General features: G+C 46.8%; 1 protein-coding gene across 1 annotated transcript; it reads right to left on the bottom strand.

Annotated features, from left to right (window-relative positions):
• Window positions 1-2,380: 2,380 nt before the first annotated feature.
• Window positions 2,381-10,403, bottom strand: LOC122492640 (deleted in malignant brain tumors 1 protein-like). Its single transcript, XM_043596123.1, has 3 exons — window positions 9,904-10,403; window positions 5,583-5,807; window positions 2,381-2,718 (listed from the first exon to the last, which is right to left on the bottom strand). The coding sequence occupies exons 1-3, from the start codon at window positions 10,241-10,243 to the stop codon at window positions 2,381-2,383; spliced, it is 903 nt and encodes a 300-aa protein (XP_043452058.1). The 5' UTR covers window positions 10,244-10,403.
• Window positions 10,404-61,168: the final 50,765 nt, after the last annotated feature.

Raw genomic sequence — 61,168 nt, 5'->3', positions numbered from 1 at the left:
GGTCTCATTGCCCCGGCACTGCACGTCATCCAGGAGGATGCTTCCCACACCTTCCCCAAAGTGGCCGTTCCCCAGGGCTCCGACGCCCTCCCCGCAGTCCAGCTGCCGGCACACAACGCGGGCTGCGCCGATGCTCCAGAGGTCATCACACACGGTCCCCCACGTGCCGTTGTGGTACACCTCGATGCGACCTTCACAGCGGTTGCTCCCATCCGCCAGCCTGATGATGGGCAGGTCTGGGGAAGACTCGGGGTTGTTACTGGAACGGGATTAACTCTTCCGGCAAGTAATTTCTCATAGGACTTTCCTGTAGTTTTTACTGTAGCGAACCCTGAAGTCCTATACTCTGTAATCTCTTATTCCTGTCTCCAAGCCCCATAGGAAAAAGTCAAATTAGTACTGATCAATGCAGTGACTAGCTTTTCCAGGCAAGCTCTGATTTCAGATATTTTGTTCCCTCATTTCCATCTTTGCATTTGAAATATAATTGCAAAGATAAGGACAGATACCTATTTCAGAATGGAGTCATTAAATTGCTAAGCAACAGCATGGAAATAGGTCAGACTCAACTTCTCATTATTTTCGTCGAGCCAAACTTGCACACTGGCCCAGATTCGCAGATTTTATTTAAAAAAAATTTTAATGCTTATTTCTATTTGAGAGAGAGTGAGAGTGCATGCAAGAGGTGGGGGGCACCGAGAGAGAGAGGGAGACACAGAATCTGAAGCAGGCTCCAGGCTCTGAGCTGTCAGCACGGAGCCCGACGTGGGGCTCGAACCCACGAACTGTGAGATCATGAACCGAGCCGAAGTTGGACACTTAACCAGCTGAGCCACCCAGGCGCCCCAACAGCTAGACAGATTGTAGAAGCAGAGACTAGACAAGTGGCGGGCCCCACATGCCACATCTCCCTCCATGGCAGGGCCGAATCCACCCCAGCCCTGACATTCCCAGCTGTAACCTCAGGGAGTCTGCTAGAAAGACTCAATAGCTGGGAAGGGGTGAAGGAAGCAGTCAAAGGATTACCAACTGTAGGAGCTGTTTCCGATGATTCTGGGGCAGCTTCGGCAGCTGAAAGAGAAAGCGCAAGGCATCCGTGTCAGCAGGTGCGCACTTGCAGAAACGCTTGTGGACACACCAGCCGATGGGCACGTGAACCCACATCTGTCCCCGTGTGCCGGTTCGGGAAATCCTGGCAAAGGCAACTGCGCTTCTGAGACCTCCTTTCCCTCAGCCGGTGAGACCGAGGCTTACGGAGGCTAATTGGAAGCGTCTATCTGAGCTTTTCCAGGGGGAGCCATCCAGAGCCACTCGGAGCTGAGACTACAAAATAGGACAGATGAGCCTCTCATGACATTTTAATTCAGAGTTCTCATCGAGGGATGCCAAGACTTCTTTGTAGCACCAAATGCTCACTCTACAGATGAAATGGAACAAAACAGAACAAAACTACCCAACAGGGGCGCCTGGGTGGCTCAGTCTGTTAAGCATCTGACTTCAGCTCAGGTCACGATTGCACAGTTAGTGAGTTGGAGCCCTGCATCAGGCTCTGCGCTGACAGCTGGATCTTCTGTCCCCCTCGCTCTCTGCCCCTCCCCCACTTGCACTCTCTCACTCAAAAATTTAGAAAAACATTGAAAAAATTTAAAAACAAAAAACCCCAAACTACCCAACAACAAGGTGGGATAGAAATATTCCCACCTTGTCCGTATCTTCCCCCATTTGGGAACCTTGTTTCCCCTCCCCGGACTGTGAGATGGGAGTAGCTCTGGGCTGTGACGGTGGGGGGGAGGGGGGAGCATGGGGGGTGGAGGGGTTGGGGAGGTGGGTCACAGATGTTTGTTGCACGCATTATTTAGTAACAAAAGGTAACAAAGCAGGGTTTTTCAACATTCAATCAGCTTTTTTGAATGGTTGCATAAAATTGTCCCTAATAGCAAGAAAATCGCGAGCTGGGCAATCAGCAGCTCAGGAGAGCTTTCCCATCTAGCTCTTTCCGAGAAATACCTACATGAGAAATTTATGATGTTGATGCACATAGAAAAATCATTCCTGACAATGAAAAACCATCCTGAGCAGGGGTATAACTTCCTGCTTTACAGGCATGTTTTTTGTTTGTTTGCTTGTTTGTTTTTTGCTCATAGGATCTCCCTTCTTCTTAGGGCCAGGGGAGTGGGCTGTGATATCAGGTACACTTCAGACAAGTGTGACCGCCATCTTGGGTTAGCGGAATCTGAGGGGGTTCCTGAGACATGGGTCTCTCTGTGCTCCAAGTGGGAAAATTCCAGGCAAACCGGGACAAGCTGTTTTCATGACTTGGAACCCCAAGCCTTTAGGATCGGCCTGCCTGGCAGAGGAGGGAACCCAGTCTAGGGGGAGTTCAGGTACCTGAGCAGACGGCTCCGGCATCCTCGTGGTGACCACAGTTATGGACCAACAGGCCACGGTGGATGCACTGCCCCAGGCTGGTCTCATCGCCCATGCAGCGCACATCATCCAGGAAGATGGGGCCCGAGCCATCACCAAACAGACTGCTCCTCGGGGCCGCCAGTGCCATTCCGCAGCCCAGCTGCCGGCACACCACCCGTGCGGCCGGCAGGTCCCAGAGGTCGTCGCACACGGTCCCCCAGGTGCCGTTGTAGAGGATCTCCACGCGGCCCTCGCACCTGCTGCTCCCCGCCGCCAGCCTCACCACAGGCAGATCTGCAGGAACCAAAGGTCAGAGAGGCTTGAAAAGGTTCCCCGGACTCTCAAACGAGACAGCATTTCCAGTTGGAGAATTCTAGCCCCGTCTGCAGTCTGTGTCCCCCGGGAAAGCAAATCATATATGCAGAGGAGACCATGTGATGGCTTCTTGTTTCTGAGATTCAGCACAAACTCCACAGTGTTTTGCTGTCAGTGGGGCATTTCTTATGGAAATATGGGCCACATGGTGGCTTTGCAGACGACCACTTAAAAACAACTGTCTTGGGGTGCCTCGGTGGCTCAGTCAGTTAAGCGTCTGACTTCAGCTCCAGTCGTGATCTCGTGGTTCATGATTTCAAGCCCCGTGTCGGGCTCTGTGCTGACAACTCGGAGCCTGGAGCCTGCTTCGGATTCTGTGTCTCCCTGTCTCTCTGTCCCTCCCCTGCTCGTGCTGTGTCTCTTTCTCTCTCTCTCAAAAATAAATAAAAATATTTTTTAAAATTAAAAAAAAAAACACCCCAAGTGTCTGCTTTCATTCTCTTTTGGGTGTCATTTGTCATGTGGTTTCTCTAAAAATTCAAAACAGTTCGGCTGAATGCTTGGGGTTCAGACTTCACATTTTTTACCCAGGTCTCTTAAAGAATGTTTGGAATGTTCAGAACAAAATTAATTTCACTTTACTTGAATTTTAAAAAGGATGAAGTGTTTATCGGAGGATGATGGAGAAGGTTGGAGCTGGAAAATTGCACAGCAGAAGAGGGGTGTCACTCCTACAAGAAGGTCAGATACTTGGGGCGCCTGGGTGGTGCAGTCGGTTGAGCGTCCGACTTCAGCCAGGTCACGATCTCGTGGTCCGTGAGTTCGAGCCCCGCGTCAGGCTCTGGGCTGATGGCTCAGAGCCTGGAGCCTGTTTCCAATTCTGTGTCTCCCTCTCTCTCTGCCCCTCCCCTGTTCATGCTCTGTCTCTCTCTGTCCCAAAAATAAATAAACGTTGAAAAAAAAAAAAAAAAAAGAAGGTCAGATACTCACTGAGTGAAACTTACCCCCGAACCAAAAGCAGATGAGCCTTGGTCTCAGATTCTGAGCCCCAGAGATGGGGCTGGTTCATGGGGTCCCCCTAGAGAAGGGCCCACAAGAGCACTGCGTGGCTCAGGACCTTCCTACGGGCCTTTCAGTAATGCCACTGAGGGTGGGTGGGTGACTGGCTTGGCTTGAAAAGGTCCCCACATGGGGGAGAACCCACCATACCACCAGCTTGTCTCTGATGAGCACAGCTTTTATTCCGTATGGCACCAGGGCCATGAAAATTATGTTGGCTACATTTCTGTGGGCCACAAATGCCAGCCTAAGAAAAGAAGTCGCAAAATGTAAGGACGGAAAAAATACCTATTGGTTGGAAAACATGTGGCTGTTCCCCAGGAGTTGCAGCAACTGTACATGTGAAAGAGAAAATAGTCATCGTAAGTACCTTCTAAGCCAACAATGCAATTTCATTATCTTCTCAGTACCGTCTATATCACATGCGTGAGTTTGCCTTTAAACAACCCCATCCAATCTCTGATCAGATAGCATTTATTTTTTTAAAAAATGTTTATGTATTTTTGAGAGCAAGAGAGAGAGAGAGAGAGAGCGTGTGCACATGCACTCGAGCACAAGCGGGGGAGGGGCAGAGAGTGGGAGCCACAGAGTCTGAAGCAGGCTCCAGCAGAGCCCGACATAGGGCTCGAACTCATGAATTGTGTTGGAGGCTTAACCAACTGAGCCAACCAGGTGCCCCTAGGTAGTTGGCATTTAAAATGTGATGGTAGCTCATACAGGTGATACAGGTGTATGTATTATTCTGGTTAAGGGTAAGAAAATAAGAGAAATAACGTGGATGTCGGGATTGTGAAGGCATGGCGCCACAGGCCCGGCACCTTCTCAGAACCACAGAGCTTTGGGTCAAGGAACCGGTGTCTCCGTCCTGCTGAAATGCAGACCTCATGTACAGGAAGGAGGACATCAAGCCTGTTAACACCCAGAATGGCTTCTCCTCTGGGTGCAGAGTAGGGCCCCAGGGGGATGGAAAACAGTTTTGGGACTTTGCCTTCTGGGGAGGGTCTGGAGCTCAGAGCCACTGTCAAGGCAAGCTAAGGTTGGTGAGAGAGACCCAGCATGGGGACCCTGCACTAGATGGCTTGTCACCAAATAGCAAATAAGATGGATGTGAACGCACAGATGCCTGTATGTCCAGCAGCTGTAGAATCTACAAAGACAAAGGAGACGCAGGGGTGGTTTCATAACAGAAACCAGGGCAGTGGAGTGGTTCGAAGGTCACTGTCTCAGTTTACACGTCACTCAACAAGCCTGTGTAAACAGTTGTTCTTATGCGTCTAGGACTGTCCCCTCTGGGTTTTTACAGCCAGGTGTGGATTGTGTCACCAGGCCAAAAACTCTGGGGTAGTGATTCTGAAAGAATTTGCCTTCATAACGAAGATGCCACCACCAGCAATAGAGTTAACATTCTGCGCATCTATAGAGTGCCATATGCCTGAGTAGGTGTTGAATGCCTTGTGTAATCCTCCTGACAATTTTTATGAGACAAGTGCCATTGCTTTCTGTATTGTCCAATGGATTAACCTTGATGGTCACTGCAGTGGAAGGGGGCCCTCCCGTACATTAAAGAGCTCGCAACTTTTTCAGAGTTTGAACAGAAATCTGTCCCGGACGTGGGGAAGGTTTAAAGCGTGGGAACATTTCTAGACTCCATCTGCTAACTTCAGGCTTGGCCTGGCAGCTCCATGACTGGCCCAGAAGGGACCTGCGCTCATCTGAGCAGATGACACCAGCGTCCTGGTGGTGCCCACAGTTGTGTGTGAGCCAGCCGCTGTGAGGGCACTGCCCCAGTGAGGACTCACTTCCTGTGCACTTGACATCATCCAGGAGGATGCTGCCTGACCTGGGGCTGAAACTGGCCCCAGAGAGGGTGGACACAGCCGGGCCACAGCCAAGCTGTCTGCAGACCATGTGGGCATCCTCTATGGACCAGCTGTCATCACACACCATGCCCCAGGTGTCCGCGTGGTGGACTTCCACTCGGCCTTCGCACCTGCTTGACCCATTCACCAGCCGCAGACCCAGACCTTGGGGGACAATTTCAAGCAATGACTTCCATCAAGGCTCATCCAAAAGGCCACAGAAGAGCCAGCAGCTCTTGGAAATTGTGCATGGGTGATGGATGGCGATAGATTTACTCCCCCTTTCACTCTGCTTCACTCATTTAATTTTTGCCTTGAGTATTACCTCCTGTGTTTCCTGAGGTGACAGTTGGTTGGGAAATGGTTTTGCTCCTTAGCCCGCTGGCCCAGAGACCCGCCTCATCATGGAGCCATTTCTTCTCTTCACTGTGTGTCCTGAAGTCTTGGCTTCTGGCACTCACAGGGTTTGCTGGGTTTTTTCATGAGATGCTAACATGCACACACCAACTGGTGTGTGTGCGTGCGCGTGTGTGTGTGCATGCACACGCACAATGTTCTCTGCCTGCCCTTGCACACACACCGATCAAGTGATGATCACAAGGCTCCATCTATGTTGGTTCGGGATCAGGTGCTGTCACATGTGCATAGATGCTCCTGGGAGCTCATAGGGCAGTTATTCCAGACCGCCCTTCGTGTTCAGAGGACAGCGTCGCAGAAGGGAGCAGAGATGGGATGTGCTCAGGACACAGCCAAGAATAGCTCATGGGGATACAGCCAAAGACAGCTCAAGGTGGGGTTGGGGGGAGATTTGAGGTCAATGGGCCACTCTCAGCCCTGGGGCACCCACCTGAGGCTGAGGAGCAGTGTTTCCAGTGGGGACACTTTCTCCCACGGTAGTAACACTGGGGTAATTCTGAGCTAAAACTCGAATGAGGGAAGGCCATGGAGGAGAGAGGAACAGCTTACCTGCTGACGTGGGCACTTCTGCCGGCTTTGGGAAAGATGCTAAGGACAGAGAGAAACACAACAGGATACAACATCTTAGGTGACAAGCACGTTTAACTCTCAGTTAACTGTCGGTGGGCCCTCAGCCTTGTGGATTATCTACAGTTTCTATTCTAGATGGATTCCCTTCTCAGGTCATTGCTCTTTGGGGGAGTCTTCCATCACCCTGCTGCCACGTGCACCAGGAAGACAAGCAGCTAAAGCACACTCAAGAAAATCAGAGCGTGGCAGGTATGTTTTAAAGAAAGCATTCTTTGGGCATCACTGCTGTCCAGTATAACCTACCCTGGTGCTTTCTTTTTTATTTATTTATTTATTTATTTATTTATTTATTTTTTCAACATTTATTTATTTTTGGGACAGAGAGAGACAGAGCATGAACGGGGGAGGGGCAGAGAGAGAGGGAGACACAGAATCGGAAACAGGCTCCAGGCTCTGAGCCATCAGCCCAGAGCCCGATGCGGGGCTCGAACTCCCGGACCGTGAGATCGTGACCTGGCTGAAGTCGGACGCTTAACCGACTGCGCCACCCAGGCGCCCCATACCCTGGTGCTTTCTTTGAGGTTTGGGGTCACTTCTTTTTCCTAACCCCTCTGCATATTGCATTTTACTCTTAAAGATTGTGCCGCAGACAAGCAGCTGACCTAATTTAAAATGTGAGCTGGTCAACTGTTGAGCCAGTCAGAGTCAGGGAAAGACCAAGTGATGCTTTCAGCCCCTTCATTCTTTTTATTTTTAAATTTTTTAATGTTTTTATTCATTTTTGAGAGAGAGAGAAAGAGAGTGGAGGAGGGGCAGAGAGAGAGAGAGAGAGAGAGAGAGAGAGGGAGGCACAGAATCTGAAGCAGGCTCCAGGCTCTGAGCTATGAGTACAGAGCCTGATGCAGGGCTTGAACCCATGAACTGTGAGATCATGACTCGAGCTGAAGTTGGACGCTCAACAAATGAGCCACCTGGGTGCCCCTTAGCTCCTTCATTCTTTACAACTCTGTCAGGGAGAAATGTAGAGAGCAGTATAGACAGAGCTAAACCCCTGCAGTGCTTGGAAGGAGCTGGCTGGCATCTGAATAGTGTGCCCCATGCGGCAAGCCCTGCTCCACCTGCTCTACACAGAGAGAACACTGAGTTCCAGAATGGCTTTAGGAGGCAAATATTATTATCCTCCTCCTTATCCTTGTCTAGAGGAGGACACTGAGGCATGGGGCGGGGGGTGGGGTTCAGAGATTTGTTCAAGATCCCACAGCTCACGAATGATGAAGCCAGGGTGATAGATCCAGGACATTTGGATCTATCCACAGCCCTACTGCCCAGGGTGACTTTGCCAAGATAAGTTACAGTTAATCAATGTAATTGAAGGGGTGCCTAGGTGGCTCAGTCATGATCTTGGGGTTGTGGGATTGAGCCTCGCATCTGGCTCCAGGCTGAGTGTGGAGCCTGCTTGTGAATCTCTCTCTCTCTCTCTCTCTCTCTCTCTCTCTCTCTCTGTCCTCCCCCACTCTCCCTCTCTCTCTCTCTACCTCTGCCCCTCCCCTGTTCATGTTCTCTCTTTCTCTCAAATTAAAAAAAAAGTACAATTGAAATTACCTGAAGTTGGGTAACTCCCAGCAGCTGATGGTGTTGAGTAAGGCAGAGAGGCTGTGAGAGACATAAATCAAACTCATTCCTCTCAAACCCAAGAGGTTGTTCTGCTTATTTGGAACAGAAAGGTCCATGTCTGGCTCTAGGGAGAAACGGCACCCAATCTGGGCATGTGAGCCCCGAGTTGCCATGGTAACAACCAGCAGATGTCTTGGGTCACTGGGCTCATTTCTGTCCAGCTGCGGGACATCACAATGTCTTTAATTTGTTTTCAAACTCTGCTCACAGTGATGGTTGCCTTATGTGGAATGCCTAACTTGCCATTTCCTTTGGTTTTGTGATTCTTCCTGGGTGTGTGGGTCTTGCCTCCCAGAGCAAATGTCAATTTGCAAAGCGTGGGACTACGTTTGTCTCAAGGATGTGCACTGGCCACTTGAGCACCTGGAGGGAGCCGAGGGCCAGGGTGGAGACCTCTGAGCAGATGCTTTGTGATGTTTCCCCTTCACCTCTGACCCACCTTGAGTAGCTCTTCCAGGGGTCCTTGTTCCACACCTCCCTGCTCTTGAAGCCCCCAGCCCTGTCCTCGGATGTCACAGTCAGCATGTGGCTTCCAGTCATGTTTTGCTTCAGCACTGATTCTGCCCCTTGACCTCTCCCTTCTCCTCTCAAAACCTTCTAGTATTTGCCACCCTTGCTTTTTCCTTCATCCTCCCGTCATTTCGGCCAGGTCTAGCTGGTAAGCCACTTTGCCTCTTCCCAGCCAAATCCAGAAGGATGCAGAGATAGACTGGGGCTTCTGACTCCAAGTACTGAATTTATTTGCAGAAACTCAATTGGGATAAAACTGAGGAATAAGAGCCCTGGGCTGGGACCTGGGCTCCCAGCTTCCCAGCTCTGTGACTTTAGGAGTCATCTCTGTGTCACCTGGGCAACAAGGGAGATGAACCAAAGAGATGCTTCCCAGAGGTATGATTCATCACTGGTGGGATGCGAGATAATTTGAGGTGATGCATCTTCTATTTTAAGAGTCGCATATTTATATAACATCATAATCTAAAAATCTACATTGAATTCCATTCTGATTAAAGACATTTTCAGATATGCGTGGGCATGCATTGATCAGAATAGATAGTTCATCGTTTATTTTACTTTTTTCTAAGTTTGTTTTTTTTTTTTGAGGTGGGGGAGGGGCAGAGAGAGAGAGAGAGAGAGAGAGAGAGGGCTCTGTCGGCGCAAAGCCCAGCGCAGGGCTCAATCTCACGAACCTTGAGATCATGACCTGAGCTGAAACCAAGAGTCGGACGCTTAACCGACTGAGCCACCCAGGTGCCCTGATAGTTCATTGTTTATTTTAATTTGTAAACATTTTCGTATTGCTATGTTGCCACTGTGTCTGTTTGTATGTATTGTCTATTTATGGTGGCTGATCCTGGCTGTCCGGGTATGGTGGGGATATAGGAATTCCTCGTAAAATGAATTCGTCTAAGTAAAAGAAGAGGAGTCCGCGTGAAGGAAAAGTGTTAAGGAAGGTGTGGTGCGTGTGGGAGGTGGGCAGAAGCCATGCAGGGGCATCTGAGTGGCGGAAGCTCGGGAAACAGTGACATCAGGACCCCCTCCTGCTCTGAGTACAGTTGGGAATGTCATTTCGCCCACCCGCTTGTGTCAGCATCAGGCCCACCTGAGCAGATGACGCCGGCATCCTCGTGGTGGCCGCAGTTGTGGGAGAACCAGCCGCTGTGCAGGCACTGCCACAGCCTGGCTTCCGTCCCCACGCACTCCACGTCGTCCAGAGCAATGGGGCCCACGCCTTGGTGGAAATGCGCCCTGCCGGGGGCCGACACCGCCCTGCCGCAGGCCAGCTGCCTGCACACCACCTGCGCGTCACGCGGGTCCCAGCTGTCATCACACACGGTCCCCCAGGTGCCATTGTAGTGCAGCTCCACGCGACCCTCGCACCGGTGGCTGCCTCCGGCCAGCCTGAGGGCCACATCTGGGGACCGCGGACATGCCTGGGTCATGCTCTGGGTGCTCCCCCTTTGCCCCTGCCCTCAAGGAAGGTCCCGGGAATTTCCTGTGAGTCGACCCACTTTTGAGGGCTCTCCTCTCAGACGTGGGGAGGGAGCCACCAAGGGCTCAAGGGGGCCGAAAAGAGTACTCTCACGTCAATGTGAGTTTTTGAGGGGTGTGTTTCAAAGCTTTTTCCCCAGACAGGACTATTTGACAGAGGCCAAAGGAGGCCCCCAGAAGCCCCGTGTGAGGTGGGCAGCTCCAGACATGCTGACACTAGCTGTGGCTGCTCTTGGGGAACCACATCTTGACGCAGCTTTAAGGGACTACACCTGTTTTGAACGAAACGGGCTTGGAGACAGCGTCAGACAAGACCCCTCCTCAGCACGTGCGATGTGCTCTAATATCGGAAGGTGTGTGTGGACGTGTGGTTCCACGCGGTGTTGGGTGTTCAGCCACACCCCCCCACCCCTGTCAGATCTTGGGGGCAAACAAAGGAGCGTGGGGACCTTTTCCAGTCCCTGGTGCCCAGTCAGATTCGGTCACCCACCCTCGTCTTCATTACCAGGCAGCACAGGGGCCAAAATGACCAAAGGACCTACCGGTATTGTTCTCGTCTTGCACAAGAGACTCATAGGATGCAAAAAAGCCCATGTTGGTGACAATAGCGTCGCTGTGGAAGACCACCGTCAAGCGATTTGAGGAGGAGGTGAATACTGGGGTTGTACCAGAACAGAATCTTCCCAGAGAAAAAGATTCGCTCTGTGGGCCATCAAAGATTTCAATGAAGTCGTACGGACATCCAAAGAAGTTTTCCATCCTATGAAGATACGATATCACTCAGACTCCATCTGCTGAGGCTTTTCCTCCACCAAGTGCTGCACAGATTGGTTCAGGAAGGGAAGGTTCTGGAAGAGGTATCTGAAACCTACGTCTTTTTGCACAGATCGGAGGGAAATAGGACCCTGTTGCTAGAGGCAGTATGTATCTTCCTGTTTATAAAATCCTTTTAATTTTTAAAGTTTCCATTGAATTGCATTTCCCGAATATGGATTACAAGCACAAAGAATAGAACTTAACTGCTATTGACAGGTATGTGGTGAAAAGTACATTTTTCTCTAATCCCTGACTAGTCCCTCGGATGTCATTCTGCTTCTTAGAAGAAGCTACAATGAACAGTTTCTTTTTGTTCCCTTCCAGATAGAGTCTAAGCACAGAAGGCAGCCACTGGAGTGTTGTTTGAGGTTTTCTTGTAGACCGTTCCCTAGCAATACCCCCTATGTGTGTGATGGACCCAAACCTGTTTAACTGATCCCCTACTGACGGCCAATTAGATGGTTTCCAATCTAGTGTTTCTATAAGAACACTGCCATGATTATCCTCTATGCACAAGACTTTATCAGTAGACTGATTTTCTGGAACTAGAATTGCTGCCTTAAAATATTTGTACCTTAAAAGGGGGTGTTTGGGTGGTTTTGTCGGTTCAGTGTCCAACTCTTGGTTTTGGCTCAAGTCACGATCTCACAGTTCATGAGATTGAGCCTTGCATCAGGCTCTGTGCTCACAGCACAGAGCCTGCTTGGGATTCTCTCTCTCCTCTCTCTCTCTCCCCTCCCCCACTCACTCTCTTTGTCTCTCTCTCTCACTCTCTCTCAAAATAAATAAATAAATTTATTTAAAAAATTAAAGTTTTGGGGTGCCTGGGTGGCTCAGTCGGTTAAGCATCCAACTTTGGCTCAGGTCATGATCTCACAGCCCATGAGTTTGGGCCCTGTATCAGGCTCTGCACTGACAGCTCAGAGCCTGAAGCCTGCTTCAGACTCTGTGTCTCCGTCTCTCTCTTCCCTTCCCCAATTCACACTCTGTCTCTCTATCAAAAATAAATAAGCTTAAAAAAATTAAAGTTTTGATCAAAGTTTTGATATTACAGAGCAGGCCTCCCAAGCCTTCCTCACTTTTTGAGAGTTAACTATGGAAGGTGGGTTTTATTTATTTATGTTTGTTTGTTTATTTGCTTATTGGTGGGGTTAGGGGTAGTGGACAGCACAACAGTGTCTATGACAGGGCAAAGAGGAGAGTAAAAGTGGGAGATATTTACTCACTTCACCACATCAAACGTGAGCTTGACATGAGCCCTGGCATCCACTTGTATGTCCCAGGCACACACCACATTTGTGGGGTATTTTTTAGGATACCAAGGGCTGGAGAAGGAGCCCGAATTATTTGTGAGCAAACCGCCACAGTGGAAGTTTTCATCTGCAAGATGCGGTAAAGACACCCCATCAGAAGGAGGCACTGAGCTGTGCTGGTGTTTTCAGAGGGGTCAGAGGGCACAGGCAGCAGGAGCGAGGGGCACCTGTTCCAGGTCTGCTGTGGCCAATAACTGCAAAAGTTGGCTTTGGGAACTCCTCTGAGTTTCCAACGCTGTTGTTTGTCAGATGAGACCATTATACGTGTCCCGCAAGATTACAGGGCTTTGTGAGGACAAATGACAGTGACGTATGGTTGACAGGGCTTTCTGGACCCATATGCACAGATGGGTCTGAGCATGTGTTTTAATGAAAAGATGCAAGGACAATGTAAGCCCCAGTACGTATCACCGTCCAGTCATAAAGCTGCTCATATTAGAAGATCCCCCACGTGATATACAAATCCCAGATGGAATCAGCACCAACAACACACAGAACACCCACTTCATGGCTAAAATGGATTTGGTGTGGAATTTAAATTAAAGACCCCCTGTGCTGGGGCTTCTCATATGTAAAAGGAAGAGAGCATTTATCCAGCTGTTGGAAGCGCTAACATTGAAAATAAGGCACAAGGTGCCTGGGTGTCTCAGTTGGTTGAGCATTTAATTCTTGATTCAGTTCATGTCATTATCTCACGTTTCATGAGTTCAAGCCCTGCATCGGACTCTGCACTGATGATAGCACAGAGCCTGCTTGGGATTCTCTCTTTCTCCATCTCTCTCTGCTCCTCCCCTGCTCATGTGCACTCTCTTTCTCAAAAACAAAAAACAAAAAACAAAAAACAAAAAACAAAACAAAGAAAATAAGGCAAATGGCATCTGGTGGCTCAGTCAGTTGAGTGTCCGACTCTTAATTTAATTTTGGTTCAGGTCATGATCCCAGGGTTGTGGGATCAAGCCACTCTTAGTGTGGAGCCTGCTTAGGATTCTTTCTCTCTCTGTCCCTCTGCCCCTCTCCACCACTCATGCTCTCTCTCTCTCTCTGTCTAAAATAAAAAACAAAAAAAGAAAAGAAGGCAAGTATAAAACCATGTGAAGGACAATAGCCAAATTATGGAAAGAGCCTAAATGTCCATCAACTGATTAATGGATAAAAAAAATTGTGGTTTATATACACAATGGAATACTACATGGCAATGAGAAAGAATGAAATATGGCCCTTTGTAGCAACGTGGATGGAACTGGAGAGTGTGATGCTAAGTGAAATAAGCCATAAAGAGAAAGACAGATACCATATGGTTTCACTCTTATGTGGATCCTGAGAAACTTAACAGAAACCCATGGGGGAGGGGAAGGAAAAAAAAAAAGAGGTTAGAGTGGAAGAGAGCCAAAGCATAAGAGACTCTTAAAAACTGAGAACAAACTGAGGGTTGATGGGGGGTGGGAGGAAGGGGAGGGTGGGTGATGGGTATTGAGGAGGGCACCTTTTGGGATGAGCACTGGGTGTTGTATGGAAACCAATTTGACAATAAACTTCATATACTGAAAAAAAACCATGAAGGGTTTACGTAAAGCTGACATACCTGTAGCAGGACTGTCACCAGTTGAGTCTGTGAACATATACAGAGAAAAAATGATGCTGTGAGCAAGGACTTTTATCCAAAATATGCCTCTAAAATAGTAAAAAATATTGACATTCCAAGCTGTGACTTCTCTGTGCCCCACTGGACAGAGATGACTGTCCAACCCAAGAGTTGGGACATCTGCACACTAAGTGTGTGGATAGGTGTAGTTTGATACAACTCGCTGGGGGCTCACCTGGGCTTCCCATTTCCTTGGTTCCCACAGCATCTATGGCATGATCATCCCTGCAAGCAGCTAGCTCTCTCTCACTGCAGGTGCCAACTCAGGGCATCCTTGGGGCCCAGATACTACACTTCTGGTGAACCTGAACTCTACCCCCGGCCCTCTCCCCACCCTCTGCAGGCCCCCAGCCCTGCCATTTTGTCAACACTAATGGAATGCGTCGCTCTTGTTCATTAGCAACAGAAGGCTTATGCTGTCGACTGTGCCCTGATTACAGGATTAAAGAGTGGCCAGGACCACATGTTTCAGGGGCCTGGTGAGCAGTTGAAATGTATGGAAGAACAATACCTGTTGGTCCCACTTTTGGACTGCCATCAACACCTACTCAAAGACCAAAGAGAGAATAAGTAGGATAATCATGTAATTGATAAAAGAAAATCAGGTACTATTTTTGTTTGTTTGTTTGTTTGTTTGTTTAAGGATCAAACACATTCTTTCTGGGCAGTTGAGAGTGTGTATAAAAACCCATCGACGTTGTTTAAAGATTGGCAGCCTACGTCAGGGCCCACTGGATGAGGGGGAACACTCTGCTTTTCAATTTCATGATGGTTCATCTAGTTGCTGTAAGTATGAAAATTGAAAGCAATTAAAATAGTTGGTATGTATTTCCTTTTGGTCAGTTATAGGGCTGGAGGAGCATTAGTAACAGAGCCAAGCTCAGTCTTTCGTACAGTACCTTGGGGGCAATACTTAACAGAGTATGGGCCTGCATGTCATCGAGACAATGCCGTTGTTACCTTATCAATAAAATGAGAATGCAATCATCTCTCTTATTAGAGATTGTGAACATGAAGTGAGCATATGAATGAGCTGGATTCGGCACTGAGCCTGGCACATGTTCAGCACTCTGGACAGCAGCTGCTAGTCCTAGTCAGGGGGCAGTGGACTGTCACCAACACCGTGGCATGCTTATCCAGGACTGGGATGTCTGATGACACAAATCCTCTATCTAATTATCACAACTTTTAAGGGGGAAACTTGAACAATTTACAGACACAATAATTTAAGACAAAGGACACTAACTCTTAAACAAATTAAACTTAACTTACACTAACATTACATTAACAGACACTAACTCTTAACATTAAAAAGATGGCTTGAAGCCATGGCTTCCTTTCTGAGTAATTGCTGGAATTGATTTCTCCCTTCCCAGAAGCTGCAGGTGGGCAAGACTCTCTCTGAGGGTGGCTGTGTCCTGGGGGCTCACCTGAGCAGATGGCGCTGGCATCCTCATGGTGCCCGCAGTTGTGGGAGAACCATCCATTGTGTGTGCATTGCCACAGCCTGGCTTCGTTCCCCATGCACTGCATATCATCCAGCATGATGTGGCCAGTGCCTCCATCAAAGTAGCTCTGAGCTGGGGCTGACAAGGCCTCACCACAGCCAAGCTGTTGGCACACCACCCTGGCGTCTGTTATGTCCCAGCTGTCATCACACACTGTGCCCCAGGTGCCGTTGTAGAAGACCTCCACCCGGCCCTCACACCTGTGACTGCCATTCACCAGTCTCAGGGATGCACCTGGGGGACAGGAAGACAGAGGCTTCTGAGCTGTGGTGCTGTCTCCAAAACTCTAGGACCTTCTGCAGTTGGAGAAGGAATGCCCAGTACCTGGGCTCATTTTTCTGTATTAGGCTATGAGACTCTAGGTAGGGTGGCCTTATGTCTTGCTTTGCCTGGAATAGTCCTGGTTTATAACTGTCATAGAGCAAGCAATGCCTGTTAATTAGTTTAAAGTCCCTTTTAAACTCTCAAAAGTATCCTGACTGGAGGTTAAGTTACGTGGTCACCCTGAGCATAATCCACTGAGAGCTCAGGAATGTTCCCTACATCCTAAGAGGTCTGTATAAGTGCTCTGGGTGGTTTTGTATTGAATTCACCTGGAATCAGGTGGACTGGTAGTTGTAGTTTGAGGTAGCTTTGTTCCAGAAGGATCGGCCCTACTGCATCCTCCCCTCCTTTGGAAAAGAAAGATCTTTATTTGCGTCCTTCATCTACACACACAGTCAATACAAGATATGAGATTCAGCCACCTGTTTCTGTAGCCAGGATGTTTTGGTGGTGGAAAAGGACAGTGAGTGGCAGAGCAGGGTGAGGGATTGGCTGGGGACTGTTAGAGTGGACGTCACTCAGGATGGCATTAATGATGGTGGACTCTGCAGGTCAGATTTAGAAAGCATCTCCTCTCTTAAAGGGAAAGGACACAAATTAGATCTAGCTTCCATCCAGGGTGAATATTAGGATACCTACCACTCTCCCTTTCATCTTGTTGAATGGCATTATACAGAGCATAAAACCCTGTGTTGGTGATCATGGCATCACTTCTGAACACCACAGTCATGATGTTTGAAGAGGAGAGGAAGGTGAGGTCTGCCCCAGCACAAAATCTGCCCTTGGAGAGTGAGGCAACTTGCCGTCCGTCGAACACTTCAATAAAGTCATAAGGGCACCCGTAGATGTCTTCTAATCTGAGGAGGTAAAGGCACAGCAAATCTCCTTAAGGAAATCTGCAGAAAAGTCTTAAATTAAAGCGTCATTGGTACTGTATCCAGCCAGAAACTGCAATCATCACTGCTGCCTCCTTTTAACCACACATCCCACTGGTGGACTTGACCCCTTCAATATGGCTTGAATTTGCCCTTCTGTCCTTCCCTGTGGGCACCGGCCCAGGTCAGTCATCCTTGTGCTGTGTCTCACATGCTCTGTTTCAGCGGCCCCCATCTGGTACCTTGGCTTTTGATCTTTCCCATCAGCTTCCTCTCTACCTCCAGTGCCTCCTGAATGTCCCCTGACTCTATTCAAACTCTGACATTCCCTGGGGGTGTGGGCAAGTGTCCACTAGTGTCTCATTGAGTAGAACACTCAGTGGGACCTGGAGCAGGGACAGATGTTGACTTGCTGTCAATAAGCCCCCAGGGCCTGCTGAGTAGGACTCTCTCCTTCCATGCCCCAAACTGCCTGGTTCCAACCTGGATGATCAGAGAAGTTGTCCCTGACCATCCCACCAAACCCCATCTGCCCAGCCACCCCTTCTCTATCCTATTACCATCTAGGTGTATATATTTTTCTTCATAGCATTTATCAACTTATCACTGATGGGAATTGTTCTTGAGCTACTGGTTTATTTGAGTACTATTTGCCTCCCCATCTAGAATATGAACTTCATGAGGACAGAGATCTTGTCTGTCTTGTTTGCCACTAGAAGTCTGTGCCTAGACCAGAGTCTGCATGAAAGCAGGCTCAACAAATATTCCTTAAAGAATATCAACATTAGGACTTGGCAAGATGGCAGCTTAGGAGGACGCTGGGCTCACCGCATGTCCTGCTGATCACTTAGATTCCACCTACACCTGCCTAAATAACCCAGAAAACCGCCAGAGGATTAGCAGAATGGAGTCGCCGGAGCCAAGCGGAGACGAGAGGCCCACGGAAGAGGGTAGGAAGGGCGGCGAGGTGGTGCGCGCTCCACGGACTGGCGGGAGGGAGCCGGGGCAGAGGGGCGGCTCGCCGGCCAAGCAGAGCCCCCGAGTCTGGCTGGCAAAAGCGGAGGGGCCTGACGGACTGTGTTCCCACAACAAGCGTGACTTAGCGTCTGGGAGGTCATAAGTTAACAGCTCTGCTCGGAAAGCGGGAAGGCTGGAGGACAAAGGGAGGGAGAGCTGCTGAGTCCCCTGACAACAGAGCTCAGTTTGGTGGGGAACAAAGGCGCTCGCCAGCGCCATCTCCCCCGCCCATCCCCCAGCCGAAATCCCAAAGGGAACCGGTTCCTGCCAGGGAACTTGCTCGCTCGGCGCAAACACCCAACTCTGCGCTTCTGCGGAGCCAAACCTCCGGCATCGGATCTGACTCCCTCCCGCTGCCACAGGGCCCCTCCTGAAGTGGATCACCTAAGGAGAAGCGATCTAAGCCTGCCCCTCCTGCCCCCGTGCCCCTTGCCTACCCACCCCAGCTAATATGCCAGATCCCCAGCATCACAAGCCTGGCAGGGTGCAAGTAGCCCAGACGAGCCACACCACCCCACAGTGAATCCCGCCCCTAGGAGAAGGGAAGAGAAGGCACACACCAGTCTGACTGTGGCCCCAGCGGTGGGCTGGGGGCAGACATCAGGTCGGACTGCGGCCCCGCCCACCGACTCCAGTTATACACCACAGCACAGGGGAAGTGCCCTGCAGGTCCTCACCACGCCAGGGACTATCCAAAATGACCAAGCGGGAGAATTCCCCTCAGAAGAATCTCCAGGAAATAACAACAGCTAATGAGCTGATCAAAAAGGATTTAAATAATATAACAGAAAGTGAGTTTAGAATAATAGTCATAAAATTAATCGCTGGGCTTGAAAAGAGTATACAGGACAGCAGAGAATCTCTTGCTACACAGATCAAGGGACTAAGGAACAGTCACGAGGAGCTGAAAAACGCTTTAAACGAAATGCATAACAAAATGGAAACCACCACAGCTCGGCTTGAAGAGGCAGAGGAGAGAATAGGTGAACTAGAAGATAAAGTTATGGAAAAAGAGGAAGCTGAGAAAAAGAGAGATAAAAAAATCCAGGAGTATGAGGGGAAAATTAGAGAACTAAGTGATACACTAAAAAGAAATAATATACGCATAATTCGTATCCCAGAGGAGGAAGAGAGAGGGAAAGGTGCTGAAGGGGTACTTGAAGAAATAATAGCTGAGAACTTCCCTGAACTGGGGAAGGAAAAAGGCATTGAAATCCAAGAGGCACAGAGAACTCCCTTCAGATGTAACTTGAATCGATCTGCACGACATATCATAGTGAAACTGGCAAAATACAAGGATAAAGAGAAAATTCTGAAAGCAGCAAGGGGTAAACGTGCCCTCACATATAAAGGGAGACCTATAAGACTCGTGACTGATCTCTCTTTTGAAACTTGGCAGGCCAGAAAGAATTGGCAAGAGATTTTCAGGGTGCTAGACAGAAAAAATATGCAGCCAAGAATCCTTTATCCAGCAAGTCTGTCATTTAGAATAGAAGGAGAGATAAAGGTCTTCCCAAACAAACAAAAACTGAAGGAATTTGTCACCACTAAACCAGCCCTACAAGAGATCCTAAGGGGGACCCTGTGAGACAAAGTCCCTGAGACATCACTACAAGCATAAAACATACAGACATCACAATGACTCTAAACCCGTATCTTTCTATAATAACACTGAATGTAAATGGATTAAATGCGCCAACCAAAAGACATAGGGTATCAGAATGGATAAAAAAACAAGACCCATCTATTTGCTGTCTACAAGAGACTCATTTTAGACCGGAGGACACCTTTAGATTGAGAGTGAGGGGATGGAGAACTATTTATCATGCGACTGGAAGCCAAAAGAAAGCTGGAGTAGCCATACTTATATCAGACAAACTAGACTTTAAATTAAAGGCTGTAACAAGAGATGAAGAAGGACATTATATAATAGTTACAGGGTCTATCCATCAGGAAGAGCTAACAATTATAAATGTCTATGCGCCGAATACCGGAGCCCCCAAATATATAAAACAATTACTCATAAACATAAGCAACCTTATTGATAAGAATGTGGTAATTGCAGGGGACTTTAACACCCCAGTTACAGAAATGGATAGATCATCTAGACACACGGTCAATAAAGAAACAAGGGCCCTGAATGAGACATTGGATCAGATGGACTTGACAGATATATTTAGAACTCTGCATCCCAAAGCAACAGAATATACTTTCTTCTCGAGTGCACATGGAACATTCTCCAAGATAGATCATATACTGGGTCACAAAACAGCCCTTCATAAGTTTACAAGAATTGAAATTATACCATGCTTACTTTCAGACCACAATGCTATGAAGCTTGAAATCAACCACAGAAAAAAGTCTGGAAAACCTCCAAAAGCATGGAGGTTAAAGAACACCCTACTAATGAATGAGTGGGTCAACCAGGCAATTAGAGAAGAAATTAAAAAATATGTGGAAACAAATGAAAATGAAAATACAACAATCCAAACGCTTTGGGACGCAGCAAAGGCAGTCCTGAGAGGAAAATACATTGCAATCCAGGCCTATCTCAAGAAACAAGAAAAATCCCAAATACAAAATCTAACAGCACACCTAAAGGAACTAGAAGCAGAACAGCAAAGGCAGCCTAAACCCAGCAGAAGAAGAGAAATAATAAAGATCAGAGCAGAAATAAACAATATAGAATCTAAAAAAACTGTAGAGCAGATCAACGAAACCAAGAGTTGGTTTTTTGAAAAAATAAACAAAATTGACAAACCTCTAGCCAGGCTTCTCAAAAAGAAAAGGGAGATGACCCAAATAGATAAAATCATGAAGGAAAATGGAATTATTACAACCAATCCCTCAGAGATACAAACAATTATCAGGGAATACTATGAAAAATTATATGCCAACAAATTGGACAACCTGGAAGAAATGGACAAATTCCTGAACACCCACACTCTTCCAAAACACTATCAGGAGGAAATAGAAAGCTTGAACAGACCCATAACCAGCGAAGAAATTGAATCGGTTATCAAAAATCTCCCAACAAATAAGAGTCCAGGACCAGATGGCTTCCCAGGGGAGTTCTACCAGACGTTTAAAGCAGAGATAATACCTATCCTTCTCAAGCTATTCCAAGAAATAGAAAGGGAAGGAAAACTTCCAGACTCATTCTATGAAGCCAGTATTACTTTGATTCCTAAACCAGACAGAGACCCAGTAAAAAAAGAGAACTACAGGCCAATATCCCTGATGAATATGGATGCAAAAATTCTCAATAAGATACTAGCAAATCGAATTCAACGGCATATAAAAAGAATTATTCACCATGATCAAGTGGGATTCATTCCTGGGATGCAGGGCTGGTTCAACATTCGCAAATCAATCAACGTGATACATCACATTAACAAAAAAAAAGAGAAGAACCATATGATCCTGTCAATCGATGCAGAAAAGGCCTTCGACAAAATCCAGCACCCTTTCTTAACAAAAACCCTTGAGAAAGTCGGGATAGAAGGAACATACTTAAAGATCATAAAAGCCATTTATGAAAAGCCCACAGCTAACATCATCCTCAACGGGGAAAAACTGAGAGCTTTTTCCCTGAGATCAGGAACACGACAAGGATGCCCACTCTCACCGCTGCTGTTTAACATAGTGCTGGAAGTTCTAGCATCAGCAATCAGACAACAAAAGGAAATCAAAGGCATCAAAATTGGCAAAGATGAAGTCAAGCTTTCACTTTTTGCAGATGACATGATATTATACATGGAAAATCCGATAGACTCCACCAAAAGTCTGCTAGAACTGATCCATGAATTCAGCAAAGTTGCAGGATACAAAATCAATGTACAGAAATCAGTTGCATTCTTATACACTAACAATGAAGCAACAGAAAGACAAATAAAGAAACTGATCCCATTCACAATTGCACCAAGAAGCATAAAATACCTAGGAATAAATCTAACCAAAGATGTAAAGGATCTGTATGCTGAAAACTATAGAAAGCTTATGAAGGAAATTGAAGAAGATTTAAAGAAATGGAAAGACATTCCCTGCTCATGGATTGGAAAAATAAATATTGTCAAAATGTCAATACTACCCAAAGCTATCTACACATTCAATGCAATCCCAATCAAAATTGCACCAGCATTCTTCTCGAAACTAGAACAAGCAATCCTAAAATTCATATGGAACCACAAAAGGCCCCGAATAGCCAAAGGAATTTTGAAGAAGAAGATCAAAGCAGGAGGCATCACAATCCCAGACTTTAGCCTCTACTACAAAGCTGTCATCATCAAGACAGCATGGTATTGGCACAAAAACAGACATATAGACCAATGGAATAGAATAGAAACCCCAGAACTAGACCCACAAACGTATGGCCAACTCATCTTTGACAAAGCAGGAAAGAACATCCAATGGAAAAAAGACAGCCTCTTTAACAAATGGTGCTGGGAGAACTGGACAGCAACATGCAGAAGGTTGAAACTAGACCACTTTCTCACACCATTCACAAAAATAAACTCAAAATGGATAAAGGACCTAAATGTGAGACAGGAAACCATCAAAACCTTAGAGAAGAAAGCAGGAAAAGACCTCTCTGACCTCAGCCGTAGCAATCTTTTACTCGACACATCCCCAAAGGCAAGGGAATTAAAAGCAAAAGTGAATTACTGGGACCTTATGAAGATAAAAAGCTTCTGCACAGCCAAGGAAACAACCAACAAAACTAAAAGGCAATCAATGGAATGGGAAAAGATATTCGCAAATGACATATCGGACAAAGGGCTAGTATCCAAAATCTATAAAGAGCTCACCAAACTCCACACCTGAAAAACAAATAACCCAGTGAAGAAATGGGCAGAAAACATGAATAGACATTTCTCTAAAGAAGACATCCGGATGGCCAACAGGCACATGAAAAGATGTTCAGCGTCGCTCCTTATCAGGGAAATATAAATCAAAACCACACTCAGGTATCACCTCACGCCAGTCAGAGTGGCCAAAATGAACAAATCAGGAGACTATAGATGCTGGAGAGGATGTGGAGAAACGGGAACCCTCTTGCACTGTTGGTGGGAATGCAAATTTGTGCAGCCGCTCTGGAAAGCAGTGTGGAGGTTCCTCAGAAAATTAAAAATAGACCTACCCTATGACCCAGCAATAGCACTGCTAGGAATTTATCCAAGGGATACAGGAGTACTGATGCATAGGGCCACTTGTACCCCAATGTTCATAGCAGCACTCTCAACAATAGCCAAATTATGGAAAGAGCCTAAATGTCCATCAACTGATGAATGGATAAAGAAATTGTGGTTTATATACACAATGGAATATTACGTGGCAATGAGAAAAAATGAAATATGGCCTTTTGTAGCAACGTGGATGGAACTGGAGAGTGTGATGCTAAGTGAAATAAGCCATACAGAGAAAGACAGATACCATATGTTTTCACTCTTATGTGGATCCTGAGAAACTTAACAGGAACCCATGGGGGAGGGGAAGGAAAAAAAAAAAAAGAGGTTAGAATGGGAGAGAGCCAAAGCATAAGAGACTGTTAAAAACTGAGAACAAACTGAGGGTTGATGGGGGGTGGGAGGGAGGAGAGGGTGGTTGATGGGTATTGAGGAGGGCACCTTTTGGGACGAGCACTGGGTGTTGTATGGAAACCAATTTTTCAATAAATTTCATAAAGCACACAAAAAAAGAATATCAACATTAATCTAACATGATAAACATGGGAGGTATGCACGTTGGCATTCCAACAGCCGTAAGTGGCCCCTAAGGCATGTGTTGTAAGTGCCTGTTGCCCAATACACGCACAATGGATACCTCCCAGTGTATGCAGACTCCCAAATTTGAAAGCCTGTTTATTGCGAGCACACCTGTTCCAGTGGAGTAAGAGCCAAGTGCCTCTTATCTTTAAGATAAGAAAAAAATGGTAACATTTGTGTGTAAGGTGACAATAGGGTGACAGTAACAGATGAAACCATAATCTGAGAAACCATTTCAGTGGAAAACAAGACACACTTCACTTAGCAAGAATGAAATGGCACATTTTAAATATGGATATAATTTTTGCAAATCGAGTGTGAAGCGGGTTTCCATAGGAGCTGAAATAGAAAAAAAAAAACAACTAAAGCTGCAATCAGGGGCTCTCAGTCTTAGTACCATCGACATTTGGGGCTGGAGAAGTTCTTGCTGTGGGGGGCTGTCTTGTGAATAGTAGGACACTCAGCCTCATCCCTGGCCTCCAAGCACTATGTGACAGTGGTACCCCACGCCTGCAACTGAGACAATAGAAGATACCTCCAGGCCCAGACGAATGTCCTGTGGGGTCTACCATTTCTAGTGGAGCCCCATTGGAGCAAACTAACTAACTTCATGTCCTTAGACACAAAAAACAGATATCGAGAAATCTAGTCTTAAAAACATCAAACCCTGAAAGTCAGTGCCTACGCTTTGGCTCTAGGTAACACTTTAAGCAGCTCCTTGATTCGTATCCTCTGAAATTAGAGCAGGAAATTTATGTTGGGACAGCAGCTTTGAGACTGCAGGGAGAGTGGGCCACTGCAGCTGTTTGGAATAACCATTTTCCAGAAGTGGTAAAATGATACTCTGTGCCCCCAAAGAATAGAACTATGGATTCCATAGATTTGAATATAGCATACCAAATCTTCTCACACTGCTTTAAATGAGTAAATGTGTGTGCAGTGAATGAATGAACGAATGAATGAATGATAAGTATATTTTGTTCACCATATACAATGCTCCCTGATATTGGTTTATGTTCTCCCCCGTTTGAAAGGAATTTTGGCCATCAGGTAAAGCTAATTGAATGCATCCCTCACTCCACTGCTGACCCATTTCCCATTTGAAGGCAGCATTTAGCCATTCAGCTCCTTGACTGCTGAGGCCAACAAACACAGATGGAAAGCAGTGGCAGAGGTCTGGCAGAGACTGTGACAAAGTCAGGAAGAGAGAAGAACCCAGTTGGGACCCAGTGTAGAAAGCTGAAAACAGGTTAAACAATATCAGGAAAAGCAATATTTGCATTAAAAAGTCACTCATGTATATGTATGTGAATATGTATGTATATATACATGCATATAAATATGCATTAAAATAGGAGAAATTCCTTTAAAAATGGATGATGGTCAGAGAAAGAAGCAGGAAGTACAATGGGCCTAAGAAGAATGCATGAATGGAGTCTATTTAATCTGCGAAAGAAAACTCTTAGCAGGGTCACGACAGACATTCTTGAAGAAGAGGAAGCAGACATGTTTTGTGTAGCCTTAGAGGCAAGAATGAAGTTCAGAAAATGGGAATGAAGAAGAACAAACTTGGGCTTAGGCCAAGGAAGAAGCAGTGTCCCCAGTGGAGCTGGCTGAGAGTGGAGGGTTCATGAGGTCTTCGTGTGTGGGCCACCCCAGATGACGCTGCCTTGGTGGTCTGGTGTCAGGGATGCTCGTGGGTGTTTGGGGCGTTCTCTAGTGCATAGGGAGCTGAGCTCAATGATTATAAGACTCCTAAGCTCAGATGACCAGACCTGTTTTCACCTAAAATGTGAAAGGATGTGTCACACGGTGCTTCAGGCTGAATGTTTGTGTCCCCTCAAAATTCATATGTTGAAACCTAGCCCCCAGCAGGATGGTATTAGGAGGTGGGGCCTTTGGGAAGTGATTAGGTCAGGAAGGCAGAGCCTTCGCAATGTAAGATCAGTGCCCTTACAAAGAGTCCTGAGAAAGCTCCCTTGTCTCTTTTACCAGGTGAAGCAACTGTGAAACTATAACCAGCTGTGAACCAGGAAGCAGGGCCCCGCCAGGCACTGAATGCTGATCTTGGACTTTCCAATCTCCAGACTGTAAGAAACACATTTCTGTTGTTTATTATCTGATTTTTGACATTTTTGTTATATCAAAACTGAGCTGAGTTGATTAGATATGCAGAAAGTCCACCTACTTAAGGAAAGCATGGATTCAAAGCTAATCTGGCCTTTGGTGTAGAAAAAGGCAAAGCTGCTTACTTCAGGCTTGGGATCACCAGTTCTATGTGGAACTTCTCAGCCACGTGTACCACCCAGATACACTCCACGTCGGTGGGGTAGTTTGTTGGATACCAAGGACTGGAGAAGGAGCCTGAGAGACCAGAAATGACTCCTCCACAAGAGTTACTTCCTCCTGTGGGCAGACAAGAGACAACTGGTTAGCTTCTTCCAGCATGCACCTGGCATTTCCCAGGAGTAGAATCCACGATTCCATCAAACTCAACAGTGAGTCACAAAATGGGAAGGGATCATGGTGGTAGCATAGTTGTGGCTTGGCTGCAGTGTGTGCACCCCTGAGAGGGAATGAGGGGGAAGGAAAGATGTGTGACTTGTACCAGAGCAGGACCCTAAGACTCTAGGTGAGACTGGAAATGGCGTGGGACATGTATGTGGCAGGTGTGGGGTGTCCAGCCAATAATTTCATTAATGCTCTGCCCAGCTTCCTGCCATGCAAACCAGCTCAACTCAGATGTAGACAATCCATGCACTCGTGAGGGCTCCATCCCACCAATTCCTTCCCCCCAGGTAGCCAGAACAGACAGACATCCATTCTGCTTTTACAGGTTATCAACGTGATTCTATCCTTTACAGGTTATATTTTCAATGAAAAGAGAGTTACCTCGTGGTGTAGGCACTTGAGGGATGGGAGCTGCAAAAACCAAAACCAAAGAAAATCAGGAAAGAGGCATCACAAAAACATCATATATTTACGTACGAATGAGTGAACCTGTAACTCTGCCTGAGTCTTGAAGCATGGTGTGGGCACACACGCTCATTTCTCTTTTCTCTCCTAACGCGGGATGTGGTCTCTCCCCTTCTTTCGGTGAATCGCCAGGAAATCACAGATAGCACACAGCTACATGACTTATTTTCTCTTCTGTGTTAGGGCCCACCAACCCCAGGGCTGTCCTGAGATCGATCAGTCGTGCATCACCCACAGAAACATCACTGGGCTCCTGAGCATGTCACTGCAGAGTGTGCAGAAATGCACAGGGACAAAAACCGGATGGCTGAGAGCCCCGGGCAGGGGAGGGCAGGTCAGACAAGAATTACGTTGAAATAGATGACCCTCGGTGGGAGAGCTTCCTCCTTTCCTGTGTCCTTTAGGCTTTGATTTCCAGGAGGCCTATATTTCTACATTCTGATGTGTCCTTTTAAAAAATGTTTATTTTTGAGAGAGAGAAAGCATGAGTAAGGGAGGAGCAGAGAGATAGAGATAGAGAGAGAGAGAGAGAGAGAGAGAGAGAGAGAGAGAGAGAATCCCAAGCAGGCTTTGTGCTGTCAGCACAGAGCCTGGCACGGGGCTCAAACTCACAAAATGTGAGATCATGACCTCAGTCGAGATCAAGAGTCAGATGCTTAACCAACAGCCACCCAGGCGCCCCTCTAGATGCATCCTTAATCACCAGTGCCTGGTGAGCCGAAGGCAGATTTTGAAAGCCTGTCCATTGGGAAGCTGGTACTTGCTGGAGTCCTACACTAGGGGTTGGCGGGCACAGAGTTTGAAGCAAATGGGTCAGATGCATTTAAGAATTCCTTTATGCCCGTTGTCCTCCTTGGGCAGCTCTGCCTCCAGGTGTAGAGCAGTGAGGACAGAGGCACTACCCACTGCCTGCCTTCTCAGTCCTTCTCCAGGAAGGGTGCTGGACATCAGCAGAATGCATTTTTTTGATGACCTAAAGTTGTCTCAGAAGCAATTGCCTTTTGTTAAAATGTTTGACATGCAGCGTTTCCCTTAGAGAGTTAAATGGCAAAAGCCTTATTCTGTGTGTGTGTGTGTGTGTGTGTGTGTGTGTCCAGAAGAATATATAATGCTTTATCGAGAAGTGGTTAGCTTACAAGGTGTATACTGTTTAGACATAAAGGATTTCATTTCCCCCTATAATTTCTTTTATTCCATGACCCATTCTCTTATTCAGTCAGCTATGCCTCTCTGCCTCAGAAAAGGAATACTATAGCAGAGAGAAAAGAGAGAAAAGGCTTCTGAGGTTTGATACCCTAGACCGCAAGTGGACGTAGTGCAGAGCTGTCTGATGAACTGAAAACCGTGTTCTCCTCCCTGGCCTGGGGCTGGAGGAGATTCCTCGCTGGGGTAGAAAAGGAAAAACCAGAGGGCGCCAAGCAGAGGTAGCTGCTTGTCAGTCCCTGAGAAATGGCTCTGTAGGCTCTGCCTCCCCTCCCGGGCTGCAGCACGATTAGTGGGTCCCAGTGCAAAATGAAAATGTGGGGGCTCAGCTGGAGATGGGGAAGTCAATCGCCCCTTCCCACAGGTTCATTTCTACAGGGGATGGTGGCGCTCACCTGGGATGCCCTGGGGGCCTAGACTGGAATGGGTAAGAGGCCCCCACTAAGTGTCCCTCCAAATGTCCCATGGTGATGCCAGTCCAGAGTAGGGACAGGCTGCCAGCCACCTTGCCCACCCCCCGAACACTACAGGGTGCACCCTGACCTTGACCTGCCCCATATCCAAACCCGGAGTGGGGGCAGAATGTGGAAGTTGTCACAGAACAGGGCTGGGGAGGAGGCTGGGTGGGGACCAGGGTGCCAGCAGGAAGGGAAGTGGGCAGCTAGAGCCTGTCCTGGAGAGGTAGGCCACTGTAGGAGGCAGGACCACACGTGCTAAGATCCCACTGGAGTCTTGAGTTTGGATATCACTGCCACACATCGACTCTGAGTAGGTTATCAGAACAAGGTATACCCTTTCTCTGTTCCTGCCATGTCTGTGAAGCCAGAAGGCCCTCAGAATAGCCCCAAATGGCTTCACTTCTCACACTTAGCTTGTTCTTGACCCACTGGGAGAGCGAGCCATTGATGCATTGGTGTTTTCTTGCAGGCTTTCATTTTTTAACACATGTCCCTGGGAGGCAAAACTTTCTACCTTCTCTCCTCTCCATCTTGACCCTCTTCCCAGCCATGGTGATAGAACCTCTCCCCTTCCCCCCACCCTTCCTTGCTCTGCTGTCCAGAGAGGAGTCGGGGATGCCATTTCATTTGGGGAATGAGGCTCTTAGCTTATTGTCTAAGCCACTGGTTCTCAACTTGCTGCATGTTGGGATCACATGGGAAACTTTAAATATTCCCGATGACCTGGTGTGACCCCAGAGATTCTGATATGACTGGTCTCGGTGCAGCCTGGGCATCAGGAATTTAAAAGCTCCCTGGGTAGTTAGTCAGTGTCTAGGTCACAGTCCAGCAGTGTCTAGGTCAAGACAGAGATTAGATTTCCTACTCACTTTGCAGAGATCTTGGAAGTTCACGGTGTTGGACCTACCTGGGGATGCAGGGATCACATCTGGAGCCCAGTCCCCAGCATCTGCATGAATTAAAAAAAGTAGGTAGATGTAGGAAATCTGAGTTACATTTTATGAAGGCAGGTGGTGGTTCAGATCTCAAGCAGGTAAGCTTCGTGTTACACAAGCAACACGGGCATGTTGGATCCTGGAAAAGCAGTTCAGGCCTGGGAGAGGTTGCAGAGAACAGGACTTGACAGGTGTGTGGGCCTGGCACACGTGTCTTTAGAATGGAGTCAGGCTGTCAGCAATCTTTGTCAACCTGGCTAAAGGGACACTCATCTGCATGGCCACCGCCCTCTGCTTCCCTAGCCCTACTTTGTGCACAACCGCCATCCATCACTAAGATGTTGCTGGCTGAAAGTTTAGAAAGAAACTGCCACGGGGGGACAGCCTACCTGAGCAGACGACACCGGCGTCTTCATGGTGGCCACAATTGTGGTCTGACCACCCGGAGCTGAGGCACTGGCCAAGGTGGTTCTCGCTTCCCGAACACTGAATGTTATCCAGGAGGATGTTTCCAGAGCCCGGGCCAAAGTGAGCCTTTCCAGGGGCTGCAATGGCCCGTCCACACCCCAGCTGTCGGCACACGACCTTGGCTTCATTGAGGTCCCAGAGGTCATCACATACGGTGCCCCAGGCCCCCTGGTGGAGGACCTCCAACCGTCCTGAGCACCGTCCTGAGCCGCCCACCAGCCGCAGCTCCGGTCCATCTTCTAAACAGAGCAGGGTTTTATTTTTGAGTTTGGGAAGTTTTAAGTAGGAAGGATTTCTAGCTCCCATGTTTATGGCTAAGGCACATGAATTCAAGAACAAAGCGTAAGGCTGTCTTAATTCTGTAATAGGCAGGGCTTACGGGCTTCAGGGTGAGACAGAGGAGGGTTTGAATCCAGCTCTACTGCTCTCTAGTTGTGTAACCTTTGACAAGTTCCTTTGTCTGCCTGGGCCTCAGTTTTCTCATCTGTGAAATGGGAGCTCCAGCAGCATGTATCTCAGAGGGCTCAGTGATGAGTGGGTAGGAATGGGAGTATAAAGCACAGTCAGTGCTCAACACCCAGCACATGGCTTCTGCAGCTCTCACTGTGTGGTTCTCTGACACAGTACTGGGATCCTGGGGAAATGGGTCCCCAGTTGCATTTTTGGACATGACTTGGATGAGGGTAGATTTATCCCCTGAAGGCACCTGGGCCACCAGGGTGTCTATGACTTCCTAAAGCCCAATAGGAATGGCTATTTCTGGGCCAACGGGCAGTGGCCAGCTCGAATTGCCTGCTGTCTCCTGGAGACATCCCAGGGACAGCCTTCCCTTCCTGAGAACACAAGCTGTGCCACACTGACCTTTTCCCCTGTCTCTCCAGCATGTCCCCAAGAGCCTTCATATTTGCTATTCTCTCTGCCTGGAATGCCCCCTCATTGTCATCCATCACATGTGACCTCCTCAGCAAGGCCGTCCATTCCCATTCCCTCCCAGGGGCAACCCCCTCACCCTAGCATTCTCTTCTGCCCTCCCCACCCAGACTCTGTCTTCCCAGGCATTACCACCCCCCCCAAATCATCTTGTCATTTCAACTGCACCTCACTGCCTTAGTTCAATTGTCCATGTGACCCTCTTAGTGGGAAAAATCTATTAGGCACACAGTAGGGCTTATGGGACCAATTGTGGGGTATTTTAAAAACTTAATTTCCAGCCCTTTTCTAATAGCAGGAGCCCTCAAAGTTAGAAAACTGTTCTGTCTTTTGAAGACCAAAAGCCTACTTGAAGTTTGCTACCTGACTCTCTTTCGCCTTGTGGAATCACGTTGAACATAGCATAAAAGCCAGTGTTGGTGATCATAGAATCACTTCGGAAGACCACTGTCATGATGTCTGAGGAGGAGAAAAATATCAGAGCTACTGAGGCACAGAACTTCCCCATGGACAGTGAGGCGATCCGGGGGCCATCAAAGATTTCAACGGAGTCGTAAGGGCATCCAAGGATATCCTCTAGGCTGGGGGGGGGGGTGGGGTGGGGATCGAAGTAGAGGGTTAGTGGCAGATTAAAACTTCCTAGATCTAAAAGCTTAAAAAGTATGGCAATCATGGGATTAAATATTTGGATTTCCTTTAAACTGCATGTTGATATATAAAATATCAGTTAACTTCTACAGATGCCTTACTACAGAAGTCTTATTTTGTCTGAAGATTGTGGGAGGCTTATGGCTACAACTTAGTAATCACCAGTCACCATCTACATGAAACATTAGAAAGACTAGTGTGCACTACAAATAAATTCTTACCAGGCCAATCACCCTGATGATCAGCATGTAAACATTACAGCCAGATTTTCCTACCTCCATATTTCATGACATTTTTCATACCCCAAATCTTAGGGAGAAAAAAGTTCATTTTATTTAATTTTATTTTTTTAATGTTTATTTATTTTTGAGAGGCGGGGAGGGCAGAGAGAGAGGAAGATTCAGAATCTGAAGCAAGCTCCAGGCTCCGAGCTGTCAGCACAGAGCTCGACCCGGGGCTCGAACTCACAAAAAGTGAGATCATGACCTGAGCCGAAGTCGGATGCTTAACCGACTCAGCTACCCAGGGGCTCCGAGAAAAGTTAATTTGAAAATAGAAACGTCAGGGGCGCCTGGGTGGCGCAGTCGGTTAAGCGTCCGACTTCAGCCAGGTCACGATCTCGCGGTCCGGGAGTTCGAGCCCCGCATCAGGCTCTGGGCTGATGGCTCGGAGCCTGGAGCCTGTTTCCGATTCTGTGTCTCCCTCTCTCTCTGCCCCTCCCCCGTTCATGCTCTGTCTCTCTCTGTCCCAAAAATGAATAAACGTTGAAAAAAAAAAAAAGAAAATAGAAACGTCAGCATATAGAGAGTATCTGCATTTTGGCGATCTCTCACAAGGGATGTGTGTGAGGCTGGGGATTTTGAAGGAACTGTGTGATTTTGAAGGCATAGATGACCTATAACAGGATAGACTTTGGAGGTGTGGGTTCAAGGTTCTCACTTCATTGACTGCTCTCTGTGTCCTTAGGGTTTCAGTCAACAAAGAAAACATGTTTCTAGAACATTCTTTGGCACAGGGCATGCCTGACTCCATGGGCCGAGCAGTGTGTGCTACAGGTGGATTTTCATAGCATCTCCTAGTGTTGCTGGGTTCTCAGCATGATGTCTGTCACATACTACAAGAAGGTCTTTGCACAGACTCTGTCCATAGAACCACATGTCGGAGAAAAGCTGGAGCTTTGACATCAGACAGACCTTGCCAGTTAGCCTCAGGCAAGTTAGTTAACCTCTCTGAGCCTCAGGTTCCTCATCTCTAATGGAGAGGAGAAGGGTATATATCTTAGGGCTGCAGTGATGCTGGAATATGACAAAGCATACCAAGTACATTGTATAAAGCCTGGACACACAGCCAACGCTAAAAAAATGTTGGCTATTATTTCATGCCATGGAGATAAAAAAATGGAGATAAAAAAGTGAATCAGAGAAATATATTCCCTACGTGTCAGAGATGTGGCCATGCCTTCACTGCCTCCTTTCACTTGGTGGCAACATTGAGAAGCTGCCGGGCCTGGGGCTAGGGCAGGTGGGTCAATGTGTGTATGGAAAGCCTCTTACTGTTTGCTGAAAATTTAGATAAAGGAAAAAGGAAGTCTAAGAAGGTAGGTATTGGTACCCATGGGAGAACAAAGGCAAAGCTGATAAGGAGGAATTGGGTGGCACCTTTAGAAAACAAAATCAAAAGAAGAACTATCATAATAAGGTTGAGTTAAATATGTAAATAAATCACTTATTGAATTTTTTAAACTAGAAGTAACTCTAGTTTTTATCACAAAATTAACTTGACCCTTAAATTGGGAAGAATTTTGCATTCTTCTGCTTCCCCCACCCCCGCCAAACGTTTCAGTCTAAATGAAATATCTTTATTCTGATGTCACAAACCAATATTCGTATTTACAGAGAATCTTCTCTTAAAAGTTTGTTTTCTTACTTCAGAGTTGGAATCTTGAGTTCTATGCGGAATTTTTTATCCACATGAATCTCCCAAACGCACTGGATGTCTGTTGGGTAGCTTTCTGGGTACAGCGGACTGGAAAATGAGCCAGAGATACTAGACATGACCCCTCCGCAAGAGCTAGTTCCTCCTGAAGCAACAGGAAAGAGGATGTCAGCGTGTGCCCATTTGTGTGACCCCAGTAATGACCCACTCACACCCAGTGGTCTGGTTGAGTCAGGCAGCAGTCCACCTGGGTGGACACGCCCAGGCTGTCTGAACAGATCTTTAGCCTAAATGTCACCAGGGAAGGAGAGTCCATTCAATCTCATTCTAAAGGGGAAAGTATTAATATATGGGAGTTCTCTGCCTTTTCCTCTCCCCTTACCATCTGATGAAGAAAATATTGTATTTTTCAGGTCTGTTCACTCTCTCCTTCCTCTTCTATGGCAGAAAGATTCTTGCTTGTGGGGAGAGAGGCAGAGTGGATGTACATGGGGGGGGGGGGGTTGGGAATGAGGGACACAGGGACAGAGGCTGTCAGGTCTGGGTAAGGTGTTAGTTGGGGAAGGTTTGGGAAACCGGAGGCTCCAGAACAACTTTGGGGTCTGATGAGTTGGAGAAAAGGGGACATTGTTGAAGGATGCTATGATGGGCACCCCCTGCCAACCACTTCTTCACTACTTTTTCTGGGTAGATTGTGTTTCCTTTAACTCAGTACCTCCTGAGACTGAAACTTACAGGTTTTTAGATTTATAAGAGTTACACAAATGAACTCTAATTCTTCCATATTAGTTGTCATATTAATATAAATCAGTACACATGCATACATACATGTGCGCACGTGCACACTCATGCACACACACTTAAAGCAGCAGGCCACACAAGAAAGCAGAAATCTTAGAGTCATCAAGTTATTTTAGAGGAAATTTGAAAACACAACATGCGTTGTTAACCTTGTCCTTAAATTACTACGTTGCTTAATTTTCTTCTTTCCGTTTGTGCCCGACTCACTTGTAATGCTCCCAGAATCCCAAGACTCCTGGTCTTTCCTGCAACGGATGGCAGGAGGTGGGGATGTGCCCAGGCATCTCATCACTCTGCTGTTGGTTGGTTGTAGTTAGAACAAGCGGGCTGGGTCAGACAGACATGAAACCCCCTGGGACTGGATTTCCTGAAACCTCTACATGTAAGTTGGTGCCTGTCATGGGTGCCCCCTACAGGACTGTACCCAGAAAGCAGGCTGGGTACCCCTGGATGGGCGAACCACATTTCCTTCTAGTTTCTCGTCACCCTCCCACCGACCTACTCTGACCTGGGCAGATCCACTCCCTTTTCAGCCTGCCCCTTTGGTTAAAAAGTCAGTATTTCAGGCCTTAGCAGTATTAATGAATGCCCTTTGGCAAGGCCGTGGTGAGGACTGAGAGGCTCCATTGACTGAGGTCCTGACTCCCCCGGTGTTCTCATGGCTGGGGCCATGACAAGACTGGCGTGGGTAGTGGACAAGCAGCCCCTCGCCCATGCTGTTCCAGCCTGTCTGTGCCACATCTTAGGCACACTGCCTAGCATCTGCTGTGATGGCTCTCTTGGCATGGGGTTACCATTTCAATTTAAAACAAGTAACTACCTGTTATATGATCCTGAGAAGCTGTGGAAAGACCTAGAAGGAAAAAAAAGGGAGAGGATGATGACTTTCAGGGGGAAAATACTGAGTTTCATCTGTAAGCTAGTGAAATGTAAAGGTTTTCTCTGAAATGTCAATGTAGTTAGTGCAGACTGAGAAAGGGCTGACGGTGCTGAGTGAATATTTCTACCATCTTGTGGCAGATTAAAGAAGGCCATGCATTCTTGGACCTGCCTCCTGTCACAAAGTGGGATCTAGGTCTCCTCACCTGACCCTGGTGGCCTCTGTTTTGCCCAACAGAATATGGCAGAGGTGACACTGTGCATTAAGAGACTGGAAGCTTCCATTTATCTCTGGGAACAGTGGCTTGCTCATGGCACCCTGAGCCACCTTATAAGAAGTCTGACTACGCTGCTGCAGAGACTGTGTGAAGAGGCCCCAAGACTGCCTGGGGAGGAAGGGGGCCCTGGCTGAGCCCACGCTTCCAGCTGTCTCCACCAAGCACCAAGCATGTGAGTGCAGCTGCCCTTGACTCTCCAGACCAGTCTCTAGGTGAGCAGCACCAAATGACCCTGCTCAGTGCTATGTGGAGCAGAAGAGTCTCCCATCTGCCCAGTGCCCGAATTCCTGACCCACAACAACATGACGTGTCACTGAATTGTCATTGTGTTAAACCACTATATCTGTGGAGTAGGAACAGATAGCCAGAATTGTTCCTGTCACTCAACACGGTCTTCCTCGTTTCCCCATCATCTATGTAATCTTCAGTTTACCTGAGTTACGGAAAAAGAGACAACTACAGGTAGGCCTTCATTTAAACATCCACTGCCCTTAACCCCATCCATAATGGCCTTTTAACTTTGGATGGCCCTTCCCCCTCTCTTGTGACCCCAACACATAAAGCTGGTCTGCCCCCTGCCCCGAGACACTCAGAACACATCAAGGTCTCCTCCAAGGAAGTGTCCAAGAAGGATGCTTCTGACAATACCTCGTGACTTGTGTAAGGTCTCTGAGGCTGTGTGGGGGCAGGCAGTTTCATTCAAAGGGCAAGAGATGGGGTCTATAACGTCCAGTTCGGCTACTTTCCTTCTTTCTTTTTATTTAAGTTTATTTATTTTGATAGAGAGAAAGAGAGAGAATCCCAAGCAAGCTCTGCACTGTCAGTGTGGAGCCTGATGTAGGGCTCAGTCCCATGAACTATGAGATCATGACCTGAGCTGAAACCAAGAGTCTGATGCTTAACGGACTGAGCCACCCAGGTGCCCCTCTGCTTCTTTCAAATCAAGTTATCTTGGGCAGGCTTTGGTTCTCCTTAATCCTTAGCTGCAAGGATTAAATAAATTAATTCATACAGAAACCCTAGCATCATGCCCTGCTGCTGTGCAAGTGCTCAGAAATGTCTATTGCAATGAAACAAAATGCCTTTTCATTTACCTCCAGTGTCATTTCATAATTTACATTGCATGTGTTGGTCTGTTTTTGCTAATCTTTTTATTACAGATGAATATCACTCAATCATTACATTAAAAAATCTTTGAAAACAGGCAAAAGTCGTAAGATTTCCAAGAGCGTGTACTTTGTGGTCAGACTGACCAGTGTCAGTACTCGGTTCCACCATTAACTTGCTGAATGATCTCAGGAACGTTACTCAACCTATCTGTGCCTCAAGTGTCTCTTCTGTAAAGTATAATATAAAATTCCTTTTTGCAGGATTAGCCATAATCTGAGCAAAATGTCTCCCCATATTTGTGCTCATTTTAACCTGTCTTTGTGTAGCCAGGGCCAGTGAAATGATGTGGTAAATGAGACTGGTGCCCAAGAACACTGACGATGTGGGTAGCCTTGGGTATGTTGCTAACTTTCTATGTTTCAGTTTACCTACCTGGAAAAGTACTTGCCTCAAGGGGTTACCGGGAGGATGAAACAAGTTATACATATGATGGACTGAGAACAGTGCCTGGTTCTTAGCATTTATAAGTAAATTGGATATTATTAATACTATTAGAAAGTTGTCTAGACTAGAAAAAGATACGGACATACCTGGAGGGGTGGGAGGAGGCAGTTCTTCCGCACCTGAATGCATAAAAAAAGGTAATAGGTTGCTTACTTCAGTGAATCCAAAGCATGGAGGAGGTGGGTGGGAGATAGAGGGGAGAGGGTACAGATGGGGACTGAAGGGGAGACACAGGACTATCTGGGCACAGGACTCAGCCCTCCTCTGGCAAGATCCCTGACCGAGGGACGTGGGACACAGCAGCTGAGTTACCTATGCCCCACGGCAGGCAGGGCTGGATTACTCATGGCCCCTCTTATGCTGAATCACCTGGATGACTTGAGAAAATGCAGATTCCATCCCCCTTTCCCAAACTAGTTCATTGTGATCTCTGGGGGCGGGGCCCTGGACTCTGCATTGTAATGCCCCGGGTGGTGCTGGGGTACGTGAACATTCTAGACTTCCAGGTGCTGCTGAAGTGTGTGTGTGAGCCCAGGGCTTGGTGCAGAGCAGACGCTCAAGGATTATTTCATGCAAGAATGAGTGAATGGGTGGATGGATGAAAATTCCATCTGGGATATGTAGTTTCAAAATGTCTTCGAGAACAACATTAGGAATTATTGCCCTAGATGGCAGAGGCTACCTGAGCAGATGACACCGGCGTCCTCGTGGTGGCCACAGTTGTGCTCCGACCAGCCCAAGTGGGTGCACTGACCCAGGGAGCGCTCCATCCCAGAGCACTGTACATTGTCCAGGAAGATGTCTCCAGAGCCGGGGCCAAAGTGGGCCTTCCCAAGGGCGGACACAGCCCATCCACACCCCAGCTGTCGGCACACAACCTCAGCTTCATTGAGATCCCAAAGGTCGTCACACACAGTGCCCCAGGCCTCCTGGTGGAGGACCTCCACACGTCCTGAGCACCGACCTGAGCCGCCCACCAGCCTCAGGTCTGGCCAGTCCCCTGCAGAGAGAGATCTGGTGAGTGTGGTCTCCATATGACCCACCTGAGGTTCACCGGCACCGGGCCTCTGAGGCCGGCAGGACTATGGGGTTGCAGAGGGACATGCCCAGTCTTGAGCCCTGGGACCTGTCCTCACGTTTCTCATGTGTTCCTGAGCTGCAGGGGGTATGGTATTCAGCCAGTTTAATTTCATTTGAAAGGTATTTATTGATTGCCTTTCCTGTTAGGCACTGATGCTACTGCTATAAAATCAAGAGATATAGTTCCTGCCCTCAGGGAGCCTAAAGTCCTTCGATCACATGCAGACACTAGGACCATGCCTTATTCCACCCTGCAATAAAAGCGGTGAAGGGAACAGGTGCTATGTTATGAACAGACCAAATGGGGCACCTGAAAGAAATCCTCTTAAAATGCTGAGAAGGATAAATACCTAGTAATGCAATTGCTGGGTTGTAGAGTAGTTCTATTTTTAATTTTTTGAGGAAACCCCATACTGTCTTCCAGAGTGGCTGCACCAGTTTCCACCAACAGTGCCAAAGGGTTACCCTTTCTCCACATCCTCCCCAACACCTGTTGTTTCCTGAGTTATTAATTTTAGCCTACCCTAATGCTGATTTGAAGGGGCACATGCACCCCGATGTTTATAGCAGCATTATCAATAGTAGCCAAATTATGGAGAGAGCTCAAGTGTTCATTGACTGACGAATGGACAAAGAAGATGTGGTGTATATATATACAATGGAACACTACTTGGCGACGAAAAAGAATGAAATTTGCCATTTTCAGGATGGGACTAGAGTATATTATGCTAAGTAAAATAAGTCAGTCAGAGAAAGACAGATATCATATGATTTCACTCAGATGTGGAATTTGAGAAACACAACAGATGAACATATGGGAAGGAAGGAAAAATAAGATAAAAACAGAGAGGAAGGTAAACCATAAGAGACTTTTGAATACAGAGAACAAACTGAGGGTTGCTGGTGGGGTGGTGGGTGCGGGAGGGGCTAGATGGGTGGTGGGCATTAAGGAGGGCACCTGCTGGGATGAGCACTGGGTGTCACAGGTAAGTGATGAATCACTAGGTTCTACTCCTGAAACCAAGACTACACTGTATGTTAACTAAATTGAATTTAAATTAAAAAAAATTTAAAAACAAAAAACAAAAACAGTGAGAAGGAGTGGGCCAGGGAAGAGGTGAGGAAAAGCCTTTGAGCCAGAGGGAAAAGCATATAGTTATGCCAACAGACCCTGAAATGCTGTTTCCCTCATGCATGTGTCTAAAAAGTATGGACTCACACACATACGCACATGTGCGCACACATACAGCCATTACCACGTGTAAAAAAGTCATAAATAATAATTCCAAAGGTGTGAAAACCTCTGCAGTTTAGACAGAGAATGAACTTAGAGCTGGGAGACAATAAATAGCCCAAGAAAAAAAATCAGGAACAGCAGATATTTGAGTCCTGTCAAGAAAAAGTGTCACCTACCTGGACTATTAATAAGTGATTCTTCAGCATCTGTTTATATAAAGAATACATATGTCAGTATTTTTCAAAAATCCTGCCTTCCACTATTGAAAACAAAGGTTTTAATTATATCCTTGCAAATGTTTATTGATCTGATAGGGGAAGGATTCATCTGAGGCCATAACAGAGAGCTTCTCTCTCTCTCTCTCTCTCTCTCTCTCTCTCTCTCTCTCTCAGCTTGCTCCTGCATGGCAAGGAAACCACCAGGGGGGTATCACTTGAACTGCCGATTTTGTGGCAGATGAATGTGACTTTGGGGAGTCATGGGGGGAAACTCAGATAGGCAATAATCTTCCAGAACATGGAAACAGGAAAAACATACGGCCCATGGGGTTGCAACTAGGTCAGGCATGCCAGGCATCACAGGACGCCAAGAAGCAAACAGATGGACAGATGAACGCACCAACAAACAGACGAAGCTTTTAAGTATCACCTCACATGAAAGTCACAGGGAGCAGGTACTGACATCCGACAGAGCCTCGCCTCACATGAGCAACTCCAAGTAACAAGTTCCTGATCTTTCAAATCATACCAGGTATTACAGCTCTTAGTTTCGCGAAAGACATCTCATTGTCAGAAAGGGTTATCGATAGACGTTCCAGAGGTGACGTCCTCACTCCTTACTAGTGTTTTGCACACAAGTAAAGCCAAAGTATTAAAAAAAAAATTGTAATGTCATAAGGCGATTAAAATGAGCCACTTTAGTTCACCGATTCCCTTGGTGTGTTGAGTGGGGAAGGTGGTAGTACAAATGAGCCAACGCACAGTCCCTTTGGCAGGTATCTGCACGTGCTTTACAAAGACAGCTCGAATCCTTTCAGCAGTCCTGCAAGGCAGCAATCGGTCTCCAATTTTACAGAGGGAGAAACTGAGGCTCTGAGAGCTTAAGTGTTGCCCAAATGCCAGTCTGAATGTCAGCACCGGCTCTGGGATCCAGACTCAAGTCTGTCCAGCTTGACATCTCCTCACTGCCTCTGAATGAAAGACCTTTAGATAAACTCCTTAAAAGTTCCCACTCCTGTATTTAAAGGGGCACCTGGGTGGTTCAGTCGGTTAAGCATCCGACTCTTGATTTCTGCTTAGGTCGTGATCTCATGGTTCATGAGTTCGAGCCCTGCATCAGGTCTGTCTCTCTCTCTCTCTCTGTCTCTGACCCTCCCTTGCTCATGCTCGCTCTCTCTCTCTCTCTCTCTCTCTCAAAATAAATAAATAAACTTAAAAAAAATTCCCATAATTGAATATGTTCTTTGCACTTGTCAGTACTCAGCAAAGCACACCTACCTTTGGTGATTCTTACTACCAAATTAGAAAATCAGAAGGTTTTATTCTGGAAGGTCAGCAGTTAAAATCTTATATTTTTGACGGAGTTAGAAGAGATAAAACAAAAACCGAATGCCACCTGGTTGAGACCCCTGTCCCTGTCTCTGGCCTGCTCTGAATTCCAGCAGGGTGGTCTCAAAGCATGGTGGGGCTGGCAATGGCGTCTGAAAGAGGAGGGGCTACCTGAGCAGATGACACTGGCGTCTTCGTGGTGGCCACAGTTGTGCTCCGACCAGCCCGAGTGGGCACACTGACCCAGGGAGCGCTCCACCCCGGAGCACTGAAGGTTGTCCAGGAAGATGTCTCCAGAGCCCGGACCAAAGTGGGCTTTCCCAAGGGCGGACACGGCCCGTCCACACCCCAGCTGTCGGCACACGACCTCGGCTTCATTGAGGTCCCAGAGGTCATCACACACGGTGCCCCAGGCCTCCTGGTGGAGGACCTCCACGCGTCCTGAGCACCGACCTGAGCCGCCCACCAGCCTCAGGTCTGGCCAGTCCCCTGCAGACAGAGATCTGGTGAGCATTGCCCTCTGGGACACAGCACATTGCCGATGAGCTGGCTGAGCTCTCCACCCTGACACCACTATTAGGGATGGACAACTTGATGAAACAGTCAGTCAACTAGTTAACCTCCTCGTTGGAGGTTAATACATAATCAAGATTGTTAAAGGTAACATTTAGCCTAAAACATTTATTAGTTGAGCATCTCTTGGGCCAGAGGTATGTGCCAATCTGTTTTAGCTAAATGCAGAAAAACAGTGTAAATAATATTCAGTGATTTGTGGTTTTGTGAAGTGCGTTTGTATGCATGTGTGTGTTTGTTCATCTTCACCTGTACAATAACTCAGGAGGTAAGCAAAAGAGTCCCCATATAGCAGTTTTATCCATAAGGAAACTGAAAGTTGGAGAAGTCAACTCTACTGATGCCAAAGTTCACTCTTTTTCTCTGCTATTCCATCTCACTGCCTCTGGAATGGCTCTGATGCCCACTCATTTTGAAAAAGGAGGCTAGTGATGCAGATATAGAGCAACTATGAGCAGGACTGGCCAAATAAAGACAAGATAGGACCCCGCTAGAAGGCACTTGTAAGGTGCTCAGGCTTTGATGACTCAAAAAACACTGAAGAAAAAAAAAAGCACTTTCCTCACCCTGGGATGCTAAAGCCAAAGAATCCCAAGAGTTTTGGATGCCCCCCCCCAAATCTGCATAGGGTCAATTGGCCCCTTTGCAAATAGAGGAACTACTTGCAGCGGTTTTAGTTCCTGTCCACGAAGTAGGTACAAATGCAGGTGCCAAGAGCAAGGAATTCTTGGTAAACGAATGAACGCATTCCAGGGCTTACCTGGTCTTGCTGTCACTGTCTTGGGTGTTGTCATTGGGATTGCTGTGAATACAAGATGACACCCTTCAGGTAAAAAGGGATGATGTGGGTAAGTCAAGATGGCCACCTCCCTTAAACACCAAGATTCTGGTTGACTCTTTCTCCCTGGCATCTTTATAATGAGTGACCCCCCCCCAATCAAACTCTGTTTACACGTGATCTTGCTATTCCTCAGATGTGTGGGATCCAGCTGAAATGATATCGTCCTCCTCTTCTCAGCTGCTGGAAATATAACAACACTTAAGTTGTGCCATTCTGTGCCAAAATGTGAACATGCAGGGTGTCCTTCCAGGGAAAAAGGCATTTCTTCCAAGTGCTGCTGTTTTGTTAACTTTCCCTAAATGGGGAATGCTTGATTAGGTGCGTCTCAATGTCTTTGATAAAAGCAAGGGATTGAGAAATCAAATTGACGGTTACAAATTTACAGAGACCCAACTGTTGGTATGTGTCACTTGGTTCCACAGTGAATGAGCATCAAACTTGTGCAAGATGTGTGCAGACAGAATGTCTCGGCTAGCTGGATGGATACGAGAAATTCAGAAATGTGAGCGAGAGATCAAACTATGCAAATAAAAGCACCAGCAGTGGGGACAGAGGCAGACACACGAAAGAAGAATGAAGGTAAAGTGACAATAGTAAACGTGACTCACTGATTAGATGTGGGGTCAGGGAAACCGCCTCTGCAATGATAGAGAAACCTCATCAGTAACTGTTCAATCACGGTGACAGTGACTTTCTCTGATCCACTTTGTGACACAGAGCATCTCCTCTCTGTTTCACGGCATATTTCCCAAGCTTGCTACTGAGCCTCCCCGGCGCCTGCTAACAGAGTGGGAGACTGGTCTGAACTGTGGTTCAGACTGACTGGTGGACCAGGGCAGATGCTAGAACTGCACATGAGGTCCGTGAGGCAGCCTTTTTTCTCTTAGTGGTAAATAGTGCAGGACCCATCCGTGGGTGACCTCAGGACAATTACTGAACCTCTTATGCCTCAGTTTCCTCATCCATAAAAGGGGAAGAACCATGGGTTCATGTGAGGATAAGGAGGGAACGCATATAAAGTGCTTATAGTGTTGCCTGGCATGAAATAGGCGTTCGGTAAATGTTCGTTGCTATTTTGATCACCTTCGTTGTGCTTACCAAACCTTGAGAACCTGGGTTTCATCAGAAGCCAACCTTGGCTTAGCTTCTGTCTGCCTTCTGGCTGCACGTCCTATACACCCCATCTCTGTGCTCATACGGCTCCCTCACCTGCTGTGCCCTCTCCCTATTTCTCGACTCACAGCTTGGCCAGGCTTAAAGACAAATGTAAGGCTGTTTCCTCCTATGTTTCCCTCATGTGTACAGCCTGCGTCTCTCTCTCTCTCTTTTCTAATGTTTTTTTGCTGAGATGAGTGTGTGGGTGTCAGTTTAGTCTATTCTAGTCTATTCTATTTGTTTGCCTTCATTTAGTATATTCTACTTGTCCTCTCATTGCATCATGTGCTCGTCTTGAACTTCTAGGTTGTACCCAAGCCCCTCCTAGGCTGAGACCACACCTTCTTTTAAAGGTGTAAGTTTGAAACCACCCACTTAGTACTAAATTCACAGTAACTCCAGAAATGGCTTCCTAATGGGCTGACTACAATGAGGTGTTTATGGGAAACCAGATCCATGGTGAAGTTGCCAAGTATTCAGCACTTATGATGCGCCATCACTGTGCTAAGGGCTTTACTTGTGTCATTTCAGGTAAGCCCCACAACAAGCCTAGGAGGTAAGCTTCTCTTATTCCCATTATAGGGGGAATAGATTGAGGCACAGAGAGGTCAGGTCTCTTGTCCAGCATTAGAGAGTAAGTGGCTGGCTCTAACTAGCCCCGAGGCGGGCCGTCCAGCTCTCGCTCCAAAGTTCCTGCTCCTAACCATCATTCATACCTTTGGCTGCAGAATAATAATAAGCGATGAAGTTTTTCCCTATGTTGTTGAAGCTTCGGAAGTACACGAGGGTCAATGAGCTGGAGGAGGACGCATAGGTGAGGTAGGAACCAGAGCAGGTCTTCCCCAGGGACTTTGCTGAGGATGGAGGGCCGTCCAGGATTTCAAAATATTCATTGGTGCAGTCGAGGCTAGGGAAGCAAAGACAAATGGCTGCCTCTTGGCCTCCCCATTAGCGGATCTTGGAGGTAGCCATGAGGCAGACCCTTTCTTTCAAGACAACGAAGCTGGGGCAGATTAAAAGCCTGTCAGTCATTTAAACATAGTTTGGATTCTTTTTATCCCACCTTTTCTTAAGGGGATGGGATTTTCCCTGGAAGAGGGAAGAGGAGGCTGAGACAACAGATGGACACCTGCTGATGCCTGGGACTGTGGGTGCCTGGAAGCCCAGGGCCAAGGCCGGGCCAAGCAACATGGCTTCAGGTTGCAAACAACTTATTCACAAACTTTACAGGAGACCTGCCCAGAGGTCTGCCCAGCTTGCTTTGTGCAAGTCATATGATCTGTCAGCTCTTGTTCTATGTTGTGGGGTTTTGTCCAGATGCCCTGGTGTTAGAGTCAGGAGACCATTTCCATGCGTTGGCCTGATGAGTGGTGCCCTCTAAGTCATATTTTTTTTTTTAAAAAAAAGGTTTTTTTAATGTTTTACTTATTTTTGAGACAGGGGGAGACAGAGCGTGAGCAGGGGAGGGGCAGAGAGAGAGGGAGACACAGAATCTGAAGCAGGCTGTCAGCACAGAGCCCAATGCGGGGCTCAAACTCAGAAACTGCGAGATCATCACCTCAGCCAAAGTCAGACGCTTAACCGACTGAGCCACCCAGGCGCCCCAGTCATCTTTTTTTTTTAAGTTTACTTATTTATTGAGAGAGAGAGAGAGAGCACAAGCAGGGGAGAGGCAGAGAGAGAGAATCCTAAGTAGGCTCTGTGCTGTCAGTGCAGAGCCCGACGAGGGCTTAAACTCATGGACTATGACATCATGACCTGAGCTGAAATCAAAAGTCAGACACTTCACCGACTGAGTCACCCAGGTGCCCCTAAGTCATCTTTTGATTAAGCAAAATTCAAAAGTAATAAATAATTCAAGTTGTTCCTGGGAATTAATTTCCATAAGACACTCATTTGCGGGGCGCCTGGGTGGCGCAGTCGGTTAAGCGTCCGACTTCAGCCAGGTCACGATCTCGCGGTCCGTGAGTTCGAGCCCCGCGTCAGGCTCTGGGCTGATGGCTCGGAGCCTGGAGCCTGTTTCCGATTCTGTGTCTCCCTCTCTCTCTGCCCCTCCCCCGTTCATGCTCTGTCTCTCTCTGTCCCAAAAATAAATAAAAACGTGGAAAAAAATTAAAAAAAAAAAGACACTCATTTGCGAACAACATCAGACTTGACTACTTACAATATTAAAACCTGAAATTTCTTAATTTATTAGGTCTGTTGGGGGGGGGGGGTGTTTCCCTGGAATCTGCATCTTTAACCAGACACTGAAACATACATTCCCTCTCTCTCTCTCCCTCCCACCCTCTCACTCTCTCTCTCCTCTCACACACGTGTGTGTGCACACACACACACCCACCCACACACAGATGTAGGAAATGTTGAGAGCAGAATAAGATATGTGGCCCAGCCAACAGTATTGTATTACTTCCTGATTTGACATTGTCCTACAGTTATATAAAAGCCACCATTGGGGGAAGCTGAGTGATGTGTATGTGGGACTCTATGTATTGTTTTTGTGACTTCCTATATGTCTACAATTATTTCAAAATTCAAAATTCAAAAGGGTGTGAAGGACTCTTTTGCTTATGAGAATCAAGCATGGGAAAATGCTTGGAACTTTAAACTGCACATGTACTTAAATAATGTACTTGTGACTTACTTAAGATATGGAAATGCCAGCAGTATGTGATCAGATGCCTTTGCCTTGATTTCCCACACACAGGTTATGTTGTCATGCATTTCATTCCGTGGGGGATTCCTAATCGCTCCAGATGAGTTAGTGATAATGCTGCCACACTGAGATTTTCCTAAAAGCAGAAAGGTATTTTAGAATTTCAGTCTTTTTCATTGTTCAGTTCCCTCATTTTGTGATTTACGCTTTATTTTCCTTTCATTTTTTTTTCCCCCAAAAATGTCTCGTGGGTCATTACCTTGTGGGTATTGTCTTAGGACATATCAGACACATAAACCAGTCTAAAAACTCTTGGAAACTTAGGAAATTAGGGCATGAAAGTATCAGAGTTTTGAAACATCTCTCTCCTTTTTTGAGAATTCTACCACTGACATGGTCTTATGGGGCAGAGCAGTTACCCAATATCAGTCAGAATCTTTCCCTCTGGTTACTCCCTAGTGGTGGGTTCTGCGGCTTTGATTTTTGTCAGGTCACCAGTAGTAATGAGTAAACAGCTTCATTTTCCCAATTAAAGCTGAGCCTACATGGAGCCTGTATGTGTATGAAGATGTCAGTGTTCCATGTGTCATCTGTTATAATTTATTAAAATTACGCTATTAGAAATCCACTTGGTAGTGAGAACTTTCCCTGAGTCATCCACCCCTCCAACATTGACATCATTCTGTGTCTGCCTGTTCACAACCTGTCCATTTGTTTTCCCATCTGCCTCTCTGTCTGTCTATCCATCTGTCCAATACTTGGCACAAAATTAAAGATAACACCTATGACAGTGGCATTCTCCATCAGATTATCTGGCTGTGTGAGAACTGGACCTACACTTGATTGGCTCTGGTCATCTACCCGTGTCTCTTCCATAGAAGGACCAGCCAGGCCCTCCAGGCATCAGTATTATTTTAGTCCTTTATCTCCAAGTGGTGCTAAGAAAAGTTTAGTGAAGCTTCTGGAATCCCAAGATACAGGCAACAAGAAGCGGTGGGCGGGGGGGGATGGAAATGGAAGATGAAAGAGAAAGGACAAACAAGGAAGACAGAGATTGTCAGAGAAAGGAAAAGGTGGGGAAGAAGAACAAGGTCATTATGGAGGCAGCTCTCTGAAATGATGCTCTTGGGTAGCGCCCTGACAACGTTGCTGTGTTAAGAGCTGCAATGTCCTTCACATGTAGTGCCCATGGTGGAGACCACACAGGCTGGCATTACTTGATTATTTGGACTGCCTTCCTTGACTACACAGAAATGGAACTGGAACTGTAAATTTGTCAGCCTTCATTATTGGACACTTTATTCAGAACATGAGTTCCGAGGGATGAGCCAGATAGGGCAGTAGTATTTTTGCTCCATTTCCTTGGAGAACCACTTCAGGGCTTGAGCTGGAAGATGGTGGTCAGAGCAGCCAAGGACACCAAAGTCTCACCTGCCATCATTGTTCCTGATGTGAGGGCCAATGGGTGATCTGTCAAACACACAAAGGACATGTGGCTCATCAGCTGGTGCTGAGGTCCCCATCCCACCTGCACATGATACTCTGAAGCAGCTCATAACAAATACAGTGTGGGGTCCCTCCTAGAACTTCTGAGTCATCTCTGGGGGCAAAGGCCAGAGCATGCTGGGGATGTTAATATGTAGGAGATGGAAGAAGCACTGATCTAGATCCTTCCCAGATTTTGATAAATTATCCTCTTGTCAGACACACAAATGAGATATCTTAAAATTCAGGGATTAAGAAAACTAAGGACATGAAATTCTGGCACCCGTAGACAACTCCAGTGACCCAAGGGCACTTCGAGGTAAGAATAGGAAGAGGCACTGATTCATCCCTTCTTTTGACCTGGTGAGTCAGCACCTAAGGATGCTGCAGATCCTCCTTCATGTCCCCCGGAGACCCTTTCCTGGGACCAATGCATTCCCACCTGCTAGACAACCCAGGAAGCAATGTGCCTGAAGCTTTATCAGAGCTTTTCCACTCAGCCTTACTTATGACCCATTGTCCGACCCAAAGCTGAGGGCAGGGCATCAGGGAATGTGGGAGATTGAGAAGGAGAGATGGCACTAGCATGGAAAACTCTGGGTGCTGGTGCTCAGAGCATGCAAGAAAACCAATGGCAAAGGCGGCTCTGGGGGCACCAGGAACAAGGCAGAGGCAGGCAGAGAGTGGGGATAGAATTGGGTCACCTTGACTGTGGCCAGGTCCAGCCCACCAGCCATCTGTGCCTGGGCAGGAAGTGTCCTTCCCCACCTCTTATGTTTTCACCACCCCCTACCCTAGCCACCCATAACTCATTGCCATTACCTTGCAACCCCCAGAGCTGACAACCTGAAAGTGCTATGCAGAGGTCTGGGAAATTTAAAATCTGCTGCCTCTGTGTAAAATGGGGAAGAAGTAGAAAGTGAGGCTGGATCAGATGATTTCTAAGGTACTATCCATTTCTCCCACCAGACAGTCAGGTGACTCCATGTGTCCCAGTCACTCCACTGGCCTGGAGAATGACATACCCAACTTCCAGCAGAACCTCTTCCCCAAAGTTTGGGTAAACTGCACATGTAAATATCGCCTTCCTTACCTGGTGGTGTGGCCATAGAATATTCAGCATCTGTAAGTGTGAAGGGTTAAGATATCTATTGTAAGCAAATAATGTATTGGTTCTTTCTCAATAGCTACATTTACGTTGTCTTTTGAAAAGTACTGTCTTGGAAAGAGCCAAGGCTGGGCTCTGCCAGGGAGGGGAGCAGGGGTTTACCTGAACAGATCACGCCGGCATCTTCTCCGTGCCCACAGTTGTGGGAAAGCCAGCCGATGTGGGAGCACTCCTCCAGGTGCTGTTCATCCCCCCTGCAGCGCACATTGTCAAGGAGGATTTTCCCAGATCCTTCCCCAAAGCGGGCCTCACCTGGGGCTGAAATGGCCCAGCCACACCCCAGCTGCCTGCAGATGATGTTTGCTTCTGACAGATCCCAGAGGTCATCACACACGGTCCCCCAGACTCCCCGGTAGAAGAGTTCCACGCGGCCTGCACACCTCCCGTGGCCACCTACCAGCCGCACAGGGGCCCAGCCTCCTGGGGAGGAACCAGGGGTCAAGGGGTGATGGCCACTCGCTCTGCCTTTTGATGACTAGACTATCTGATACCCAACCTAACTTTTCTTACTTTCTATGACTTTGTTATTCACACTCTTCACACTGTTGTGTGAGATCCCATGCCATTCTCCATGTGTGTCTGCTTTGAGAAGCCTATAATGTCTCCCTTATCCACACTCCATTTAAGGCCGCTTGCCTATGGTAGAGTATTTACCAAAATGACCACAGTTCTTCTCTTCCTGATCTCCCCACTCTTTACAATGTGACATTGCAGCTCTGCCCAAGAGGTTCTAAGTTGGTGGCCTGGGACTTGCGTTGGCCAGTAGAATATGGCAGAAGTAATGGTGCACTCATGTGAAACTGAGGCCTCAAGAGGCATGACAGGCTTCAGTGTACTCCCTGGGAACACTGAGGTAATCATGTGAATAAGCTTGAGCTAGGCTGTGGGTGACGAAAGACACATGACCTCATTGCCTCCATTACCTCCGATAACAGCTATGGAACTATAAGACATGTGAGGGAGGCCATCCTAGGCCAGGAAGTCTTCACCTGACTTGCTGGATAGTCACAGATGCATGAGCAAGCCCAGCCGAGTCAGCCAAGACCAGCCAAGCCTATCTTAGATTGGCAGAGCTGCCCAGGTGACCCTTAGACTCATGAGCAATGATAAATGATCATCATTTTAAACCATTTTGTTTTGGGATGGTTTTACATGGCAATAGATAATTTACACACTTGCTTATCTGTTAAGATAAGTTACTTTTTGTGGTGACCATTTTGCAACATATACAAATATGGAATCATTATGTCGTAGACCTGAAACTAATACAATGTGATATGTTAATTATACCTCAATAAAAAAAAATGGATGTAAAGAAGAAAGCTTGGGCAGATACATAAAAAATGTAAATTTATAAAAAACACAAAAAAGAAAGATGTGGAGTGTGAATTCATGTGATTGAACTCACAGAGCCAACAATGGCGCCTTTGGTAATCACCACGCCCTCAAAGCCATGGCCAACAGCCAGGAGCTATGGCACCTGCTGGGCACTATTCTACCAGGGATGCCCAAACCCTGAAGAGTGATAATGCCTCCTCTCTCTCCTTCCTGAATCTTTTTTCTTTTTCTTCTTTTTTTAAATGTTTATTTATTTTTGAGAGACAGAGACAGAGTACGAACAGGCAAGGAGCAGAGAGAGAAGAAGACACAGAATCTGAAGCAGGCTCCAGTCTCTGAGCTGTCAGCACAGCTTGAACTCATGAACCGCGAGATCATGACATGAGCAGAAGTCAGATGCTTAACCGACTGAGCCACCCAGGTGCCCCCCCTTTTTAATCTTTTGACTGTACAGCTAGATTAAGAGACTCAGGAGTCCAATGTTTTACTCCTACCTTATCTGACCTCAGCCTAGACCTAATTTGTAAAAGAAAAAAAAAAAGCTAACTCAGGGCTGAATGTCCTAAAATATTGCTCATCCCTGATCACAGCAGAAAACCATCTCAAAGAGCCAACTCACTGTTCACTAATTCTGTATGGTTATCGGCCAGCCCTAAGTTCTAATTTGGAACACATGTTAATGTCTCCAACCCTGCAGCTCATAGGGAGTCTATCTGGTTTCTTCCCTGCTTGACATAATCCCATTGCCCCCTCATCCTTCAAGTCCTGCCAAGAACCCTTGGATCTGGATGGAGACCCTCTTCTGGGAGCCCATGGCATTCTGTGCTTCACCATTAGAGTATTCACCACACTTTTTGGTAACAGTTTCTTCCCCCCTCCTCCCATGGACTTAACTTACTTGAGGATCAGCTCTGTTTATTGCTATCTATAACCCCAGTGACATTATGAATCCTTAGTGACATATATTCATTCACTCATTCATTGTTGAATGAACAAAGTTGTTCAGAAGACATATTATAGAGAGAAACAGTCTTACCTGGAGGTGCAGAAGAAGGTGGGTGTTGAGTCACTGATGTGGGAAGTAGGTTCTCATAGGCTGTTGGTGGGTAAAAAAGAAGGATGGTCATCTGGGAGCAGTCAAAACATTGGGAGAAGATAGAGTTGCTTCAAGGCGTCATCTGCCTTCTCCCAGGATTCACCAGGAATAACCATGACACTGTATTCTAAGTCCAGTGACCTCACAGCCACAAGATCTTCATTTAGGACAGAGCATGGTATTATTGCCTGTTGACGAATGAACATGCACTACATGGCCATCAGAAAAGCAAAACTCATGGACAATTTGCCCCGTGTGACCTGCCGTAGGAGAGACCATCAGTTGGCTATCATCTCTTTCTTTGCTGCCTTCTCTCCATGTGTGTCATGACTTCACCTGAACAAAGCAAGGAGATTCACAAAGCAGTTCCTGGAAGTGGAGTGCAGGAGAGGGAGGAGGGCATCAACTCTGAAATGCACCAGAAATCTTGAGGGCAAAGAAACTATTTTACATCTTGACTGTGGTGGTGATTATATAGCTGCACACAATCACCCAAATCCATCCAACTGGACCTGAAAATGGGTGAGTTTTATGGTACACAAATCAAATATTAATTAAAAATATGATGGGTTGATGGATGAATAAAGGGATGATAGACAGATTGATAAATTTATCGTGTGATCTAGGTAGGTAGGAGCTCATTTTCAAATCCTTCAAATTCTGCTGCATATTTGAAAATCATCACAATAAAATGTCCGATGGGAAAGGGTCCCCCAATTTCTAGTACAAGACCTACATCTCCGTCCTTCAATGACCACCTCTCACTTGCCACAGTGCCACACACTTCATTCAGCCAGTCCACGTGGCTGCTGATCCTCTCCTTGTTAGTCACAGAATGTCAAAGGCATAGAATTTTATGGAGCCTGGACTCCAATGTGCCTGTTCTAATGACATGGAGAGTGAGGGCCAACGTCATTCACCTGGAGAGAGACCAGCCAGGATCAGATTCCTTCAGCTCAAGCCCTTTGGCCCCCACCCCCCACACGCAGCCTCCCTTAGTTGGCATTTGACCAAAAGAAAAGATTGTGCCCTTAGTTGGCATCTAACCAAAAGAAAAGATTGTGTGAGTGCCTGGCACCTGTGCTTGTCTGGTGCCAGGCATTTTGGGCATTGTCACATGCAATTCTCAATTATTCAATTCTCTATGTTATTCTGACTCCTACGAAGAGAAATGAAGATGAAACGGGATCAAGAGATGACATCACTTGGCTGAGGTCGTATAACTGAGGGTGAGCATATGCCATGTCTGCCCCTCCCATTAGGGTGCAGACCCTGTGAAGGAAGAGCACTGGGGGGAGGGGTTTGACCTCTGCTGTGGCTCCAGTGTTTACTGGCACACAGTTCAGCATGTGGTGGACACTCAGTCAATATCCATGAACGGACAGATGGGTGAATAATGAAGCTGGGAACCAAACAACGTTCTGACTCTAAACCTCACACCAGGTCTAGTAGATGAGGCCAAATGTAAGACGGGTCCTACCTGGGGGCAAAGCAGCTGTGGACTGAACACCTGTCAACATGGAAAGAGACTGAGCATGTTATCGTGTCTTATTTAGTGATTATTTACTGGTTAACATTCTAGTTTTAGGGAGCTTAGAGGCAGACAGAAGCAGAGACCATGCACTTGAGGATCTTAGCATGTCCTGGGGATTTGAGCCATGAGACCAGTCAGCAAATGCTGAGCGTCCCAGGGGGCTTCAGAAGGCAGTGCTCCCCCAGGGACCTTAGATGTTGAGGGGTATGGCTCAGGACGAGCCAGGTGCATCCTGGCAGAGCTTGTCATTCGTAGGAACGTTTTCCCAGCTGCCAGAGGGGCAGAATCAGGAAAGATTCTGTGAGGCAGAGTGCCAACTGGAAAGACACATAGGTTTGGGAAGGTCACCAGGCCTAGACGTGGAGGGCTTGGAACACCAGCTGACAAATTTGGCCCATCACCAGAGGTCACAAACTCAAACTCGAAAGTTTCCAAGAGCCATGAGAATAAAACAAGTAAGGGGTTTGAGTGATGGGGACTGTGTGAACTGGAAAGCTGTTTCATGACCAAAGAGTCAGCTCTTTCTCAGATCCAGTTGGTGAATGTAATAAAAGAATTTGTTGTTTTGAGCCTTAACTTCTGTTTATACTTTTTTTTTCCACAAACGGAAGAATTTGGATTTTTATGCCAGAAAATGTGTTTTGGCTGAGTTCGAGTTCAGCCTGAATTTTCAAACCAAACAGGTCACATCTGAGCCTGGATCCATGATCATGAGCCGTACTCAGCAATCTGCAGCCGAGGGGATGGTCAGGTCAATGCATAACTTTAAAAGGGTGTAGACAACACCAGTGGCCTGCCTTGATCCACTGACATTTCTGGACCGTGCTGGCTGTGTGTGTGGAAGAATGAGTAGTGAGGGGATAACAGTAGCCTTCCAAGTGAGGACTGACAGTCAGCCCCTCACCTGTGCAGACGACACCAGCATCCTCCAGGTGCCCGCAGTTGTGCCCGGCCTCAACCCTGTGCGTGCACTGCCCCAGGTGACTCTCGCTGCCCGCACACTGCACGTCGTCCAGCAAAATCTTCCCAGAGCCTGCCCCGAAGTGGGCCCCCGTGGGTGCCGCCACGGCCTGGCCACACTGCAGCTGGCGGCACACGACTGTGGCCTCGGCCAGGTCCCAGAAGTCATCACACACGGTCCCCCATGTGCCCTGGACGAGAACCTCCACTCGGCCCGAGCACCTCCCTGTGCCATTCACCAGCCTCACGGTCATGGAAGCTCCTGGGGAGACAGAGCAGTGGGATATTGTGAGATTGACCTTTATTTATGTCAGCATGTTGCCTTGATCCTGTTACAGTGGGCCGATATACTGCTGTTGTCATAATTCCTCTGGGTTGGGCAGATAGAGAGATCAATGGTCTTGGAACATCAGAGCTGGACTTTCTCCTTCCCAGAAGGGCCAGAAGACCCCAGTGAACAGCAACATCTGGCTTCTGGAGAGGGAAAGGCAGAGGTCCTTGGGTCTCAGCCTTGCACACGTATCCTTGTCCCACTGACGGCAGAAGAACTTCAGGGAACCCTTGACTTGAGGGCCATCTGGATGTGATGGCCATGGCTTTGTGGACAGCTGACCAGAGTATTTCCATGGGAGTTGCCCAGTACGGTGTAATCTGGAGATTACAGAGTGCTCTTTCTTGCACTAGAGACATTTCTTTGCCGCCAGCACAGTGGTATTTTTAACCATAGAACATTCCCTTAATGCCTAATAGGTGAAAAAGTTGATAGAGTTCACCCCTCAGGATTTACAATCAGTGACAGGATGGAGAAACCACACACTTTGCACTATCAGGGCAAGTAAGAGGGATACCTCTAGGCGTCTAACAACACTATTGGTGACAGACATTTCATCTGCTTTGAAAGATCAGTTTATGTAGGACTGGCTGTGAAACAGGAAGATGATTTCTGCAGGTCGATCATAAAGGAAGGAGGTTCGCCCCAGACAGAGTGAAAGGAGGGGCAAGTTCACGTGGAAGGGAAACCTGTGGGGGCTTCAAGTGCAACATGATTTGATTAAATGAACTCATTTCCTCTCCTTCCACAAGCATGTGAAAGGCCTTAAAATGTAATCTGCAAGGACAGAGAAAACGGGAAGAATAGGAAGAGCTGATGGGAAAATCCCAGCACGTTCTTTTTAGAAACTAGAGACCAGAGAAACCTCGTAGATGATGTGTTTGGAGGAAGAGGATGCCAACCAATGTAGGATTGAGGTGCTGGCAAAGAAGGGCATAGTGGTCAATTGTATTTTCTAAAGGTGTCTACAAAATCTTTCCCGTTCCTCGAGCCCTCTGGAACCTTGACACTCCCGTGTCGGAAGGAGGAGTCTCTGTATCATCCCTTCAAAACCAGGTGGGCCTTTGTGACTTTCTTGACCAATGGAGTGTGGCACGAGCCAGGGTGAGGGAAGTGCCATGCACTTGGGCTCTATTTCCTCAGGGGACTGTCTCCCGGAACCCAGCCATGACCCTGGGAGAAAGGCCAGGCCTAATGCAGATGCTGATGTTTGAAAGTCAAACATTTAAACACACTTCTCAGTGTGTTTAAGTTTTTCTAGGTCAGTTCTGTCACCTCAGCAAAAGGCAAATATTTGATGACAACAATGATGGCGATAGTTATTATAGAACTAACGTTTATATAGACTTCCTGGTGTCCAGCACTAAGTAAATGATGCTTTCAGCATCTTTAACCTCCACGGTGATCCTCCAGCCACATCTGTGTATCTATGTGTGTGTGTGTAGATGTGTATATATAAATAATAGTGTGTATACATGTATATAGACACTCATGGATGTATTACAGGCAAATATATTCTATTATAGTACCCATATTGTAGGTGAGGAAATTAAGGCACATAGCAGTTGAGTAATGTGCCCAAGATCACACAATTCTGGGGAACCAGTGTTTGAAATTAGGAAATCTGTTTCCCTAGCCTATGCAAGAAATCTTAGTGAGATTTATTTAGTAGGAAACAAAACAAAAACTAGAGATAACTCCCAGAAGAATCAGATTACTAGTTTGTGGGTATAGAACCAAGGTAGTGGGTAAAGTTGGAGAAGGAAGGCTGCATGACAGTAAGTCTGTTAGCACCGTGTAGTTGTTAATGCACATGCATAGAGCACCTTGGTGGAAGGAAGGAAGAAAGGAAGGAAGGAAGGAAGGAAGGAAGGAAGGAAGGAAGGGGAAGGAAAGAAGGAAGGAGGGAAGGAAGGAAGGAGTCTGCTTCAGATCCTGTGTCTCCCTCTCTCTCTGCCCCTCCCCTGTACTTCCTCTCTCTCTCAAAAATAAAATAAACATAAAAAATTTTTAAAAATAAGATGCATTTTATTTTGAAATATTTAAGCATGAAAATGTATGCAGGATATACTAAAAGTACCAATTTATATTAAAAAAATTATATTACTATACGGGAGTATAGGCTAATCTAGAGCTAATAATTCAATAGTTAAAGTAAAAACAGAAATACCGAAACACCAAACAAAAAGCAACCGAGTAAAAAGAAAAGAAAATAATGTCTTATACTTAGAAGAAAGATATTCTATTTTCTTCTGCTGATTTAATGTAGGAATTTATTAAGGAGTAATGGATTTCCACCCTAAAGGATTTTTATAATAAATTTTAATTTACTAGAGATGAAGATCTGTTTATTTTTTGAAGATCTGTTTCTATAGATGCAAAATATATATGCTCGCATTCCTTTTATCAAAATTCTTTCTTTGTTTTGTGATCCTTATTATAAGTGTGGAGTTACTCAGCCTTGCTTTTTTCCCTCAATGCTAACCAGAGAGATTCTAACAGCTCCTCACTGCTGTTGAGGAGAAAGATCTCAGCAAGGTAAAGCAGTAAGAAAAGTCCTTCTTTTCAGTTAGATAGACAAAAACAGATACTATTTTGCTGCATAAAGTTGTCTTTGCAGATAAAATTTTTAAAATTTAATAATCACAGATTATTTCTGTCTAGTGAAAGGGTCTGCAATCTAATGGTTGTTTTATTTGTTGCCCTGGCCATGATATTTATATTGACATTCTGCATTCTAGAAGGTTCTAAAAAGCCTGGTGTGCTTCTCTGTTAAGCCAACAGTGATCTTTGGCACCTCCCAGTTCCCTACACGAAAGAGATGAAAAGCAGAATCCACGGTCCCACTAGATTTCTTATTTAAACGAAGAGTTTATAAGGGTCTAATGTCTCATTGTATGAATAGCTCTCTAGCTTACAAAATAGGAGTAGGAATACAACACACTACAATACAATACAATAATATAAGTAGTAATATTTCTCTAACATACCAGTTCATTTGAGATCAGTTAGAATATACACGTGAGTAAAATTGCAATGCAAATGTGCACTGTCAGCCTAATCGCAAGGAGATTACGCTCAGAAGAGAAGGTGAGGAAGCCTGCCGAAAGGTTAGAGGTCAAGCTCCCCTTTACAAGTCCCAATTCTCCTGGGCCCTCAGAATTTGCTCTGTGGACACCCTCCTCCCCACATCGCTCTGGAAAAGCATGGAAACACCGCAGTGAGACTATTGCCTACAGTTTTCAACTCAGTCCTACCAGGAAATGTGTGCACTGTTCCCCGAAAGTTAAACCTCTTTTCAACAAGGCTCCTGTGAGCACCCTTGGGCCAAAATAGGCCGGCTTGCTGTGAGCCATTGCTGCTAACAGGCGGCCTGGCTTACTGAGCCCAGCTCCAAGGATGTTGCCTTGGGGTGGCCCTCCCCACGGCCAATCGATTCTGTCCCCTAGGAAGCTGTAAAGTAAGTCAGAATCCACCCCTGCCTCCTGTTTGAAACAACTTTGTGGTATGCAAAAATGTCATGTCCTTCCTCCTTCCCAAATGGGCTTGGAGTGGTGGTGGTGAATTCAGACCTGCTAGTTATTCAGAACAACCCTGAGGAGCAGACAGATTCATCGATCAGATGTGGTGGGCACACTGCCTGGGGCCCAGATGACTGCAAAAGACCCCTAAAAATGTCTTAATTTCTTTAAAATTAGAAGAAAAAGATGACCTCAGTCTAGTCTACATTCCATTTGTCTTTATACCAACACGGTCAATAAAATATAATTAAGTATAAGGGTCTCTGAAAGCAAAAGTGCTCAGAGACCCAGGGATGTCAAGAAGTGCCTCAAGCTGGGGCTCGAAACAGAGGAGGTGATGTGTGACTGCTGTGTGATACGCTTTTAAGAAGCAACAGAATGTCTACACACAACCATAAACTCCCACCATAGAGTTTATTTGGAAATATAAACACTTGAGGGGAGCCTGAGTGGCTCAGTTGGTTAAGCATCTGACTTGATTTCAGGGCAGGTCATGATCTCACGATTTGTGAGTTTGAGCCCTACATCGGGTTCCATGCTAACAGTGCAGAGCCTGCTTGGGATTCTCTTTCTGCTCCTCTCTCTGCACACGCCCCCTGCCCCAACGCCTCTCTCAAAATAAATAAGCTTGAAAAATAAACATTTGATGACACCTGACCTGGAAAAATTCAGTTATCATGTGAGTTATTGTGGAACCAACCTTCAGATACCCAAATGGTACAACGAGTTTTTCCTCTTTGTAAAGCAGATGTGCAGGCAGGTACCCCAGGGTGAAGAAGGAAGAGACGGGCTGGGGCTCATTCCTAATACAGAGTTCTAGGCATATTAAAAGGGTACATTTTGCCTGTCTGTCACCCTGGAAGCTATAAATTTATAAGTTTTTCCCATTAGGAATTTTGTACTAAAACCTACTGAGTAAGTGATTACCACAGCTGACACCCCCGTTTCCTGGCTATGGTCCTAATGCACCTGCACTGTACAATTAGGCTTGTAAGAATGTTCTCTTCCCAGTAGTCCAGAGGTAGCTTTGGACATACTGTCTCCACCCCCCTGCCCCCCAAAAGGCTAGTAGTCACATGGGTTTGGAGTCAGATTGCTACATGCCCAGATTTTGGCTTCACCATGTTCTAGGTGGGTAATGCTAGAAAATGATCCTTTCTGTGTCTCATTTTATGAGCCAATGGTGAGGGTTGTGGGGACAATAATGCTGGGAGGTTCTTGTGAGCACTCAATGAACTGTCAGTTATATGAAAGCATCCGATTCTCTGCTTTATTACATTTTGGTTGTTCCACAAACATTAGCTCCCCCGCCCCCCGCATTTTCCCAAGGACTTACCTGCCAGGGGCGTGGGTGTGGATGGCAGGGCCGCAGGCTCCGTTGTGTCTGTGGTTGCAAATAATCCATCACCTGTCAGCAGGGATGAACAGAAGGCATTCCCAGTAATTGGGACATCCCCTAATTTCAACTTCAGAAAGACTAAGTTTCAGGGGTGCCTAGGTGGCTCAGTCAGTTGAGCACCCGACTCCTGATTTCGGCTCAGGTCACCATCTCACGGTTTCATGCGTTCGAGCCCCACATCGGGCTCTGTGCACTGACCCTGTACAGCCTGCTTGGGATTCTCCTTCTTTCCCTCTCTCTCTCTGCCCCTCCCCCAGTTGCACTCTCTATGTCTCCCTCTCAAAATAAATAAATATGCTTTTAAAAAAAATGAGAAAGAAAGAAAGACAAAGATTTGAACACCAAGCCAGCTTGAAGGTCACGGTCAGGTAGAAATGTCGGCTCCTGACTCTGCTCTTACGCAGGCCAGGAGTCCTCTCCTGGCTGTGGTCAGCGGGCCCGGGAAGGGGCCAGTCCACTGCCCTGCACACAGTGCCCTCCCCCCTATTCCCCGCAGAACAAATAACAACCCACCTGCTCGAATGGCCGTCATGGGAAGTGTCGCAGGCTGTGTGGTGGGCACGGCTGTTGTCAGCACTTCACCTGTGTCTGTAAAGCAAAGAGAGGCCTTGTGCACCGCTAGATGCGGCCTCCCCACACGGGGAGGGGGAACTTCAGACAGGCCCCAACAGAAGCCTAGGCGCAAGTCTGTCCTGCTATGGTCTGGGTCTGCTCTCTGACTGCCTTTCCTGGCACACCCACCCAACGTGGGTATCAGACCCCACTGTGGGGTAAAAGGCTCACGTGTGGATGGTATGCCCTCGCCTGGCACACTCCGGTTCTCTAAGTGCCCACAGAACCAATGGTAGATCTTTTCCCTCATTTCCTTTGAGGAGCAGCCCAGATGTGTCCTGTCACGGAGACATGCAGTCAATTACACAGCTGAGTGTTTTCCATTTCGATGTTTGGTGGCTTTATCTCGGCTCTGAGTAGCCAAAGCCGTGTGAGGCTTCCATAGGGCATGAAGACACCCCCGTTTTCATCTTATTAACTCGTAAAATGGCAATAAAGTATTGTTTTGCTTCTTTTTTAAAAAATTATTTATTTATTTAAAAAAAGTGGGCTCCACCCCCAGCACAGGGCCTGAACTCACAACCTTGAGGGCAAGAGTCTCATGCTCTACTGACTGAGCCAGCCAGGTGCCCCTGTTCTGCCTCCTTTTTAAAATAGCTTTATCAAGGCATCATTGCTGCTCAGAGAGCTGCATGTATTTAATGTGTACAGCTTATTGGGTTCAAACATACACAAACACTTGCAATATTATCACCACAGTCACGGTAATAGACATATCCAACAACTCCCAGAATTTCTTTGTATTTTCCCCTCCTTTTTTTTTTGTTGTTGTTGTTGTTGTGAACACTTAGCATGGTATGCATCCTCTTAGCAAATTTAAAAAAAATTTTTAATGTTTATTTTTGAGAGACAGAGCGAGAGACAGAGCATGAGTGGGGGAGGGGCAGAGATAGAGAGGGAGACAGACTCTGAAACAGACTCCAGGCTCTGAGCTGTCAGCACAAAGCCCCACGTGGGACTTGCACTCGGGAACGGTGAGATCATGACCTGAGCAGAAGTCGGACGCTTAACCCACTGAGCCACCCAGGCACCGCTCAAATCTAACTACTTGCATATATTGTATGGTAGATCTCCAGCATTTATTCATCAAGCATAACTGAAACTTCCTATCATTGAACTCCCTCCCCTGAACCCCTGACAACCACCACTCTATTCTCTGCTTCTGTGAGCTTGACTATTTGAAATGCCTCATATAAGTGAAATCATGCAATATTTATCCTTCTGTGATTGGCTTATTTTGCTCAGCATTATGTCCTCCAGATTCAGCTATATTGCTGCCAATGGCAGAATTTCCTTTTTTTTTTTTTTTAAGGCTGAAAGATATTCACTTTATATAGGTACCACATGGTCTTTATCTGTTCACCTGTTGATGGACGTGTGGGTTTTTTCCATATCTTAGCTATTGGGAATGTTGCTGCAATGAACATGGCAATGCAGATGTCTCTGAGAGCCTGATTTCTTTTTAAAATTTTTTTTTTCAACGTTTATTTATTTTTGGGACAGAGAGAGACAGAGCATGAACGGGGGAGGGGCAGAGAGAGAGGGAGACACAGAATCGGAAACAGGCTCCAGGCTCTGAGCCATCAGCCCAGAGCCCGACGCGGGGCTCGAACTCACGGACCGCGAGATCGTGACCTGGCTGAAGTCAGATGCTTAACCGACTGCGCCACCCAGGCGCCCCTCTGAGAGCCTGATTTCAATTCATTCGGGTATACTACCCAGGAGTAGGATGGCTGGATCATATGCCAGTTTTAGTTTTAATTTTTAAGAATCTTTGAAATGTTTTCTATAGCAGCTGAACCATTTTACATGTCTACAGGCAGTGTGCAAGGTGCCAATTTCTCTACAACCTCGCCATACTTATTATTTCTCTTTTTAAAAATAGTAACCAACCTAACAGGCACGAGGTGATATCTCATTGTAGTTTTGATTTGCATTTCCCCTAATAATTAATGATG

This window comes from Prionailurus bengalensis, chromosome D2, assembly GCF_016509475.1.
Source record: "Prionailurus bengalensis isolate Pbe53 chromosome D2, Fcat_Pben_1.1_paternal_pri, whole genome shotgun sequence".
Classification (NCBI taxonomy): domain Eukaryota; kingdom Metazoa; phylum Chordata; class Mammalia; order Carnivora; family Felidae; genus Prionailurus; species Prionailurus bengalensis.
This window is presented reverse-complemented; position numbering and strand designations above follow the sequence as displayed.

Bases quoted from the DNA above. Each gene is read 5' to 3' on its own strand.
- LOC122492640 (XM_043596123.1), bottom strand. From the start codon at position 10,243: ATGACCCAGGCATGTCCGCGGTCCCCAGATGTGGCCCTCAGGCTGGCC. The intron at 5,808-9,903 runs GTGGGCCTGATG...TTGTCCCCCAAG, and splicing joins TGCCGGCGTCATCTGCTCAG to GTCTGGGTCTGCGGCTGGTG. The intron at 2,719-5,582 runs GTGAGTCCTCAC...AGCCTCTCTGAC, and splicing joins TGATGTCAAGTGCACAGGAA to CTTTGGTTCCTGCAGATCTG.